At 38.4% G+C, this 62,509-nt stretch overlaps 6 protein-coding genes and 1 long non-coding RNA gene across 9 annotated transcripts; 2 read left to right on the top strand and 5 right to left on the bottom strand.

The window, feature by feature from the left end:
- Positions 1-2,940: 2,940 nt before the first annotated feature.
- On the top strand, positions 2,941-9,014 carry LOC102709125 (probable histidine kinase 3). Its single transcript, XM_006645190.3, has 11 exons — positions 2,941-3,616; positions 3,715-3,984; positions 4,403-4,569; positions 5,029-5,235; positions 5,348-5,534; positions 5,625-5,676; positions 5,923-6,152; positions 6,257-6,355; positions 6,442-7,553; positions 7,654-8,000; positions 8,543-9,014. The coding sequence occupies exons 1-10, from the start codon at positions 3,164-3,166 to the stop codon at positions 7,910-7,912; spliced, it is 3,036 nt and encodes a 1,011-aa protein (XP_006645253.2). The 5' UTR covers positions 2,941-3,163; the 3' UTR covers positions 7,913-8,000; positions 8,543-9,014.
- A 520-nt stretch (positions 9,015-9,534) lies between these two features.
- LOC102708483 (calmodulin-binding transcription activator 4-like) lies at positions 9,535-15,688 on the bottom strand. Of its 2 annotated transcripts, XM_006645187.3 has the most exons (11): positions 15,314-15,688; positions 14,662-14,787; positions 14,438-14,553; positions 14,059-14,147; positions 13,357-13,402; positions 12,529-12,997; positions 12,286-12,413; positions 11,305-12,008; positions 10,644-11,184; positions 10,206-10,499; positions 9,535-10,037 (listed from the first exon to the last, which is right to left on the bottom strand). In XM_006645187.3, exons 1-11 carry the CDS (start codon positions 15,333-15,335, stop codon positions 10,020-10,022), a joined length of 2,553 nt encoding a protein of 850 aa, XP_006645250.2. In that variant the 5' UTR covers positions 15,336-15,688; the 3' UTR covers positions 9,535-10,019. The 2 variants fall into 2 exon arrangements, with proteins under 2 accessions (XP_006645250.2, XP_015697645.1); XM_015842159.2 differs by lacking the exons at positions 14,059-14,147; positions 14,438-14,553; positions 14,662-14,787; positions 15,314-15,688 and adding an exon at positions 13,216-13,258 and having other exon boundaries at positions 9,536-10,037; positions 13,357-13,509.
- A 5,657-nt stretch (positions 15,689-21,345) lies between these two features.
- LOC102708199 (CBS domain-containing protein CBSCBSPB1-like) lies at positions 21,346-25,328 on the bottom strand. The gene is made up of 14 exons (XM_006645186.3): positions 24,917-25,328; positions 24,269-24,437; positions 24,042-24,174; positions 23,792-23,962; positions 23,538-23,616; positions 23,320-23,433; positions 23,180-23,246; positions 22,984-23,089; positions 22,840-22,898; positions 22,529-22,638; positions 22,313-22,446; positions 22,113-22,198; positions 21,897-21,986; positions 21,346-21,821 (listed from the first exon to the last, which is right to left on the bottom strand). Exons 1-14 carry the CDS (start codon positions 25,066-25,068, stop codon positions 21,639-21,641), a joined length of 1,653 nt encoding a protein of 550 aa, XP_006645249.1. The 5' UTR covers positions 25,069-25,328; the 3' UTR covers positions 21,346-21,638.
- A 3,047-nt stretch (positions 25,329-28,375) lies between these two features.
- On the bottom strand, positions 28,376-28,711 carry LOC102707917. Its single transcript, XM_006645185.3, has one exon. It carries the CDS (start codon positions 28,658-28,660, stop codon positions 28,436-28,438), a length of 225 nt encoding a protein of 74 aa, XP_006645248.1. The 5' UTR covers positions 28,661-28,711; the 3' UTR covers positions 28,376-28,435.
- Positions 28,712-33,397: 4,686 nt separating this feature from the next.
- LOC102707633 lies at positions 33,398-34,121 on the bottom strand. Its single transcript, XM_040529947.1, has one exon. The coding sequence runs from the start codon at positions 34,069-34,071 to the stop codon at positions 33,640-33,642; it is 432 nt and encodes a 143-aa protein (XP_040385881.1). The 5' UTR covers positions 34,072-34,121; the 3' UTR covers positions 33,398-33,639.
- A 5,345-nt stretch (positions 34,122-39,466) lies between these two features.
- LOC121054662 lies at positions 39,467-40,934 on the top strand. Of its 2 annotated transcripts, none has more exons than XR_005812002.1 (3): positions 39,467-39,890; positions 39,993-40,165; positions 40,273-40,934. It is a non-coding gene; the product is annotated as an uncharacterized LOC121054662 (long non-coding RNA). The 2 variants fall into 2 exon arrangements; XR_005812001.1 differs by having other exon boundaries at positions 39,990-40,165.
- LOC102712691 (MADS-box transcription factor 51) lies at positions 40,555-56,697 on the bottom strand. The gene is made up of 5 exons (XM_015835312.2): positions 56,400-56,697; positions 42,278-42,356; positions 41,970-42,016; positions 41,789-41,885; positions 40,555-41,025 (listed from the first exon to the last, which is right to left on the bottom strand). The coding sequence occupies exons 1-5, from the start codon at positions 56,582-56,584 to the stop codon at positions 40,942-40,944; spliced, it is 492 nt and encodes a 163-aa protein (XP_015690798.2). The 5' UTR covers positions 56,585-56,697; the 3' UTR covers positions 40,555-40,941.
- Between the last annotated feature and the right edge of the window lie 5,812 nt (positions 56,698-62,509).

Below are 62,509 nucleotides of genomic sequence, written 5' to 3'. Positions count from 1 at the left end.
GGACGGACGCCGGCCGGCGGTGGTCGCTCGCTCGTCGCCGGCGGCCGCGCTTAATGCGTAGTGTCAGCTTTAATCCGGTGCTGCTGCTACCGGTCGTAGAGCTATTCTTGCAGCAGCAGCAGCAGCAGCAGCTAAAGCGTCATCAGAGACATCAAACATGCAGGCGATTCATAAATCATGGCGTAGTACTGTTAATTTCTTCGTTTTTTAATCTTTGTTGCTGCCTTAGACGGCTTTATTTTTTGAGATTTTGGATGAAAATAAAGATTATCTAATTTTTTCCTTGATAGATGGTGAGTTAGCTACTGCAGAGTTAAAAGATCTATTTTTACAAAGGCAATACGATAGAATTTATATATGTAAACGAATATATTGTCTAGTAGTTCGGCGGGCGTACGCATAAAAGACCAGAAAAATCTGAGGAAAAATTTAGGTAGAAAAAAACACATACTTAATTGTTCATGTTATTATTCTTCTTCCAGATGAACCAAAAGTAGAGGCATGAAGAGAATGGTGAACTGAAGGGAGGGAGAGATGCATGGTGTGGTTTGATTGGAAGAGATGGGGGAGGGAGAGATGGTGAAAGAAGCAAAGACTCGCCCATTTGGGGCTTTGGATTTTGGTTCTGGTCTCTGTCAATGGCGCACAGCACAACAAGACGGAGTGGCACTCTCTCTCATATAATTGGGGGCTGAGATGAGATGAGGAGAGAGATGGATGGCAGAAGAGTCCAAGGGCACTGGCCTCAGCTACCATACAAAGGGAAGCAGAGGATGGGTGAGTGAGAAAGAGTGAGAGAGGGCAAAGGTAGCAGGATCCAATATACCACCTTCGTTGAGATTCTTGGGTGGTTGTTTTGGTAATTTTATAAAAAAACTAAACAACATATTTATAAATACGAAATAATTTTAAAAATAAAAATTTTATATACGTATTTAGGTATTCTGAGCGATCTAAAAGTCCAGGCTAAAAAATGAACTTTGATGAAAAAGCTTTAAACTCAACTCTAAACTTAAGGTTAAAAAATATTAAATTTTAGCTTATAAGCATGAGGAAACAGTATATTGAAACATGTATGGTCACATACATCTGCATCTTTTTAATTATGTTTATGTTTATAAGCTCTGTCTACTTAACGGAACACTCATTCGTTAGTTTTAGAAACTTAGCACTACCAGTACCCAACATTCCAGCTCTGAAGCTATTCCATCCGTTTCATATTTGGTATATGTATAAGTGTATAGTTTTAGTATCTACTGGACAAAAGATTTGCGACGCGAAAGGGAGGAAGCACGTGTATTTTTGGACGGATGGAGCATTCTGTAAATAGTAATTCTAAATCCGACAAATACCTAACGAATTCAAGTTTTTTGACACCACTCCGCTACTGGACAAGCGCTTAGTGTGTGTGTGTTTGGAGGCTGTTTACTTAATAACAACAATAACACTGTGCTGCTAAGCAGTGGCGTGTTTAAAGGGGACAGAGCCGGAGAGAGACCGGTGCATGCATGTGTGTCTGATTAACTGAGCGAGAGAGACGCGTGTTCTTCGTTTCATTTTCTTTTTTTTTTCTTTTGATGAGAAAAAAAAACACATTTTGGTGATTGATTAGGCCAGAAGATGACCGGATTAAGCAAGCCGAATGGCACAGCCGCTTTCCCTTCCCAGCCGTAGCCCGGTTTAATTCCTAATCGCTTTGTTTCGCAAATATAAAATAGGTATGATGTAAATTATATTCGTCGTTGGATTTAGTGAAACTGATTTTTGGTTTATAAATATTGGTAATATTATCTACATAGTTGATTAAACTCGAAGATGCCTGACTTGATTAGAAGTTTGGAACAACCGCAATTTGATTTATAATATGAAACTTCGTCGCATCAAGGGGGAAGCCTCTGCCTGCTCTTCCATTTCACTTAACCGCGATAAACACATGATACACTTACAATTAGTACGCACTGCACGTGATGGTTCCGATCGTTTTCTTGTTGGTTTATCAACCGTGGAGGCGTGGACAAAATTTTAAAACTTTTTTTTTACTTTAATTTTAGCTTTTTCTAAACAACGCTGTACTTTTATTAGGTTACGTATAGCAGTTTAGTATTTGATATATACAACAACTAAATAGTATAATAAATAGTTTATTTGGTTGTCTGTATAATATTTAATACATTGGTTTTTATGTCTTATTTTTGTTGCATGTAACCAATACATGAAATTTTTCTCTAACAAAGGTTGCATGTAGCTTAGGGTATCTGTCTAAGCAATAGACGAACGAAGAGACAATGCGTAAATTTTTACTTGAGTCAGTGATGACACACGCAAGATAATTAATCTAACATAGATATATACAGACGACCAACCATTGTCTCAGTGGTGTACATGCCTTTAGTTGGGAAGCACTCATCTTATTCCAGTATCAAAGCAACCAACGGTTTTTGTCTATGACTTATTTAGTACAATATTAGAGCAGCCAACAATAACCCATCGTCCCTTCGTTTCTATTTATATTTATAAATTATTTAGTTAAAAATAAGCATATAAATTTGTATTATAAATTATTTTTCGTTTAAAAATATGACGTGCGACTTTTTCATGGATTTTAAGGCTTAATTTTAGAGTTAATTTAGAGATTTACTTTATCTTAATTTATTAAGCTACTAGTACGATTTTTGGTTCATGTTTATTAAAGGGAAAGGACGATGTTTTTGGTCCGCCGGTTGTTGCCACAGCGGCGAGGTGGGAATGAGAATGAGATTAGCAGGAGAGAAGGTAATAATCTCATGATCAAGGCAAATGCATGGGGCCCACAGGCCAGTGAGACAGAGAGGGCAGAGAGAGAGACAGAGAGGGCAGAGAGAGAGAGAGAGAGAGCCACTTGCGTGCTGGCCTCTCTCGCTGTTGTGATTGGTGCCATTGCTTTCTCCCCTCCCTCCTCTCCCCCAATCCCCTGAGCTGAGGCTGAATCCCACCATCGCTGCTGCTGCCGCTTTTCTACCTCGCCCCGCTTTCCCTCCTGTGGCGGCAGCCCCAAGAACCCCGCCCTCCCCCAATCGCTGGGTCTCTCGTTGAAAATTGGTTCTTGGTGCGAGCTTGTTGGAGGTGGAGGGAGGGAGGGAGGTTGGTGGGATGTAGTGGAAGAAGAGGAGGCGACGAGGAGGGGATGGAGGAGATGAGCGGGGGGCGTTGGAGGGCGGCCGGGAAGGTGAGGGTGGTGGGGATGGAGGAGGGGGGCAAAGGGGCGGCGTTCCTGGGGCTGGACAGGGTGGGGCTGGTGCTGAGGATGCTGCCGGTGCCGGAGAAGGTGACGGCGAGGGCGAGGGGGCTGCGGGGCTCTCGGCTGCTGGCGCACCTCCGCGGGTGGCGGGTGGTGCGGGAGAGGTGGTGGTGGATGCTGCACCTGTGGATCGCCTTCTGGACGCTCGTCTCCTTCTCCCTCTTCCTCGCCATGAACTCCCAGGCCGTCGACAAGCGCCGCGACTCGCTCGCCAGCATGTGCGACGAGCGCGCCCGCATGCTCCAGGACCAGTTCAACGTCAGCATGAACCACCTCCAGGCCCTCGCCATCCTCGTCTCCACCTTCCACCACTCCAAGAACCCCTCCGCCATCGACCAGGTATGTCCCATCCATCCATTGCTCTGCCCCGTCCATGGAGTATACTGTCTGTCTGTCTGTATTGGAATGGAAGCTGATGGTCGCCGGCGGCGGAGCAGATGACGTTCGCGAGGTACGCGGAGCGGACGGCGTTCGAGCGGCCGCTGACGAGCGGGGTGGCGTACGCGGTGCGGGTGACGCACGCGGAGCGGGAGCAGTTCGAGCGCCACCAGGGGTGGAGCATCAAGAAGATGTACTCGTCCAAGTCGCCGGGCCCCGGCGACGCCGCCGTCGCGGAGATCCAGGAGACGGCGGAGGAGTACGCCCCCGTCATCTTCGCCCAGGACGCCTACAAGCACGTCATCTCCTTCGACATGCTCTCCGGGAATGTGAGGATTTCGCTCGCATCTCCAATCTTTTCTTTCTTTCTTTTTTCTTTCTTTTTTTTTTATCTTCTCCCCGTCGCAGAAATCGCAAAAAGAGAACATCTTTTCTTTCTCGGCAGTGCTTGCCTCCTCTTCTTTTTTCCCTGTCAAGATAGCGCTTCATCTTTTTTATCCTAGGCCCCGAAAAAAGCTGCAAACTTTGGTGTGCTCCATGTGGTTTCTTTGCCATGTTTCTCGAGAAATTTTTTTTTATCCTCTTCTCTTCTTTTCTTTTTTTTCACCTCAGAAAAGTAAGGATTTGGAATTACTGTCGTTTCACCGTGTGATGTTCTTGTGTAAACTTGGTGCTGCTTTGCTTTGGTTGGTTGTCATCTAAACTAAGAGCATATCTCTCTATGCATTTTTTTTTGGGGGTTTACAGGAGGATCGTGACAACATACTGCGTGCTAGAAAATCTGGGAAGGGTGTCCTGACTGCTCCTTTCAAGCTACTGAACAATCGCCTCGGAGTGATCTCGACATACACTGTTTATAAGTCGGAGCTCCCTGCAAATGCGAGGCCACAAGAACGCATCCAAGCCGCTATAGGGTAAGTTTTACATGAGATCCGTCTTAGGTGGTGTTTTAGGTGGTGTTTAGATTGAGAAAATTTTTAGGAGAAGTGTCACGTCAAATATTTGATCGGACCTCGGAAGAGGTTTTCGGACACGAATGAAAAAACGAATTTCACGGCTAGCCTAGAAACCGCGAGACGAATCTTTTGAGCCTAATTAATCCATCATTAGCACATGGTGATCACTGTAGCACTTATGTGCTAATCATGGACTAATTAGGCTCAAAAGATTCGTCTCAAGATTTCTTACATAACTGTGTAATTAGTTTTTTTGGTTCATCTATGTTTAATGCTTTATTTAGGTGTCCAAAAATTCGATGTGATGTTTTTGGAAAAAAAATTTGGGAACTAAACAAGGCCTTAGCTGCTGAGTATATTTCAACCTGAATCATAACTGTTATGATCCCTCCGTTTTGTTCTTGCATGTGCAAACAGCTACTTAGGCGGCATTTTTGACGTAGAAGCGCTCGTCCACAAGTTACTTGAACAGCTCGCGAGCAAGGAGTCGATTATGGTGAATGTGTATGATACAACCAATGAGAGCCGAATCAGTATGTATGGTAATGATACAGGGAGTGGTATGTGCATTGTCAGCATGCTAAACTTTGGTGATCCATCCAGAAAGCATGAGATGCATTGCAGGTGATTGATTTGATACCCTCTCATGCCCTTATATTGGAATGTATTCAACGTAATGTTCTTGTGTTATGTACTTCAAACTAACCGTTCATGTGATCTGTTTATCTTTTCTCAGGTTTGGGGAAAAGCCACCATGGCCATGGTTGGCCATAACGTCGTCAGTTGGAACTCTTGTGATTGCTTTACTGACTGGTCACATATTTAAAGTTACTGTCCAACGGATTGCTAAAGTTGAAGATGATTTCCTAAAGATGAGCGATCTCAAGAAGCGTGCAGAAGCTGCGGATGTTGCAAAGTCACAGGTTTCTAGTCTTACTCTATATGAGGGCCACATCCTTCTGAGTTAGGACTTAAGGACAGACATCTCACTTATAATTTTTTTCTGCTTGCAGTTCCTGGCTACTGTTTCACATGAGATCAGAACTCCAATGAATGGTGTTCTAGGTGAGTGCGTTTGTTAGTCTACTGCCTTCATTTCAAAATAATTGTTGTTTTGGGCTTTGCACCAATGAGCATTGATATTTTGGTTGCACCTTGATGACGGATGTAATTGCTTCCATGTATATTAATAGTCAAGGTTTTTTTTTACCAGAAAAATCCTAAAATGACATCTATTCTGAAATGAAGTGAATGTGTATTAATAATTTTTATTTAGATTACATGGATACAAATAACTCCCTTTCTTTTCAGGGATGCTCCAAATGCTCATGGATACTGATTTGGACACAACGCAGCAGGACTATGTTAGAACTGCTCAAGCTAGTGGAAAAACTTTGGTTTCTCTCATCAATGAGGTTCTTGATCAGGCAAAGATTGAGTCTGGTAAACTTGAGCTTGAGACAGTGCCCTTTGATCTCCGAACAGTCTGTGATGACATCTTGTCTCTGTTCTGTGGGAAAGCTCAGGAGAAAGGACTGGAGGTAATTAAGAGTAGAGTCATGCAGTGCAGCTTTGTTGATTTCTTTACAACTTACTAACTTTGTCTTTGCTATTGTTTTGCTGTTGTGGTGCTCTACGAGAGCAGTTGGCGGTGTATGTCTCGGATCAAGTTCCACAGATACTTATTGGCGATCCTGGCAGGATAAGACAAATCATTACAAATCTTGTTGGGAACTCTATAAAGGTAAGAAAATTGGCATGACGTACAGCATAGATGGTTTTCTACGTGTTTGTTTGTTGCCTGGCATCATTTTTTTTTCTTTAAAACAGTTCACAGAGAGAGGGCATATATACCTGACAGTTCATGTGGCTGAAGAGGTCATGAGTTGTTTAGAAGTGGAGACAGGAACTCAGAACACAAACACTTTAAGTGGCTATCCAGTAGCCAATAGAAGGCGTAGCTGGGAGAACATTCGGCTTTTCGACAGAGAATTACACTCATCTGAGATGTCTTTTGCGCCCATCCCATCTGATTCAATAAGTTTGGTTATATCAGTTGAAGATACTGGTGTCGGCATCCCATTTGATGCCCAATCCCGCGTGTTCACTCCTTTCATGCAGGTAGGTCCATCCATTGCTCGCATCCATGGGGGCACTGGAATTGGATTAAGCATCAGCAAGTGCTTAGTTGGTCTCATGAAGGGAGAAATCGGATTTGCAAGTAAACCCAATGTTGGTTCTACTTTCACCTTCACCGCGGTGCTCATGAGGGCACACTGCAAAGGAAATGAGGTCAAATCATCTGAATTTAAAGGGATCAATGCATTGGTTGTTGATCATAGGCCAGTCCGTGCAAAGGTTACCCAGTATCACTTGCAAAGGCTTGGAATTAAAACCGAATTGATAGCTGACCTAAATCAGTTCATTTCTAAATTAAAATGTGGATCACTAACTGTGAAGCTAGTGTTGATTGACAAGGAAACCTGTCTGAATGAACCACATTGCATGCCTCTTTTGGTTAATAAGTTGAGGAGCAAAGAGAAGCCAGACTCTCCGAAGTTATTTCTTTTGGGGAGCCCTGCAAGTTCTCTCAAGGGTGGTTTAGATACATCATCCAGGGAACACAACTTGAATGTAATAATGAAGCCGCTTCGTGCAAGCATGCTTCAGGTCTCACTGCGACGAGCACTAGGTGGGGTCGATAAAGTGCACTGCAGGAATGGAGTAGTTGGCAATTCAACATTGGGCAGTCTTCTTCACAAGAAGCAAATAATCGTGGTTGATGACAATTTTGTTAACCTTAAAGTGGCTGCTGGTGCTCTTAATAAGTATGGTGCAGAAGTTACTTGTGCAGACAGCGGGAAGAAAGCCATCACATTGCTAAAACCCCCGCACAATTTCGATGCTTGTTTCATGGACATACAAATGCCAGAAATGGATGGGTAATTCTTTTCTGACACTGCTTGTGCTTTATTGTTTATACTAATTTGGCATTTCTCTGGTGCATGTATGCATCATATTGATGGTTACCTTTTTTTTCAGGTTTGAAGCCACTAAAAGGATTAGGGTGATGGAGAAAGAGCTAAATGAGCGAATAGAACGCGGAGAGGCTCCACCAGAATGTGCCAGTATTCAGAGGTGGCGAACTCCTATATTGGCGATGACAGCAGATGTTATCCAGGCAACATATGAGGAGTGCCTGAAGAGCGGAATGGATGGTTATGTCTCCAAGCCATTTGAAGGGGAGCAACTGTACAGCGAAGTAGCTCGGTTTTTCCAAAGTCATGACCAAGTTGAATAGGTAGGTTTATATGGAATGTAAATTGGTGGAGGATGTCGCCGCACACGCCATGGCACAGAATTTTGTCCAATATGCTTCGTTCCGAAGGGTAAGCTCTTCTCTGATTACTCTTTGCCACATGTCTTTTTATGGAAATACTAGATTGGTTTATGAAACATATTTTATCTGATTTCAATTGGTTCACTTGGTGGTAGAATAAAAATAAGGTGGCAGCACTGTCGGTCCATATCTTGTATGCTTGCTCTTATCATTCAGTTTCTAGGCACTGCTAGATAGGACAACACGAAATACGAATTTAGGTAAATCTGTCCCAAGTTAGATTTATTTGAGTAATAATAATGCTTTTAGGTGCATCTATAGGGGACAATTCGATGCTATCTACAAGGTAGAAAACAGCTCTCCCCGGCAATTAAAGAAGGGGCATTTAGTGCTTCTAGACCATTGCTAAGGTCTATTAAGCTTAAAATTATCTTAGCACCCTCTTTTTGCTGAAGTTTGTTGGTAGTGGTTCTAAAGAAGTATGATGCTTTCTTAAAGCAAACTCTGATGTTGATATCTTTAAGATCATTATTATAAGTTAATGGAGCCGTCCAGGTCTAATGCCATGATTTTTCCCCCCTTATTCTTCAGGAATGAAGCAGAAAAAGGTATCGAGATGGAACCACCGATGTTCTGATTTTAGCACACCATCTGACCAAGAGGCAAGATTAACTGTGCAATTTACATGACAACAGCATGCATGTGCAGCAAAGGTGACAATTTCTTGAAGTCAAGGCGTGTGAAAATGGCAGCTGCATTCACTAACTGCAGAAGCAGCAGAAGCAGAAGTCGACCTAGCAGATGTCCTCTGCCTTTGTAATATAAACTTAGGGAGAGAAAAAATTTTCCTATCTCTTTTCTTTTTCCTCGGGAATTTTTACGGTGTAAATATTAGGTGTTGGTGATATGTGCAGGCATTCCTTGGTATATTTGGATGTGTTTTTTTGCACGGTTTGTGGAAGCTGTAAATGACACGATTCAAAGGTGAAGCCTTTGTTTTCTTCCATTTGACATTTTGACAAGAATAGTGCTGCTGCCGTCGGCTCTCGGTTGTTCTTTTGCATGTCCTTGTCTCCCTGAAGTTTCTCCTGCTCTCTTATACACGATAAACGCCTAAATTATCTTTAAGAAACACCTAAATATTCCACTGAATGCTGCCTGCTGGCATGTTTTTTTGTAATGTCTTTGTCTGATGAAATGGTTCTGGATGATGCAATGGATTGTTTTTAATTTGTGGTCCGGAGCATTGCGTTGGTACCTAACTGCTGCATTATGTTTATCATCTCAAATGTCCAAAGTGACGCACTTTCTTGGAGCTAAACTAATGCTAGTGGTTGCAATGGTCTAATCTATTTTTCTGGCTCAGCATTTCAGTCGTTTTGTGCTTGTCCAGTGCTTACACAATTGATTGCCTGTGCTGTTTATGATCCTGTGGACAATTACTTAATGACATCCATTTTGTTCTACCCAATGCAACTGGAACCAGATGGATCATCAGAGGCTGAAATAAGCTGCTTGGGTGGTACTGCTTTTAATGAGTTGCAACAGGACTACATCAGCATCACATTCTCTTGTGCTTTGAATGATTTGCATACTGAATCAAACATTAAAGGAGTTTATACTTCCATGTGCAAAAGATAAGGTACTTTCTATTGGTAATAAGCTTCACTTTAAAGATTCACCAAACATTTATTACCATACATAACACGCGCCGGTAACAAATGCTAAGAGAGTACACCTTTCTGAATACTAGCATTAGCCTAGAGTCAGCTTTGCACATGATGTATCTATGTACAAAAAGTTCTTTTTTTTAAAAAAATACACATTTTCAGCAAGAGCAAGAACCAGTGATGGTACTGGATCATCGATAAATTTCTCTGGTTTTACAGGATCCGCTGCACAGTGAATCGCCACGGATTTACTGTTCTGCATAAGGCCAACTGCTCGTCAGATCATTTAACAAGGACGGACATGGCAATAGTGTCCAGCTAGTGCTTTGCTTTTGTCATTGTGGCTAACACATGTGATGACTGACACTGCCATAAACGTGAGCTTCTGAATAAACTTTCTACTTTTCATTGTCATCCTGTGATTGGAAAAACGAGAGAAAATTTCAGTCAACCTATATTGCAAAATTTTTCACATTTTATTTGCACGAAATGTTTTACAAGAGTGAGGTTTGCTATAGAACCAAATATGTTAATTCAAGCTTCAATTGAATCACACTTAATGGTTCCATGGTTTGAAGTCTCACCTTTTTTTGTTGGTACATTTCGAGCATCCTTCGGTATTGCTGTTTCGCGACAGGACTGTCGATGATAGACGATACCCTCGAAACAGCTTCACTGATAGCTGTTTCCACTCTTTGTTTCCGGAAAACGTTGACTATGTCAACTTCCTCCTCTTCATCAATTGGCATTGCCTCAGAATGGAACCCCCGTAAACCAACACCCTTTCGGTACCATCTAAGCATTACCTTCTCAAGGATGCCAACACTTCGAAGAAAATCCTTGTACTTATTATGTTGTTGATGAGCTCTGACTCGTGCCTATCATGAAAGAGGAATTACTACATCAGCAGTTCAAAACCTTCAAGACTTCAGACAATGAGCCAAACAATGACAAGTACAAATTATAGCTATTTTGCAAATGTCGCAACTGTGTAACCATCACTGTGTCTTATCAAAACTCACCTGTATCTTGATGACATTTTTACGTATTTTCAGAAATTCTTTGCGCTTCTTCCAGCACCTGAAGTTCTTCTGGATAGATAATGCAGCTTTTTCGAGCATACCGCGGGAAGCAGCGCCCACCTTACGAATGGATAAAATGTGGCTATCTCTGTTCTGATGAGCTGCTTGTTGCTTCTTCCTGAAGGAGAACATACGGAAGGCAGTTTGTATGCGCCCAGCAGCTTGAACAGCATTACGGACAGCTCCCAAGGAATCCTTAAGCGCAAGCTGATTATCACTACCACCTTGTACATGGTCAAATGTGTCTGATAATCTATCCACAACTCTTGATATTCCACCTCCAGAAGCCCCATTTTCTTTTGATTCAAGAGAATGAAGATGAGTTGTTAGTTCTGCTTCTGAAAGAAATGCAGAAAGGCCCTTGAAACCATGTGCAAAAGCAACTGAAGAAGGTGTTTTGGCAGCAGGATCTTCTGCTGTCGGGTCTGAAAGTGCACCAGCTGAGGCACCTGCAGCAAGAAGGAGCACCACTGTCTCTTCCCTGTTGATTTTTGTCATGAGCAGGACAGAAGGAAAGCATATTAGCAGAAGCTGGCAGCCAAATAATCAACTTCTCCAAAATATGCTAGGGTTTTTATTTAACATACAGAACTTCAAATACCTGCCAAATCGTGCAGCCCAATGCAAGGCGGTCCATCCATTTGCATCACGGTAGTTTACAAGTACACCAGAATTAAGCAGAAGTTTCAAAGCCCAATTGTAGCCCAAGGCAGCAATTGTATGTATAATACCATGGTACTGCCGAGGCAGAAAATGATTCCCTTCACTGTTTCGTTCATATTTGGATGACAGCCACTCTTCAAGCTTGTTGTTAAGCAGTACTTCCATGATGCAATTTACTGTGGTGTCATGGTTCAGCTGCTCAGTTGTTCCCTTCATAATTTCAGAGGGGCTAACTTGGAGTCTGCATTCAACATTTGGGAGTGGCAAACCAAACTTTAGAAATTGCTCAGAAACATGACCGTCAAAAAGCAACTGAACATAGTTGAAAAGCAACAATCGCTCGTTATTGCTTTCAGTAGGCCTTTGATGGAATTCAAAGGCCTCTGCTTCACTGCAGAGTTTCCTGTTCTCACAAACCATGCTTTTGGTCGGCTTATTATGGAATTCAAATTCTCGTGCTTCACTGCAGGCCTTTTCATTTCCATCAATCAAGTACATTGTCACTTTTCCAGCTTCAAGGCATGGAGTATGGCAACGAATGACACCTTGCTGAACAATTTCCACAGGCACCTTAGCATCACCAAATTGTATTGCCCATGAACCGTGAGAGGGATCGCAAAGGAAGTCTCCTGCAATGATAACCTGCAAGACATTTTTTATAGATCTCCAATTAATTGCTGTAGCTTGTAATACCACTTGCAATTGTCTCAACACAAGATGAATCAAATGGACAAGAATTTTGTCATTGTGGCAATATATGAACTCAGATATCATTAACGCTCATAATGTGTATATGGCATTAAATCCCACATGTAAGCATGCACAAACAGTTGAATATCTTTCCAATTAATAAAAATAAGGCAAGAGGAATATTGCATTAGTTTAATCTATAATATTAACATTTAACTCCGTATTGTACCTTTGTACTTTCGGAACAATATGACCATTCTGGAGAAATCTCACGAATATTGAACCATTGGTTTTCACCCATTGTCATAGAAGCCGACTGCAGAATTGCTTCAAGCTGATCCTCCTCCAACCAAGATTCTAAGCAAGAAGACAAACATGCAAAAATTTACATCTTTAGGATTTAGATAGATGACCACTGTATCTCAACTAGTAATTAACGATGGATGAATTGTAACATATGGCATTACCACACCTGAATTTTTCAGCACATCAATAGTGCTGGAAAAAGGAAGTCCTGTTTCTTTAGGACGATTGTCTTCATTAAACTCCAGTTCATTAAAAATATCTACAAGATTTCTACATGTGCCTGGTTCTTCATTCTGAACCCCAACGACAGTGATAGATTCACTATTTGATGGAATATCTTCGGCATCGACATCATGGTCTTCCTTATCTTCCAGACTCAACTGAATTTTAAGCTTTCGCAGTGCTGCTTGATTACAATTTTGAACCCAATCAGGTTGACTTCCATTATTTGTTTCATTATTGATGGCCACAATCTGGGAACTAACTTCTTCAGCAGATCCTGGACTGCATGAATTAAGACATGGGGCAAATATCTCACTAGTCAACCCAGGTGAACTTTGAGCTTCACCTCTGCTTGCGCTACCATTCTGATTGGATGTTGATGAATTGTTCAGTGCTGATACTGAAATGCTGCCCTGATATGCAATTAACAAATAAAGGTGAGGCCTGGGAAATACCAAAATATACTTGGGGTAGCTTCAATCACGATAATAGATTTATATGTGCTCGCTTGGCATGCGACTATTGAGCTAATTGGCAAGAGAGTAGAGTGTCAAATTTAAATGACAGGTGTTCGGTGCTCGTGATTAGATGATCTGATATGTTCAAAGATATATCCAAGTCCAGTATTGACCTGTAAAATTGCTGACAATTGAAGTGTGGATACATAGCTGTGCCTAGTAAAGTGAAGTTAATTATCACTTATTTTAATTGGTGATCCACCAGAACTGCAGATGCACATTAATAAAAGGAATGTACAAACAAGGAGGCTGACCTCTTGAACATCTCTATAGTGGACAAAAACGATGTGATCATAAGCCCTGAAAAGGTGAATAGCAGCTCACTATGGTGTAAGTTGTTCTACATATTATCCAACTGTACTTACTAAAACAAAATTGCCACAGAACATAGCCAACAGCAGATTTTTTTTTTTTTGGGGGGGGGGGGGGGGGGTAGAACTCATGATAATAGGACAGGGAGTCAGGAATAATACCAAAATTGCATGAAATTCATTGGTTTAGGAAATGCAGTGCCACGAATGGAACCCAAAGATGTTTTCTTACAGTATTTTACAACATCAGAAAATGTCTAAAAACCTTGCAGAATACTGAATAATGTAGATTATAAATCATCTACATGGAATTCTTTTAGAGAATCTATAAGAAATGGTGCATCAATGGTTTCTACCTATTGGGAATGTCTCATGTGGTTTCTAGATATATCTACAAGAGTTGCTAAAAGAGATATACATAGCACGATAACAAAATAAGTACATGACATGATGGAGAGCTCATAAGTTCCTAATGAGTAACATGCATATGGCCAGCAAAACCGTTATTGTTTATGCTCTAAGCAAAAACAGGTGCATTTGACAAAGGCCTGGAACACAACAAAAATTTATGCCCAGCTTTTGAGAATTTAAAAGGATGGCATACGATATATACAACTTTCTTTCACGAGTAAAAATAGTTCTTACGGATCAAGCATCCAATATATGCGCCTCTGAACTGTAGAATTTTTGTCTGCATGTGCATAGTAGCAATTCAATGCCTCCACATTATCAACCTGCAATTTCCAGTGTCAAATGAAAGACCATATTATACACCATAATGCTGTGTGATTGTTGATATCCACTTTATCTAGTTTAGTCCCAACATCAAACAATCATAATAGTTATTGACTTATTGGCTTGCAAAGAGATGATACCTTGGAGCATACTATGATTAATAAACAGAGGTTTTTTCTTTACTGCTTGCTGCCGAAAATTATAAATACCAATTTTGTTTACTTTAGAAATATCTTTTACCTACATCATAATATGACTGTTCAACAAAAGGTGAACAGAGCAAACAAACCTTAAGGCGCTCATGGGCTTCAGCAATGGTCTTCCCGTTCTTCTTTTTTCGCCATTCATATCCATCATTTCTGAAGTACCGAAGAACTCTACGGTTGAAAAGAAACCAAGCACCACCTGTAGTTCCGGAATCGAGTCAGTAAAAGGGCATTCAGGGCTACAGCGAAGTAAGCGCAAGCTTGAAACAGTATCTCACGAGCTAAAGCCAAAGACTGTTTTTATTACTCGGTGGCTTATGAGGAGTCTTATTTGTGATTATGAACCGGTCGTGATTCTGCAATATCTGCAGAACCTCTTTAGGCTTTAACCACCGCGATTTCACTTCCTGGTGTATTCTGTGCGTATCAAATCCTGAAAAGGTAAAACAAGTGATACAATCTTTACTAATCGGAGATATTGAAGGCATGAATATAAAGCATTAACTGAATCATGGCCATAAAAACATTTAATATGAACTGATTCCATATGCAGCAGCAACAAATTGATGCACCTACAGCTACTCCATAGCGAGTTAGCGACTACCTAACAAGACTATAAGAGTGGCACAGTCGTCTCCCTCAATTGAAATTAAATTAAGCAACTTGACAGTTCCCATCGACCTTAAACCACATGATTTCCCCTTTCAAGGCTCCTCTCAGATGAAATTGTTTCTTCAGCAGTAATCGCAGTGACTAGTACGAATAGAACTATCAATGCTACTAGTAGTACGTTCCAAACTAAAAATCTCGGAAAATATCAAAGACCAAAAAAAAGGGACCATTTGCGCCTTCTTGATATTTCCCGAACCTTTCACCTGGCCACAACCCCACCCTAGAATCACATATAAGCAGCGAAAGGTTGCAGCTTTGGATCGAGGAAACCAAGAACTAGCACTTACCTTGCTGCTGCTGCTGCATCATCTCGCTCGCCCCGGTACGAATCCAGCAAAGAGACAAAGAACCCGTGCGGGTAAAGGCCGCTGCTTTTGCTCCGGCAGTGAATGGCCGAGCGGCACCAGCGTACCACCGTTCGCTGATTGATCCAAAATCGCCGGGCGGGGAGTCGGCAAAGATTGGAGTGTGACGAACGCGCAAAGGGGAAAGTGAGTTGCAAAATTCGTCAGAAACGCAACGGGTGTGTCAATCAGTTAGCCCTCTCTCTCTCTCTCTCATTAAGGATTAAGCCAAATCACAACTCATAAGTATACAAAATGGCATACGATGTCTATCTCAACGAAAGGAAACGCATCCATGTTCTTTCCAGAAAAGCACATGGTTGCTAGAATAATACTCCAGCGTCCGTGGCTGCACAGTACTCCAGTACAGAAAGGTATATATTATTTTTCTTATGTGATTCTGTTGATGCTGGTTTAGTTCGATCATTCGTTTTATTAGAAAAATGTATAAATATTGATTATTGTGTAGTGATTAATTTATTACTAAAAGCACTTTAAATATAACTTATAATTTTACATATTTGCATAAAAGTTTTAAATGAGACAAATAAACAAAACATATATCCCAAAGTCAAATAGTGTCGAATAAAAATATAAAGGATGTAGGCCGGTTATGTTTACCATATTATACTTTGTCTTTTGGGCGCACGCTTCTTGAACTATTGAACTATATTTTTTAAAAAAAAGTTTCTATAAATATATCCATCATCTCACATTTCTGAATTAGATTTTTATCTTTATAGTATTTAATTCTATTATTACATCATTAGATATTTATTAAAAATCAGATATTTTTTCTTTCTCGGAGAAAACATAGCCTTTATCAGATGCTTCACCAAACTTTTGAGTGTAGTGCTGCTCCATCAGGGTAGGACCATTATCTATCTGAAAAGGGAGGAAGACCACATAGCATGTATGTGTCCTCCTTTATCAGTTTATTTTTGTTGCAGTTGTGATCCCCTTTTTCTCAAGTTAGTGTGCAGTAGCTCTAGTTCTTTTCATTCCATATAAGTCATTTTAGATTGTTCTGACTTAAATTTCTTAAACCTTATCAAGTTTATAGGTAAGCTTAGCAATATTTTTAACAAGGAACAAACATGACAGTACAAAAATATGTTCAATAGTAGATTTAATAAAACTGTTTTGGTGTTATGTTGCTGCATCTTCCTAAAACCTTGATCAAGTTTAAAACAATTGACTTAATAACAAATTCAACATAGCTTATAATATAAAACAGGGAGAAACACGGTGAGTGTTTACTTCACTTAACCTTTAAAGCCATCATGGGCATATCTCTAGTTATAATATGTAAATTTATGTAAAATCTCTTAACTAATTCTTAATTGAGTTCATACAAATATTCTCAATTCATGGTACTGAAAAGATACTCAAATAAAAACAAGTTTACAGATGTCATAATGTTGTGTTTCCATTCATACATGTGTGCCTTCTTTGGATAGAGACATTCTTGGACGAAATTCTAGCCAGTACTTGATTTATTCAATAATTTAGTGCTGGAAAAGGACCAGTCTTTACTTTTGGCTCCATCAATTTGCCATCTAGTATCCTTAATGAAATTAGGTTGGCCCCTCTTTCGGTCAACCCGGCTAAAAAAAATCTAGTATAGGACATGTTTGAGTTCTACTACCTGCTACTACCTACTACATCCTTTGGATTTTATATGAAAAACGGTGCAGTCCATGAACCATAGCCACTCATTAAAAAAATAATTTTCTAATATGTTCTCTTTGTTTCGAGATATAAGAGCATTATCAATATACAAAGAACATGTAGTCTATATGGTGAGACCCATTACAGGTGACATTAGTTATCTCAAGCTTCATAGTGCATATGGATAGAGTAGTAAATAAAATAAGTTCAAAATAAGAAAATAATGTGAGAGCGGACAGTCATATGGTTAAGTATCATTAATGCCATAATGATCATCTTCATAATATATAAATACAGCCTATATGATATTATTTATTGTATGATGACCACTTTTGTGGTATATTGTGGATGCCCTAACAACCTAGTATTAAATGTGACACATTATAATATTATAAATCTAGACATGTATCATGTTATATTTGTAGTGTTATATCCAATAATAAGTTGGTTTATCTTGAAACAGATAGATATCATCTTTTGGCTTTTTAGGAAAAAAACTAAATGACATATTTATAAACAAAATATAATTTGTAAATAAAACTTTTATACATGTGTTCTTAGTAATCTAAAAGCAAAGATGGTAAAATAAACTATGATAAAAGACTCCTAAAATGAAGTTTAAATTTAGGGTTAGAATTTTAAATTTTGGTTTATAAATATAAACAGAAGCAAAACGATAATGCTGGGAGCGGTTTAGACTTTGAACTTTGGTAGTGTTCTTGACACAAGATCTTTTCTACAACTTCCAAAGAAAACATGTTCCACAAGATGTCTTGCCGTTGAACTTTTAGGGCTCATTTGAAACACCGAAAATGAGAAAATATGGGAATATAAAAACTTGTGACGTTGATAGGAATACAAGTTTAAACATAGAATTACAAATGCAGAAAAATACAAAAAATTGAGAAATTTAATACAACTAAAATACATAGAAATTAGAGGAGAGATAAAGACTCGAAGGAAAAGTTCTCTTGCCACTAGACATGCTAGATTTTTTCAAAATTTTTCTTGAGCTATTCCATAGAAATTTCAAGAATTACTGTGTCCCAATTATTAGTTTCAAGTAACAAAATTATATTTTGTTTCCTATAGAATTCCAATATTATAAATTGCCTATATGTTTTCTATACAAATCGAAGAGCCTTCATTGTTATCCCTCTCTCAGATTTTGGTGCATCACGCAATTAATAGTCATGCATCATCATTGTCCTCGTCCTCATCGACGTTCTCAGTGTCTGAATTTCAGAGTTGCAGGGTGCCAACAACAATAAATGAATGGTGACCAATAATCTGGACTATATGCATGAACATATTCATTTTGATAGTACAAGCAACACCCTAACAGGGCCGGAGGCAGGGACCAAAAAAAAACAAAAAGTTACACGGAGTAAGAATCTCTATAGCTTCACTAAATCTAGAATTTAATACATAAACATGTTGATCAACTACAACTATAAAAATATGATATCAAAATTTGGGGGGAAAATGCATGGCTGTTAAAAGAAATTCTGCACGTTAGAAGGAGCCATGGCGCATGCCGGTCTCCCCCTCCCTCTGCCACCGTATCTGAAATTTTGCCAAATTAACCATTCAAGAAACCATATTTTATGGTTTCGAGGATAGGAGTGTACCAAAAATTTATTATAAAAAATAGACCATTTGCTCATTGGCATTGAGCTAAAAATCTCATTGTCACAGACATTGGTGCTAAGATCTTATCATGTGACACAACTTTGTCACGTAAATCGGTTCAGTGCTCCTATCTACTCTAAGAGCAAGGCTAATAATATAGCCCACAAGCTAGCTATCAGACTCCTTGTAGTCTCCTTTTAGCCCACCAATATAGTAGTTAGCTATTTATCATTAATGCAAGACCCACATGTCACTCCCACATAATTTCTTGGTTCTTGTGTCCAAGCTGACTATAAGAGCAGGTATAATAGCAGGCTATAAGCTGGTTGTAAACATATTTTAAGAAGTTAAGGAATGAGAGAGAAGGAGAGTGAGCTACTAATTTGTAGCCAGCTGCACACGGACTCTAAAACACAATATGTGTATGACATGTGGGGCATGGTGGTATATGTTTGGTAGCTAGCTATGGTATGAATTGGCTATTAGTTGGCTATAGATGAATTGGAGCTAATAGTTGGCTATACTATTGAACTTGCTCTAAGATTACAGCCCACTACTTCTCTCTCCTTCCCTCTCTTCTCCACATAAGCATTTAGTCATTCAGCTTGCAGTCTGCTATTATACTTGCTCTAATAGGAGTGTGTCCTTTAGTAGATACCAGTGTATTGATACCTTGGTGGTTGAATTTGAACCCCTTGCTAGCATTTCAACAAGTTTAGTAAGGGGTAAAAAAAACTCAAGACCAAAGACCGAACCGAAAGGATTGGAACCAAGACTAATCTGACAAATATGTCATATATATATATATATATTGAGTGAAGTATTCATTAGTGACACGTGTAGTTATAGTCCACAAGATCCACACATGTATTACGCACAGTTGGCAGGATAATTTTTTTTAGGAAAAAGAACTATAATGCATAGTAGTCATACAATGTAGAGCCATCGCTACGGACACTCTCTGACAGATTGACAGCAGGCAGCACGCATGTCTGAATTGTCTGATCTCTATCGATCTACGATAATTTATAAATAATATCTAAAGTTGACATTAAAAATAAATTACAATAAAAACCTTAAAATTAATTTAAATTTAAAATAAAAAATTTAAATTTTAGCTTATAACTATAAACACAAGGGAATAGCCAGGGTTAACGGTATGCCCATTCTCTGCTTTGCATCCATGAGAGGTCACGCACGAACACGGCCTGGGATTCGTTGATCTCGATCTTGATCAGCTATGATCAGGTGATGAACTGCATTTACTTGTTCTGCGTCAAAAATTAACACCTTCATGTTTAAAAGTTAAAATTTAAATTTTTAACCTTAAATTTAAAATTGATTTTAGGTTTTTTTATTATAGTTTATTTTTCAGCAGTTGCTTGTAGATCACTACAAATATGAATATAAAAGTTATATTACCAAATTATTTTTTATAGATATGTCGTTTGATGATTTTTTTTTCTTCTTTAAAAAACGAAAAGATGGCGCTTTAGGTCTCAATGCCTAGTTTCACCGCACAGTTTCTAAAATAGCTAACTCGAATGAAACGATATATAAAATAGCTACTCACAATGCAATATTTCATTATACTATCTTCAAAACTAAATAAAACATTTAATTACTGTTGAAAGTTGAGAACATATGCACCAACCTAGGCGAGCATGTAGATAGTGTTTAGTTACATAAAACGTCTCAAGCCTCTCAACATGAATTTCACTGCGTTTCCGTAGACCTGTAACGGTGTCCAAACGTTTCATGGCCATGAAACGAATTCCCTCTTTCTAATCACAATTTCATGTAAATATTTTTTTATACTAATGTATCACTTAATTAATATACATAACAACTTTACGAAAACTTCATTGAGACTGACATAAAAGTAGCTAGCTAGCTTATTCATGGCGGCCCGCGATGCATGTGTGGTGTTGGATACTTGGATCTGGGCCGGGATGGACCGACAAGATACGACGACATATATACCCAAGTGATTATTAGTGAGTGTACTAGGATGCATGCGGCAGAGGGAGGGAACATCTTCTGCCGGCGGCCGGCGTCGTCTCCGGTCACCCACGTCACCGCCAATCAATGAATCTGGATGAATGAATGCTGCCCATCGACAGCAATGGCGACACATTTTGAAAGCCCTACTACATGCAATCAGTCAGATGGAGCAATCATCGTTCCAGCGGTAACATCGACACAAGTAAAGCCGGCTGGTCTGTGTGGGCTGACATCAACCATTTGTGTACCCTGCACATTGGAGTAGCCTGCTTTCAGTTAGTTATTACAGGCTCAAAAGGACCTTCCACACATTTTCTCCAATTCGTTTTGTTTCTTTTTACTCCAGGAAGACTTTGAGGGCTCCTTTAAAATGCATTATTGAGTTGCAAAACACAGGAAAAGTACAAGAATAGTCGTAAATTACAAGAATCGAATGAGAGATGGGCTCAAAGAAAAAAAAACAAGAGGTTGGGTCTTATATTAACTTCCCTGTGAGATCTACATGCATTATGTCATTCCTTATTAATTTCATAGTATTTGGGGAACTCCAATCCTTTGTTTGGTGTTTCAAGGGGATATGTAGAAAAAAAATCCTACAGAATTTGAATCATAAAAAATATCTTTGATTCAAACGAACCCATAATTTGAAGACGAACTCATATGATCAGACGAACAAACAGCAAGATTTGTATTGGGCAATCAAACAATACAGGAGCATGCACGCTTCGTTGTACAGTGGTGATACAAGCTGAATAATGTTGGTAATCGTGGAGATACCAGATTTTCTTTTTTCTGTAGCCACCAAAATTTCATCATTATATGTAGGCGGCCATCCGCTGCCGTGAAATTATTACAGATTTTTTCCCACAAGAATTAATTACACACCAATCTGCTCAAATTTGATGCTGTCACATTTCGTATCATCATCACTACATATGAAAGACACCTTTGGAACTTCAAGTTAGGCGCCTGCTCTCTTCAGGTAAGCCATCACGCCGAGGCCTGCAACGAGAGCTGCCCCTGCAGCCACAGCGCTGTAGGCTGAAGCCCATGCATCCTTTCCAGTATAATCGAAATCTGAAGAACCACCACCGCCTCTTTTCCGGCGACCAACACCGGCATAATCCAAGTGCAATCTAAGGCTCTGCAACAGCAGGGTGGATGAGCACCGTTTGACAGGGAGGGGAAAAAGAACCGTCGTTAACTGAAAACACATTACCTTCCAACCAATTTGCCTTGCATGGTCCACAGCAGCTACAAGGTCACTGTCCGATGAAAGTATGACCTTATCATGATCCTCATCTTCATACTGCCACATGGTATCAGGCAAGAAAAGGAAGCCTTAGAGAATTGTCATACTTTTTGTTGGCAAGGAAGAGGATTATCATACTGGTGGTATAGGGTGTGGTACTCATCGGGGAAGTTGAGCCCATACCAGGATTTGTGGTAGATTTTTCCTATCGATGTCATCGCCAAGCCTCTGCAGAATGCTGGTTATCAACTCCGTCAGGCTGCTCGTTTCTGAAGTTTGAAACATGTCATGCAGGAAACCCAGGATACGATATAAATAACTGGAAGTACAATAAAGGGCAAACATAGCATTGATGATAACATAATGTGTTTTAAGATGCATACCACAGTTAAATCTGTGCATCCTGCCTTGTTTGTCTTGAATCTTGAACCCAAATGTGTTTGACAAACCAGAAGCCGGATAAAAAGCTGATCTTCCTATATCTGTTGCCTCAGATGCCACTTTTGTTGATCCTTCACTGATAATATGCCCAGTGAATTAATCATAAAAAACTATACCATCGTATTATCAAAATGATAAGATATAAGTGCAGCACTAACCTTCTGGAGTCATCATCATCATCAAGAGGTCCAATGGACATTGCTGAATCCCAAAACCTCTGCATCATAGCAGATGTTGCCTCAGATCCAGTTCCTGTACTGTTCCCAACCTGCACACGACATGATAATCAGGAGATTCAATACAAATTGATAGAATGAAAGAAAAAGACCTGTAACAATGACAGACTACACATCATGATGCATTCCCTCAGCATTTTATGATGCATGATGAGAAATTGAGTATTGTGTAAGCAAGATTGTACCCACAAGGAGACAATATTTCAAGCAGCTGGAATTTTTTTTTCACTTACAGTTGCAATTGCAGCATGGGTTATGTGAAGGACATCAACTACAGTTACAACATTTCCATCTGGATAAAGACAGCACACGTTAACAACTCAGTGGTCCTCCACTAACTAAATTAGATGTAATCCATTAGCGGTTCATGGACATACCCTTGTCTAAAACAGGCAAATGTAAAAACTTCCCGTCGTGCATTGTATGGAGGGCATCAAGGATTGGAGTGTCAACTGTGGCACATTCAGGACTCTGGGTCATGACCTGTAGAAAGGAGTTACAAGAATGATACCATGATAGTTAAAGAGATTAAGTAAAAACCATAGCATATATTCCATGTTAAGACTTCATTACCTTCTCAACAGTAGTAGATTCAGGAGGGAGGTTCTGGGCTATAACACGCATCAAAATATCTCTAGAGCTGGTGTAAGAAAAATAGAAATTGTTAGTTCAACAGTCAAAAGAGTATAACTACACTGAGAAAAGATACTCACGTCAGAATCCCCCCAGGCTTGTTTTCAATTGCTACAACTGCTGAACTTACTTTCAGTTCCAGCATCTTTTTTGATGCTGTCAACACTGTGTCAGTTGGTGCAACAGTCACCACTCTAGAGAAGTTGGTCAGCAAATAAGTCAGTTTTTCAACAATGGCACTTGAATTCCTGAAATACTGGAAAAGCCTACAACATAAAAAGGATCGGATATTACCTACTTTGAATTCTCAGAGATAATGGTAGACAGTGAAGGCCTAAACATCCGTTCTCGAAGAGTCTCAATAAAATTATTAGGACCTGCAAAGTAAAAGGAGAAAGCATTAGTACACACCTGCTAAGCCAAGCCTTCAGGGGGTAAAGTCCATCATAGAAGTAGCCAATGCAGGAGAAATATAAGAGATACAATGAACATAATTGAATGCCTCTGAAAAAATAGAATTAGGAGAAAATGGACAGTATGATCAGTACAGACCAGGTACAGGAGCTCTCCAGTGCTTCTCTACACCCTCAACAGCAGCAGCAATTGCATTTCCTTTCTCAGCTGCCCTTTCCATTCGCGCAATAGCATCATACAGGCACTTGGCTATGTCGAGCAGTGCAATAACTTCACCGTTCTCCACAACAGGTAAATGTCTGAACTTTCCTGTTGAAGTGATACATTTTCAGGAAAATCAAGATTAGTGCGAACAAGGGACCAGATTTAACTATGGGACTTCACCCACCTTGCACCATCTTCTGCAATGCCTCAACTGCGAGTGTGTCAGATAAGACAAAGAGAGGATTTCTAGTCATGACCTTTGAAACAGGTGTCTCCTCTAGCTTCAATTCGCGAGCAATTACCCTTGTGGTTATGTCCTGAATGGAGAAGGCAAAGGACAGTACACGGTGAGAAATGAAGAATTTGTCATCAAGCATCTATTGGGACACGATCAAACAAAACATTCATCACCTTGTCAGTAAGGATCCCACAAAGCAAAGCATTGGAGTCTGTCAGCAACACAGCGTCCACTCTGCGTGCGGCCATCCTCCGACAAGCCTCATAGACGGTTGTGTGATCCGGAATCGTCAGCGCCTTGGACAATCTCAACCTCTTCACGGTTCTCTCCCCAGTCATTGACCTGAGGCATAACACTTTTCAGTTACAACGCTCTCTACTAGCATCTCAGTTTTATTCACTTCGCATCAACTATTTCAACTGCTACGAACATCGTATTGCAGCCAAACTTGCTAGCAATAGTAATTGAAGTTATCTACGTTACTAAAATTAAAACTCAGCAAGCTGGCATACACGCATCATAATAACAGATCAATGGGATCCGTAACCTTCACAGTTTCCATTGCCACAATGGTATCAATCAAGCTGCTCTACTGAATACTCCAAAATGCAGTAAGCTTTAGCTATTCCATCAGATCGAATCTAGCCTAGGGTGCAAACAAAGCGACACCGGAGAGAGAGAGCGTCCCGTGAAAGCCCTAGCTTCCACCCAAGGCAACGCCTCAATCCCATGCTTCTCCGCACCTGCAGCATCTCCCAATCCAAACCAACAATAATATAGCCACAAAAAAAAAAAGAAAGGGCGAGGCGAGGAATCCGTACGGCGATGCGCGGGAGATGGAGGCGGAGGACCTCCTGCCGGCGGAGGCGCCGTCGTGCCCGTTCTCCGCCGGGCCGCCGACCCTCCTCCTGGATCCGGACGACGAGGATAAGCTCCTCCGCGAGCTGTGCGGCACACCCACGCCGCCGTCCATCTCCACCCGCCGACCGGCCTCCTCCGATCGGCCCTGACGGCGGCGCGCTGATCCGGCAAACGACGCTGGGGCCGGGCCGAGTCGTCCTCGGCGGCTGCGGCGGCGAGCGCTCCCCCGATCCGGGAGCTCCGAGTAGATGGAGACCGGAGGCGGAGGCGGAGGCGACGGCTGCGGCTCGCGGCTGAATTTTCTGGGGGAATTTCTTTCTTTTTTTTCGCTTTAATTTTTTTTATTTTTGGGAAATGAAAAGGCGAGTTGATTTGGAGCTCCCGTTTCGATGCGCGCAAAAAGGGGATTCGGATTGGTGGGGTGGCGGGCGCGGCTACAAGCACCGGAGGGAGTGTACACGGGTGCTCGCCTTGGTGAGTCATTGGTCCACGTGCACGTCGGCTGGCGGGTGGGGCCCGTTCGGGGTGCCAAATGGCGACGGGCTACTCGGCCACGTCGGACAGTACAGTGGTTGTACTGTTCCGTTTGGGTTCCTTGCTTGTGTGGGAATCTTGCAGCGGCAGCCGTTGCTTGTTGTCCTGAGCAAGAATATTCCCTCACGTGCAGTTTGCAAACATTTGGGACTCTTCCAATCGCCCAAAAATAAATCGACTTGTAAGGTCTAAAATTTAAATAAATTATAATTTCATCTTTACTTTTTTTTAAGTGCACAAATTGAGAAGTTTTATATATTCAATATCCTTACCTCGCTATCTTCCCACTAAGGGCAATTAAAAAACATTTAATAATTATTGTCGTCACGCAAATAAGTATAATGATAAAAGTTGTTATAAATTACTGCGACTATATCTTTTCAAGAATTTCTTTAATTCCCATGTTTCTAATGAGACTTGTTTGTTATATTGGAAGCATTGGAACGTGTTTTGGACTTGAATCATGTATGCTAAAGCTGCCTAACTTTAGTACGATGGACTTGAATCATAGGGTGATAATATATGTTAGTACCATGCCATATAATTAGACTTTTGTTAGACATGTATTTACCACGATGAATTTGAACCGGAAAGATGAATTTATTTTAGAACGAAGGAAATAGCTACCTTCTAATTATAAAACTAGCTATAATATATATAGGCCGCGTTCGTTCGTAAGATGATAAGTTAACTTCCCCTAGCATGAAAAACGTAGTAATAAATTAGTATATAATTAATTAATTATTAAAAATATAAATAGATTAATATGATTTTTTAAAACAATTTTTCTATAGAAAATTTTTGCAAAAAATACACAGTTTAGTAGTTCGGGAAATGTGCGCGCGAAAAACGAGAAGGTAAGTTATCTTACCGGGGGCAAACGAACGTGGCCATAATAGAAGGAACACTTTGTTAGACATGATATTTAATCATTTGTCACTTTTAGATATGTCAATTAAACTATTTGTCTAAAAATGTGGAGTCTTAACCCATGTGTTATAGATACAAGGTGGCACATTCTTAAATAAGTTACGTTAGCGGTGACAAATAATTGGTAGCCCCGTATTAGGTCGCGTTCGTTCAAGGGGTGGTAAGTTAACTTACTTTGGCAGAAAACACAGTAATAGACTAGTACATGATGAATTAATTATTAATTCTTAAAAAATATAAAATAGATTAGTATGATTTTTAAAACAACTTTCCCATAGAATTTGTTTTGCAAAATATACACTGTTTAGCAGTTCGGGAAGCGTGTGTGTGGAAAACAAGGGAGATAAGTTAACTTAGACAATTAGGTATTAATTGATACGGAAACATGTTTATTTATTGTGACGGTGGACTTTTACGTCTGACTCAACCTTTTAGTTGATGTGGCACCAATATGACGCTTAAGTAAAAAAATAAAACAATTAGAAATAAATGCAACCGACGTGTTAGTCTCCTAAGAAACAATTGGAAACTAGTTGGTTCCACATTTGTGAAATAAAATAAAAATCAATGAAACACATATGTCATCACCTCGCTCCGTTGTCTCCCTCCCATCTTCCTCTATGCCTGCGCCTCTTCTTCTGACAAGGAAACCTGCAATGCCGATGGGTGACTCATTGGCGTGAGAAATGGTGAGCTAGTGCAAGGGTGATTCTTTCTCTCCTAGCCAATCTGCTCATCAGCGTTGAGAACAGTAGATGGCACTAGGGGTGCTCCTCTCCCTCTAACTCACTGACTACCAACCATTACTACCGCTTTCTCACTGAGCTCTAGCCTTCAACTCCACATCACATGGTGGCCTGGGTTGTGGCCCTCTCTGTCAAAACAATGCCACCATAGCTAGGTATAGACCACCTCATATCATCTCCACCTCTTTGGCCCCTGCTCGGTTGTTCCTCCCTTCACCATACACACTCGTTTACGATAGCGTTGACTGTAATGGCCCTGCCACGCTAGGTGTGTTGAGCATTGTGGTACCGCATGACTGTCATGACCCTTGACTCCTTGAGACCCCTAGACTCGCCCAATGCCATACTCAACCATCACCGCCATCGTGATGGCAACCTAGGGAGAGGATGTCTATGCATCCCATGCTGCTTAACTCTACCAATAGAACCAACCTCCTTGGATCTATGCCGACAACTGGAAGGCTGTAGGAAAGGAGGATAGTAGGAGGGAGAGAGAGAAAGAAAGAAACTGATTTTTAGTTGCTTTTTTTCTATTGAATTGCCACGTAAGCACTATGTAAACGCCACATTGCCTAAAAGGTTGGTTCAACGTACACGACGTATAGTCAAAAGCCATCCAAAATATTGTCGAAGGACTTCATTTGCACTAGTTTCTAAAAGTTGAAGGACGAACTTTATGCCTGATTTGCGGTTGAGTAATATGATTGGAGCTCGACTGATAGTGGAAGGACACAAAGTGGACTTTTTTCCTTTCCATGTAGTTGCTGGATTAACTGGACTGGGCCTGTTGGGTTTCAAAAGTGCGAACAGGCCTATCTGGTCAGACAAATCAGCATGCATGGAACTCCCAAATCCCTATCCTTGAACAACTTTGAGTATACATCTCTCTTCACCAAGAACAATACATTCATCCCGGTCATGTTTACTGTTACAAACTTACAGCTGATCACCAAACAAGCAGGCAACTAATTAATACTCTCTCCGATTCTTTTTGACACCGTTAACTTTTGACCCTTCGTCTTGTTCAAAAAGTTTATATAATTATTGACTATTTTATTATGATTTGATTTATTACTAAGTAACTTTAAATAATTTGGACCAAATTTTTTAATAAGACGAATGATCAAGACGTATATCAAAGAGTCAACGGCGTAAAAAAACAGAATGAGTCAATGACGTATATATATAACATACTAGGACAGAACAGAAATTAATTAAGAAGGAGAGGAATAATTAAGAAGAAAAGGCTAGCGGTAGCAGGTAAATGAATCAAGCAGCGTATACATGGACGCCGATGGCGACGACGAAGATGGTGAGGAGGCAGAAGAAGATGACGGCGTGGACGAGGATGGCGATGGCGCTGGTCGCCATGTTGCCCAGCTCCACCACCCTCGCCCTCGCCGGCAGCTGGAACAGCAGCCCCGGCGACAGCACCACGAACAGGATCACCGCCACGATGATGGGCCCCCAGTCCGTGCTCGCCGCCGGCGCCATTCGCACCTCTCTTCTACCTTCCTATATCTACTGTACTCTCTCTCTCTCTCTCTCTCTCTCTCTCTCTGTATAGATGATGACGATGGCTATGGATATGTAAGAGCTTGGAGCTTTGCTTTGCTTGGCAATGGCGGCAGGCTAGCTGCAAATGGCGGTGGAGAAGGAAGGAATGCATGCCATGCTTGCGTGCTAAGCAACGGAATAATCACTGCCAGATGTACGTACGTGCGTGTGCCTTTTCTCTCTTGCCCCTTTTGCTTTGGTTGCGCTCTTTTGGTTGATCAAATTAACACCGGGTTAGACCGTCACATTATCTAACTTTTTTATAACTATTTAATCATATAAACAATGCTCGCTATAAAATTAAAACTCGATGATATGATGAACTTCTACGTACAAATTTTTACAAAAGATATATCATTTAGCACTTCAAAAGACATACACGCAAATACCGAGAAATAACGTGGTCTAAAACAAAAAATCCTTTATATAATGAGCAAGTTAAAACTATTCACTATTCACTAGTAGTATTTATATAGTCCTACGTCCGTCTCATAATGTATTGTTTAAATTTATTCATCGATGAGTGTATATAATTTGTATATATGTTCAAATTTGTTAACGTAAGATTTATAGTATTATATGTTCATATCTTTTAGCTTTTGCTTATCTTATAAGCTAAAATTTGAATTCACAACTTTAAATATGGACTTGATTTTGAGTTTTCTTCATCATGGTTTATTTTTTAGTCTCAAATTTTACATCGCTATGAAAACATATATAGTTATTTCTCGCTACAAATATATCATTTATTTTTTTTATGAAAACCGAAAAGATGACAAACGCGTTTTGGTGGGCGGCTGCTCTGCACTTGTGCTTTTTTGCCAGAGCAGCTAATAATCTAATGGAATTTACAATGCATACGATTTAAATTATCTGAATTACTTACGATTCAATCATTGAACGGTTACACTGTCATTTACTTGACTCTCTTTGTCTAATTAATAATTTGTGGTATAATTGAGTCATATGTATAGCGGATAGTAATCTAATATCATGCAAATAGCCATGAAGAATATTGGAAAATTTTATTCGAGATCAAATCTCATGATAGCATGAACAAATTTAAAGTCAGATATGGATTAATATATACTATTTAGATACTCAAGATAATTACAGAACCAAGTATTGTCAGCTGATCAATACACTAAAATAATTATTTATTATCATTATTTTCTTTTTATCCACCTCCTTCCAATAAACTTTTCTCCAATAAATACTAAGAATCGATTATGGGTCATTGTCATGCGTAGCAACAAAGTCTCTTCCCTCTCAGTCTTCTTCACGTCATTATATTTGCTCGCACGATGGTAGACATGGTCGGCTAAAATAAACGTCTTTTAACGTCTCGTGTCTCGGATTATAGGGATCTAAGTTGTTTTCTCATGTTTATGGTTCCTTAAATGGGTTGAATATCGTTGTTGTCTTGAGTTGAGTCAATGTTGGAAAATTTGTGCTCAAAAGGTTGTTTTTTCATGCGCAGGCCTTCTTAAGGCGACACACTCAAAAGAGGAAAGCGAAACATGGATTGGATGGCCGTGGATACAGAATGGTTACAATGCCGTGTGCGTAACGTGATGCTAGAGAGGCTAGGGAAAGAAAATTAACATGTTTGATTCCCTTTTCTTCTAGGGTCTGTCTAATTCATCAAGTGACTGATTTTTTGGAAGTTGTTAGTCAATTCATCTCCCGTCGCTAGATATGCATCCAACGATATGCATCCCGCTCACGTAGATGACTGACCAAAACTCTGAACACTAGCCCACACATATCACATTTAGGATATTTGGGCTTTTGCGTTTTGGGCTGGATTTATTCTATTTGTGCTTTGTAATATAGGACAAATATTAAATTATAACATGGACCATTCTATTTGGGCTTTGTAATATGGGCTTTGTACCCATCCACGTCCTATCGTCGATGCGTCAGATTGGATCCACGACGACGGCGGCTGAGGGCGACATGCATGCGTGGCCGGGGTGCATCACGGTGTCCGCAGCGGACGAGGGCCCGTCTGGTTCTGGCTTCGGCGCCAGCGCCGGCGTCGACAGGGAGGAGGCCGGCTCTATGGTGGCCGGAAGAGGTCGAGTGGCGACAGCATCTGGGGAGGTGAGAGCGGAGGGAGTTCTGAAATCTGGAGAAGATAAGGTAGAGAGATAGTCAATGGGTTAACGGGTTGTGAGTAATGCAGCCCGTGACAGACCGTGCGTTGCTCATGCCTATTCACACACTAATCTCCAAGTAGATCCAATGGCTCAAACAAATCGACTGACGGATTGCAAAATTTCAGTCATTTGACAAATAGCAAAGGCGTTTCTTCTACTGCATAGATATTAGATAGAAAGGCAAGTGACTCTTGTTTCTGCTCCTGTTTAGGTTTATAAGTCAAAATTTAATTTTTTAGGCTTAAATTTAGAGTTGATTTTAGTGTTTTTTCACTAAAATTTATTTTTCAGCTTTATATCAGTAAGAATACGTATATAAAAGTTCTATTCACAAAATTTTTTGTTTACAATATATCATTTGGCTTTTTACATGTCATTATTTAATCGTCTGAAAAAAACTAAACAATCACTCAAAGAGCCTTATACCAAAAGTTAATCTTTGATTGTTGCAGTTTGTCACTATTTAAGCGTCAAGACGCCATCCATCTCACCAAGTTTCGTGATTTTGCCCGGTCATGATTTTATTCCCCATTTTGGTGTGATTTTATTTGAGTTGACCCGTACAAAACATTCGAAGTACTTCATAACCATTTAGGCCGCGTTTGGCACATGCAAGATAATTTATCTAGATTTTCTCGTTTTCGGCACGCACACTTCTTAAACTGCTAAACTATGTGTTTCTTTTAAAAAAATTATAGGAAATTTACTTTAAAATACCATATTAATCTATTTTTAATTTTTATAATTAGTAATTATTAATCATGTACTAATATATTACAATGTTTTTCGTGCCGGATAAATTACCCCAAACCAATTCTAAACGAAGACGGCCTTAGAGCAAGGTTAATAATATATCCAACAAGTTAGCTATAAGACTCTTTATAGTCTTCTCTTAGCACATCCATAGTAGTTAGCTCTTTAGCCCAAGCTGGCTATAAGCTTATAGTCCGCTTCTGCTCTCTCTCCTTCCATGTATCCTCCACATCAGCATTAAGCCGGTTTATAGCCTGCTATTATATTTGCTCTTAGGAAGTTTCTTTGACTGTTTTTTATATATTCAAATTCGCTTAAGTTTTATTTGGACTGGATCGTGTTTTACCCATTCACCTCCCTGGATCGGTTGACGTGTTTGGTTCCTAAACAAGCTTAGCTCATCTAGATGCAATTGGATATTGAACAAAGGTTTTTATCATAAAAAAAATAGAGCAGTTGTAAATCTGCACAGATGAATAGAGGATTTAATTTACACAGCACATGAATTCCGCAATAGCTTCGTACTAAGGCATGTTCGTTTCATCAAGATTTTAAGTGTTAAATATATGTTTCATAAAAAAATTGATATAAATGCTTTTCATTTGACCGTCCAAAGCAAAATTTTAACTTCTTAATAACTGATTAATCATTTATAAAAAATAGATAAGTGAACAATCTAACATTTTCCGAAAAATGAAAAAAAAAACATAGGTGAATGATGAAAGATTATCTAATTTTGTAACTATTTAATAATGTAAATAATAAAATTAACTATGACAAAGTAATAATATACTTTAAAGAGATAATATCATAAACTTGCATAAAATATTTTATGGCTTATTTGGTTCATAGGATATCTAAATCATAGGAATAGAAAAATATAAAAATATAATAGGATGTATATGCAAATCTATAGGATTGAAAAATATAGAAATTTTCTCTCGACCACTGTGAAAATGAGGTTAAAATGGATTCATGTTTTCCTATGTCTTGCCCCTATAGTGGAGAGATATGAAATTGTCTTATAGTTTTTCTTAGGTGCATTCCTTTAAAACGAATATTGTATACATTTCACATGATCTCGTATTCTTTTATTTTTTCTTTGCAAATCCTATAAAACGAATATGCCTTACCCATTTTATAAAAGATCGAAAGATGTGCGCCTAAAACTGATAAATAATCATCACATGCTCAAAGGGGGACAACGACCTATAAGAGCGGATACAATAGCAGGCTATAAATGAGCTATAAGCATATTTTAAAGAGATAAGAGGAAAAAGAGAAGATGTGAGCTACTAATTTATAGCCAGCTACACACGAACTGCAAGACAAAATGTGTATATGACATGTGAGACCATGTATTAACGTTCTATATGTAACTATTGTATAAATTGGCTATTAGATTTACTAGATGAATTGGTGAATTGGAACCAGTAGTATAGTATTTGAACTTGCTCTAAACTATCTCCCGATCGCTTTTGACACGCAAGCACCACTCCTTGCGCCACATGTTGGTTGCTTATCAAGTCATCGTTTGCAGCTGATCCAATGAACACGCTGAACGCTGCAGTGCCATCGCTTTCAGGCACGTAGCCTTCCTGCACAGATCGATGTCTCACCGCTAGCAGACATGGTCGACACACCAAAAAACCCCCCTCGTGATCATGCTTATCAAGAAACCTGGAGATTCATGGCCGATTCATTCTTATCGTAAGCAGTAGCAGGGGAGGAAAAAAAGTCGAAACTTTTCTTGGTATAATTTGGGGATCAGCAAGCAAAACGTGGTGTGTGATTGATTAATAAGTACATACATGGAGGTGTTTTTGTCAGGAATTGTTCGTCCTTGAGGAAGAAAGATTCTTTTTCTTTCTTTGCATCCTTTGGACGCGTGATGCAGATCTGAACGAGCAGCGTCTCATGAATTCAGAGGACAGAAAAGAAAGATGCGTTTTTTTTAACATGGGATCACCAATCAATCGATTCAGGCTAAGCTAAATCTGCCTAAGCTACTAGTGGTTTATCCGATGCATAGGTCGCCGGAGGAGAAGAGGCGCGACCACGCGCGGCGGCGGCCGACTTGCCGAAGACCCCGGCGGAGAGGGCGGAGACGGCGGCGGCGAGGCCGAACAGCAGCGCGACGCCAGCGACCCAGGGCATGAGGAGGAACCCGATGGCGAACGTCACGGACCCGCACAGCATCAGCGCCATCGACGCGCCCAGCAGCATCGACGCCGCCGCCGCGGGGGACACCCCCGGAGACCCTGGCCCCGTCGCCCGACGCTGCGACGACGGCGCCGCGGCGGCGGAGGGGGAGGTATCGATGACGGCGACGAGCAGCGCGCACAGCTCCCGTATCAGCCGCGAGTAGTGCTCCCCGTCCCCGCCGCCGCCGGACCCCGCCATCGCCGCCTCCCTGTACACCGTGGAGACCATCTCCCACCTGACTAGCACGCGACGCGACGCGAGGAGGAAGACGATGAAGCTGAGACGCGAACGCGGGGTGGAACGGGTCGTCGTCCGCTTTATAGGCCCCACGCCGCAGTCATCGACGCGTGGGCCCCGCTCTCCCAACTGCTCCGGCGTGTGGGCCACGCGCGGTGGCCGGGCCCACTTGTCAGTGGGATGAGTAGGCGAGTGCTGCTGCTGCCCGCTCGAGGTGTTTCTGTTCCGAATAGGGCAAGACGAGGATTAAAAAAAACAATTTGCTCCAACTTATTTCATTTTACTTTAACCAGTTAAATACATGTGCTTTGCAACGGATTTTACATATGTTATCAAATTTTTTTTATAAAATAGTCACCTTAATTTAAATTTATATGTAGATACCAATCTATATTTAACTGATTTTAATATCAAGAATTTAACAGTAAAATTGTAAAACGGTTGTGAGGATAGGTAATCTTTACCGTTGCTCCTTTTTATACGAGTATTGAATAGAGAAACAAGCCTCATCGGTTGAGCAAATACGGAAAATACATAAAAACGATGTATTTAATGCGATAACGTTTGTGGTTCAAACTATTGTAGTAGGTATGATCTTATAGAAAATTAAACGTCAATTGCTGAAAAGAAAACTGAAATAAAAAAAAACTTCAAAAGAATTACAATTTTAAAATTTAAAATCTAGTAGTAGCAACTTGGACATGACGTGTCTGGTATGGATATCGCTATCCGGCGCCGAGTCACGGACGCATCGCATCGGTTGGTCGCCATTATCCTTTTTCCCGACAGGTGGGGCCCACGCGTCAGGGGTGGTGGGCCCGCGGGGGCGTTCTGTGGCTGGGATTTCTCCGCGGCGGCGATGACGTGGCGGCACCGGAGTGGTGGGGCCGGCCGGAGAAGAAAAAGTGGAATGGTAGTTTGCGCGGAGGAGGTGACGTGGGGCGACGGCGAAGGTACGGGAGGTGGACTGGGACCCACACCTCTGCGCTTTTCTCGCTTTCCATGTATTTTACGGATCAATTTAATTCTGATCTAGTTATATAAATTTTAGAAAGGAATAAGTCCACATAACCCAATGTTTTACGACCTGATCACTTAACCTCTCACCTAACAAACCAGATATTTAACCTCCTAAACTATCTAATATCGTTTAGGTTACCCCCTCACGGTGGTTTTAGTGATTTTGCTCCTTGTTTTACCATGCTGACAGATTTTTCTTTTAACATGATTTCTCTATCCCTTGTGTGTTACACTAATTTGAGTGAACATGATCGTATATGAACTAATTCGGATAATTTGTATATTACACTAGTTTTTTTATGCCATGCGGAACATGATTGCATATTGACTAGAAAACTGAAAGCTAGCAGTTTCATTTGCACTAGGAAACTGAAAGTTTTTTGGTTAGATCGTCAGAAACTGAAAAATAACAATACCATTTAACCATTTTTTTTCCTTTATGAGTTTTACCATTAAAGCTTAAATTGCATACTTGTACAAGAAATAAGTCATATGTCAAATACTTCAGTAGCACTAAGAAACATAAATTTAGAGAAAACCCATTTAAATATGACATAAATAGGATGGTCCACAATCATTCATGAAACAGAGTAGCAAAAAATAAGTACGGTATGCAACATTTAGGTCTAACAAATCATAGAGTAGCTAGCAACTCACACATTCAACTCTCAGTATGATATGTACAAACTATCCGAATTAGTCCATATACAATAATGTTTATCTAAATTAGTGCAAAATACAAGGCATTGAAAAATCATGTTCAAAAATTTTTTTGTTAGCATGGCAAAACAAGAAGTAAAACCACCAAAACCACCGTGAGGGGTAATGTAAATGGTATTAGATAGATTAGGGGGTTAAATAACTGGTTTGTTAGGTGAGGGGATTAAGTGATCAGGTGGTAAAACGTTGGGGGTTATGTAGACTTATTCCTTTTAGAAATATAGTTAAATAGCCGTGCTTTGCTACGGATTTTATAATGTATTATCAATTTTTTATATAGAATAGTCATATTAATTTAAATTTATATGTAGATATCAATATATATTTAACCGGCTCTTAATATCAAGAAATTTAATGTCTAAATTGTAAAACTGTAGTAAAGGTAGGCAATGGTAACTTAGGGCTTGTTTGTTTCCTACATATAATTTTTATTTTTAGTCCTGTCACATCGAGTGTTTGGACACTAATTAGAAGTATTAAATATAGATTATTAATAAAACCCACCTCATACTCTGGATTATTTCACGAGACAGATCTATCGAGCCTAATTAGTCTATGATTAACGAATGTGATGCTACAGTAAATATTTGCTAATCATGGCTTAATTAGGCTTAAAAAATTTGTCTGATGAAATAGACTTTATTTATGCAATTAGTTTTATTACTAGAAAATATGCCGTGTGTTGCACCGGGTCAAGTTAATTTTAATAGCATAAATTAAAATAAATTACACAGCGAGTCAGGAATTGTAAAACTATGGTCACGCAATGGATTTAAAAAGTGTACGTTGCATCGGAAATCTTTTAATTAAAATAGTAAATTATACTCAACATCATACATTAATTAAATAAGATAGATGATATTTCGATAACGAATAAATATAGAGACGCGCTATACCCTATCACGCCATCTTTAACCAATTTTTCTGCATCATACTTCCTTGTTTTTATTTTTGTTATTAATTATATTTCTACGTGCGTTTCTTTTTTAAAGAAAACAGTACCATACTGTTATTGTTATTATTATTGTTGTTATTTCTAATAATTTTTCATTTAATATTGCTCATTAGAAAAGTAAAGATAAATGACAAAAGGCAAAATGGGGAAAAATCATTATTACTAGTTATATTCTTATTTAATTTTATTTTAAAAAATAAAGATAAATGACGAAAGGCAAAAAAGAAAAAGAGATGCTATGCGCTGCAGACAAAGAAAATGAAAGAAGTCCACGCTGCAGCAACAATTGAACCCGAGACCTCTTTCTCTGTAAAGAAAGCCTTAGCCACTGAACTATGCATTGACCTGTTGATTAAATTAAGCGCGCGGTTCTTATATACTGGGTCGACCCATGCCCACGACGGACGAAAATCTAGCAGAATCGTTACCAGTTTTTATAATAATATAAATTAGTCTATATTTAATACTCTTAATTAACATCAAATATCCGATATGACAAGAGCCTATAAAAAAGTCTCTGATTCAGACAACCACTTAGAAACCGTATAGGCAAAGCACATGATCCAGTGCCCCTCTACCCGCGTTCCGTTTGACTATTCCCACTACTCCCACGGATCGGCTGATGCCATCCAACGGCTTCGACCGCATCGACCCCGTGACACCAACGGCCCAGATCGCAGCACCGCACCCATCCTCCCCCTTTCCCGTGACCGCACACAAAGAAAGCACACCGTAATACAAGTATTTTCTTACTGATTTTCATGATTTTAATTATTCTAATAATTATAGAGCCAATCATACATACTTAGAAAGAATATCAGGAAGCAAAAGGGACTGTATCCTAGTGGTTATAAGGGCCTTAGTAGCATCTAAGGTTCTGGTTTTGACTACTGGTTATAGCGATTTTTTTAGGATTTTCTAATGGCTTTGTACTTTCAGGGGTAGACGTTGTCCCCGCTGATCAGGCTTTAGAGATGCTCTAGGGGTAGCGTTTCGCATTTCAAAGTGAGTAGTCGAGTAGTGAGTGTACTCGCATTTCGATAGTAGATTTATGAGAGGAGGCACGACCGTCCTGACGTCCCGAGGAGAAGAAGGAATGGTTGTATGCATGCGCCGGACGCCAATAAAAAAGTAAAAGAATTTTTTAGGATTTTTTAATGGCTTTATACTTTCAGTTTCAGGGATAGACATCGTCCTCGCTGATCAGGCTTTAGAGATACTCTAGGGGTAGGGTTTGCATGTACTGTGTTTAAAAAAAAGAATATCAGGGATTAAAAGATAATTTTTTGACATTTATACTAAACAGAGCGTTAGTATTTTCTCTAAGATAGTTGTATCTTTTCATTAACGGACAGAATCTCCGGTTACGCAAGGGGAAGTGGGCTGCGTCGAGGCCTGTCTTGGGTAAGGCCTGGTAGCACGCTAGACTTGTTTAGAATGGGCCGAAAGTAGTGGCCCATTTACGTTTGTCGGCTTGGATGTCAGTTCCTAGAATCTTAGAATGTGTGACCCACAGTTGTTGGTTGGGCCGGTTTTGTTCATGACCGAGCATAACAACGTTAGTACTTTATGGGCTCGTTCGCAGGTTACAGGTGAGAGAAATCTTTCCTTTTCATGCAAGTATTTTTCAAATAGCTAAACGGTGTATATTTTTATAAAAAATTATATATGAAAGTTGTTTTAAAAACCAAAAATCCATTTTTTAAGTTTATAAAAGCTAATAATCAATTAATCATATATATATTTGCGTGTGTGACTGGATTATAATTTTTTGGTGGGATCACCTCTTGGTATGCCCGTGATCTTGAAAAGTACTAAACTTAATATATGAAAATAATATGACAATAGTTTACCTTATACTGGGCTCATCCTATTGCTTTTGCTTATAAGCCAAAGTTTGAATCTTTAATCTTAAATTTGAGTTGATTTCAGAGTTTTGTTTATTTCACGGTCTTTTTTCTTTTTGATCGCTAAAAACACGTATATAAAACTTTTATTCACAAATTATTTTTTATTTGTAATATGTTTTTTTGTTTTTAAAGAAAAAGCCAAATAATGAGGTGTATTTGATAGCCGTTTGAGGAGGTTGGCAAAATATGAAAAATAAATTGATGCAAGCTGGTTGCTCATCTGAATTATTGCCTGATGGATCTTTCTTAAGCTAACTGCCACATGGACGGTCCTGCGGACGATTAAGGATTGAGAAAAGAATAGCCTTAGGATACCTGAAGCAAAAAAAGGGAGGCTTTGAAAAGATGATAGGATAGTAATAGTCGAATGATTTTGTTGATTCAGTTCATCTTGACCCTCTGTATTTAAATGATCAGTGGTCTGCATCTACAAAACTTTAAATGAAATAGCTGGAAACCATGCTGATTTCTAATGCACTACAAACGATGCTCAATGCCTACAATCAGGAGGGCTCTACTTGAAGAACATGAACATGAAATGCAGAATTAACTCCGACTACGTAGGCTTAAAAATAAATTAGTAAAGTACTCTTGTCTGGGACGGATGGAGTATTTGTTAATATTTTTTTCCGGGTTGATCAGCGGCTGCCGCTTGGGTTGCGACAGGTGCGGCGGTGGGGCCATCCGACGTGTCGACGCGCGCCCTCGCCCTCGCCCTCGCCACCCGTCACCCTCGCGCGACGACATGCACTCGCTTCTCTCCCTCCCTCCCTCTCGGCTCGCCCCCCTTCTTCTTCTTCCTCCTCATCAATAGATCTGCTGCTGATGTTCTTTCTCCTACTATCCTACTCTCCTACTACTACTATGTAGTGTGCACTGTGTAGTAAGTAGTACTACGTGTTTCTGGAGAAGGCGAAGGCGAAGGCGAAGGCGAAGGCGGAGGCTGCCGCCGCTTTAAAGACGAGAGGAAATGCGGCGTCGTGATGGCGCCGGCGAAGACGAGCAGCCTCGGAAACGCTGACCGGCCGGTCACCGTCCGTCCCGGATCTCCACGCGCCGCCGCCCGCCTGAGGTATTGCCGCTTCCAATATAAACCCTTCTCTCTCTCTCAATCTAGGTGTGCCGCCGCCGCCGTCGCCGTCGACCAACATTTTGGCCGCCGTTGATCCTGCCTGCTTCCTCTCTTCCCGTCTCCCGTTTCCAAGGTCAGGAACAAAGTATTGCATTCTCTCGCCATTCTTCTTTCTTCGTTCGATTTTATCATCGCTGCTGATGATCGATCGAATTCCCCGAACGCAATGCAGCAGCATCCCATCCGCTTTACCTTCGCTTTTGTTCGTCCCTCGTCGCGTCCATCCAGAGAAACAAGATCGATGGGTACCACACTCACGGGCCCATGGCCTCGACCACCAGGCCCAGCCCAATCATCATCACTTCTGCGTGATCCAACAATCTGCAGCAACGCCCCTGGAATTCACAGGTCAGAATGCAGATGACATCTGCCAGTCCTTTTGGATTCCTCGTCAGACTCTTCACTAAAATCTGATCCATTCCTTCATGGGGCCATGATTTTGCTATTTTATGCAGATGGTGTGACCACCAGGCCCAGCACAACCATCAGTTTTGCCTCATCCAACCAAGCAGAAACTGAAGAAAACCTCTGCACAGGTATCACCTGTAATCATCCTCATTCACAGTTACGGATAGAGCAACATTTAGTAGCATCTGCCACTGAAGTACTGAACTCAGTCCTTTTCGATTACTTGTTAAGACTGTTTACTGGCAGATTCCAATAAAATCACAAGCACACACACAGCAAGTATACTATCAGATTCAAACATAACAATCAGAGAGTAAACCACAGTCCATCGACAAGCAAACAGATTCATACCAATTTGTTGAAACAGACAGTTCGCGAGTCAGTGCAGTATCAGACTCTCAGTAACATGGTCAGATCAAGCAGCACAACCAGTCAAAACGCATAGATGCGCAATAAACATAGTTAAAAACAGCATAAGCGAGGTCTTCGTTACAAGAACCTGAATACTTCCCAACCTTTTATTGGATCTCCTCCCTTTTGATCTAACAAGCAGAGGACATTGGCAACTCTTTCCTCTTACCCAGGATCAGTCAGTGGGAGAAGCTGGTACTCTGGCAGCAAAAAGCATGCACCATTTTCCCTTTTTTTTTTATCCTATTTAATTTGAGAGGTGCAACCACTGCCAGACTTATACACAGGATAACTGTGCTTCCTGCTCATGCACTTCCTTCCTCCTGCCCCCTAGAACCGCTGGAGTTTGTGCCGCTTCTGCTCCCTTCACCATTTTGTTTTGCCAACATCTGCAATCCAAAACAAGGCAAGATAAATGAAAAAAACAGGGGGGCAAACTACATTAGGGAATTGTTAAGATTAAATGATTGCTTATGAGAAAACATATTGTATTGAAATACGATCAGGACCAACTCCATGGGTGTCAGTTACTATGTCCCTGTTCAGCTACAGGGTTTACTTAGATGGCAGAATGAAAGTAAAATCCATCTGTCACATTAGCGTCACACGAAGAGGTGGACCGGTTTCACGGCCTTCCTTTGAGTCTTTAAGAAACATCACAAAAAGCTTGATTAGAATACTGCCAGGAAATATCTGCTATTTGTTCAATTGCCATCAACGATTTATGCAATACTTATGCCAGCATACATAGCTTTCTCACAAGGTTTTTGATGGAAGGCATACCAATTCCAGCATTGATGTTAGATTTCCCTGTTCCTGTTCATTGCTTATATGATATCCATTAATGTAGTTATAAATGTTTAAGGGCAGCCACATATTTATTATTATATAGTTATATGATATCACGTGAGTTGCCCTGAAAAATCTGAAATTATGAAAACATCCACATGCAGAGAGAGAGAGAGAGAGAGAAAGAGATGGGCCCTGAGCGTCAGTGAAAATTGCAATGTCACACGAACAGCAGAGGAAAAAGAATTGTTGCGCAACCATCAGAACTAAACAGCCTACCAAAATAATCACATGTTTTACTCCTAAGTTTTTTTTTCTAAACCAGGTTGGATTATTGCTGGAAACAGAGCCATTACAATGTACCTTCTTGGATTTCGTATCCCTTAAAGCATTTGTCAGGAGTTTCTCCAGTTTCTCTAGCTGATTAGCATCCGACTCGTCAGCATTGTTTTGAACAGACCTGCAGATTTGCTAGAATGATCAGATTCTATTGAACAGAGCCAATAAAGAATTGATATGCGTTTTCATAATTCATGAGTGTTACCAGGAAGTTATCTCCCTAAGCCTGGACTGAATACCTGCATTTTCATCCTGGTTCAGAATCAAAATACTTGTCAGATGTGTACGAGAACAGACAAAGTCATACAAGTACACCAAAGTCTTAATTTAGATGGTTTGCCAGATAAGTAGGTGCATTTATCCTAAATGCCTGTTGCTTTAATTACCAATCTTGTGGTTCTGGTACCGCCCATAATTTTTAGAATAATGGGATGCCGAGGCTGGTTAAAAAAAAACAGTACGCAACTACAGCCTATAATTTATGAGATGAAATAAAAGTCACTGAGTTTTTACATTATTGGTGCTTGCACCTTCATTCAGATCCCTCCTGGACCCAGCGAATTGCTGATAGCGGTCGTATGTACCTTCAATGCTGAAAATAAACAATGTCAGACAAAAATTTAGTTAAAATTTCCTCCCAATAGTTATATGATTTTCAACATCAAGGCTTTGGCAACAATACCAAAAGCAACTGTAAACAATGGGGACGACAAACAAAGCTAAGTTCGTACCATCTTCTCCTATAATTTACCATGAGTTGCATTTAGGATCAAAATGCAATCTTTACCAGGATCAATCTTTTGCATCTCTGATTTTAACTGCATGTTTGTCCCGAAGAAAGGCTTGAATAATAATAGCATGCCTTAAATTCTTTAGTTGTCCCCACTTATTTGGCGCCAAAGACCAGAAATCATGAAACCACATGTTTTTATGAGCTAGTTTAACCTATGGTAGTCGCTGGAATAATATAATATTGTCAACTAACTTGCTTTTGCTAACAACAAACTAAAATAATAGTTTTTCATGTCAGTAAGCTAGACTAAGTGTTTTTAATTTCTATAAATCACCATCTTAGTTTGGTTTGAGGACCATTTCTTATGTAAAAAGAGAGATTGCATCTCCCATACAAAATGCTTCGAGGACCATTTCTTATGTAAAAAGAGAGTTTGGATCAACTCCTGCACAACGCTTTCTTGAAAAAAAAATTAGGATAGGTCCTCAACATGCAACAATATGATTGGTAATACTTAAAACAAAATAGGTAATAAGAGTAAGACCCATAGGCAATAGGACTAGAAAATTCATTGAATGTATTCAACATGGATGTCTTGTGGTGACATGGAGATAAAATGCAATTGTTGACATGAAGATAAATACATGATTAACTAAGATATAGTGGTATGCCCTTCTAGCATTAGTGGATTAGGGGTATATATATATATATATATATATATATATATATATATATATATATATTCTTTTGTTATTCTCGTGTAATAATAAAATTTCTTGATGATCATGTTTAGACATATATACCTAATTTGCCATTATTCATTAGTGTACACATAGTATCATAAAACATAAAAGATTACCATGATTTTGTATGATTATGTTTTCTAGGGAAAGTTCATATCTCGCCTTTCAACTTCAATTCAAGTCTTTTTGTAACCTTAGCTATACCACTAGTTATTTTTATCCTAACCTTTCAAAATTGGGTACATAGCACCCTAAACCACATTTCATGGTGGTTGTGATAAGTGTTTTCTTGTTTTGCTAAATGACCTTCAATTCGATGTGCATAAGCATAAGGTATGAACTAGGACAACCAATGTTTTCAAGTTGTCTAGTCGACTCTAGTCGCCATGGAACCGGCCAGGCGATTAGTCGTCGACCAGATCGACTAGTCGAGTCTGGTCGATCCTGGTCGTCCATATAGTTTTCCAGTATATTTCAGGACATACATAATCTATAGTATATATTCCTATATGTAGTTATATTTATACACACTATCATGATCTATAGTTATATATATACACACTATATCATGATCAAGCGCAACTGCCATGAGAAAATAAGAAGAGAACAGGTGACAAGCATGTGATGGGTTAAGTCCTAGGCAATGGGCAATATTTTGCTAACCCTAATAGGCTATGGCCAAAGTAGGCCTATCCAGGAAGCAACCCGGACCTGGTCGTCCACCCCCTAGTCAGACGACTAATCACAATCAATCGACGACTAGTCGGACGACTAGGGTTCTAGTCGAGCTAATCGAGCCGGATTCCCTGATCAAGGTCAGATCACCGATAAGGACGACTAATCGTGATTAATCGCGACTAATCGGACGACTTGAAAACATTGAGGACAACCACATCTATTCAAATAAAACAACTAAACATTTATCCCAAAGTACCTTTTCTTTAGTTTAAAAGGTTAAAGGTGAAAGTTAACCAGTTTTGTGGTTGACGGTGAAAAAATGGATTTTACCCGATTTTCCTTTGTTCCACCAGGGTATGGACAAAAATAACTCACAATTATGGGAATTTGGTAATTATAAACTCTAGTGAAGTTTTTAAACCAAAGTGCACTAATTACCTTACCTCAATGATGAACTTGTTAGGACACCTACTGACCAAGTAAGATAATCCTAAAAGGCTACTAACCATGATCATAATGCGACAATATCCCTATAATAACTAAACTAAACACAATTATTGTGGGAACTAAAACAATAGCCAAGATAACCTCTACCTATATGTTAATAAAGTCTAGAGCAATTATACACCAAAGGAAATGGCAAACACCTCGAACATTAAATTTAGCCACTTCATAGAACATTTGCAGCAATGTTACACCAACCAAAGGAAACGACAAATAACTCAAACAATGAGTTTATACATTCTTCACACAAAGTCTATAGCAATGATGCACAAAGAAGATGACAAAAAACTCAAACAATAGCTTAAGCCATTCTTCATACAAAGTGTAAAGCAATGATAGACTAAAGAAAACAACAAACAACTCAAGCTAGAACTTTACCATTCTTCACAAAGTGGATAGCCATGACATGACCAACGAAATGGCAAACAACCGAAAGAAATAACTTTAACACACTTAAAGTGTACACTTTGTAACTAGGGCGGATCTAGCATGGGTGACAGGGGCTCAAGCCTCTGCAACTTCCGTTAAAGCCATTGAAGCCCTGCAAAGATCTCCTAAAATTTTATGGCAAAGATCTGCTCTAACCAAGTTGGTTAGATCCACCACTGTTCGTAACCACTAGATTATAGATCATCTTGATAGTTATTGTCCTCGATGAGTATATGTCATTGCTTAGGAAAGGCAATTACCAATGAGAACACTTCTAAGAAGCATTATATTGCTAGAATTGTAACTCAATGTTTTTATTTAACTTTAGCTAAATTTTATTAGCACTTACTTTCACTACCTTAGCCAAATTTTTTGCCAATAACCAATTAAAAACACAGCAATCTTAATTTAATGCCCTACAACTTTGCTCTATCACAATGCATGTGATAATTTTTTTATAACAGATACTAGAACTCTAGAACTAAATAGTCTCACATATTCATAATTTGATGGAAAATGCATGTTCAACTTCTAAATGGCATGTATCAATTCTTTCGATTTTGAATTTATAGATTGAATTTGCACTTAATTCTATTTTATTTTCAATGTTCCTTATGCTTTTGATAAATTTGAGTAAGATTAAAATTGGGGAAAATACTAAACATATTCCTTTCATGCATTTTCAATTCCTATATTAGGATATTATGTTCTAACTACATATTGTACGTCTTGATTATTAGTGTAACTTTTGTTAGTTTCCAATGAGACTGACTAAATATATCTTAACTAGGTTCAAAATGGAGAATGTACTAATTTAGCCATGTTTGTTGTGTAGGACCATATAGCCTCTATTGACATTGCAAATATGAAACTTATAGTTTGAGGGTCATGAGTTTAATCAAGTCAAATTTACTTATCGGTTGTTAACATGGAAAATGAAAAGATGGAACCTTTTCTATAAGTAAAAAAGACAGTATCTTTTCAATTTCAACATGTTGAGGTAATATTGCTTGTGTGATTAAAACTCTTCAAGAGTAGTAACAAACAATGCTCCTTTATTTAGTCAAGAGGTTTTGAAAGAGTTGTTTCAAATTTTTTTCTAAGGCATAAGTTGAGAGAAGTTCACCGCAAGATTTTGAGGTGATTCAAACCCAACAAACTTACATTTGTTTGTAAAGTTTATGGATTAGGTGATCTAGCAAAGTACTAACATGAATATAAACGCAAAAATTTAAGTAGAAAAATGTAAAAAAAGATTTGTTAGAATTAAATTAATATATGAAACAACAACTATATACAATTGAAAGCTATTTTGATCATATAGACCTATCCATTTTAAAGCAAAAGCATTATTTTTAAACAATTAAGTGAAGCATTTCAAAAGGTACATAGATGATACTTCCTTGGTAATGAAGCGTTTCAAAAGTTGTTCTGGAACATGATCCACATCCCATATTAGGTTTTATTAAATTATTAAATCATAATGAGCATGTATAAAATCAATTAATTCCACTTCAATTCTAGGATAAGTATTTCCTAGAAATAATTAAAATATGCAAAATAGTTCAAACTATTATTACCCATTATATAATTTAGCAAGAATAATACAAGGGACACATTCAAAATATAACTTGAAAGCCTAATCAAGTTCATCTAGAATATAGGAGATAATATTGTTGTAAAAGACAAATTTACATAAGAAAATAGGGTTTGATCAAATGTTATGTATCAGACAATCACATGAAGTATAATAATGATGGAACATAAGTTTTTTCCTATAAATTATTTCAGCATGATGGTGACCACATGTAGCAAAATTCTTGCAAATCTTGTCGATGCACAAAGTCTCACTTGTTCAAAACTTAATTAAGTCAACATATCCTTCTCTATTTCCATATTTCCATGAAGGTCAAATCATGAAGTCAACATGATGAAATATGTACCGAAGTTGAATTTTCCGATGAACATCTTTTGACCCAATTTAGCTTGAAACTGTCAAATTGTATCAAACCATATTACACAAAATAATTATCATAGAACGCAAAGACCAAATACAACATAATTGGGAATAAAATATACAAAAGTGAAAATATGTATTGTAAAAATAAGAAAGGTATTTTAACCATGGCATTGCATTTCAAAATATCTAAAGAACTCATTTGCATCTACAAAATAGAACATTGGAAAATTTTAGTATTATGCTGAGCGTCCTAAGAAATTATAAGGAAGCAATGTTAAAAATAACATGTTTTGTTTCCAAACATCATAAATGATATAAGCACAAAGATGATATTGCTATAAAAATACAAAAGAAGTTAAATATTATAAAGTAGCACACCAACGAATTATGCCTAGTTACAAAAAATGTATGTTAGAGGTAGGTTCAATTCAACCATTTTTTCTTTATACCAATTTGGAATAACTTTTGTTTCTTCATGTAGATCTATTTGACTCAACAAAACATGTGGCTGTTTGATAATTTTTAACAAATTCATTATGATGTGAATGATACATATGAAATAATGTCAATTCAAATTTATGTATTCGATGCATACACACAACAATGCAATTATTTGTGGTACATGCAAGCATAAATAATTTACAATCACAGTAACATTCCATTCAATGATAACATACTTAAATAGAAAATATTTAGACTTCAGAAAACATGTATAATTCAACAAATTTTTAGAATAAAAACATATTGCTCTTGGGTAATCTGTAATTTATCTCTTTATGTATGTATATATAGATACGTATGTGTGTGTGTGTAGACCTAGTGAAGTGCCACTTTTGTAGCATCAAGATTGTTTGGACCCCATGCAGATGGTTTAATATATCTTTTTGCTCAAGTAGCTTGGCTATTCTTAATTGATGAAAATAACCAAGGTTTAAAACATATGATATTTCTTTTGGAACTCATTGTAACACTTATTCTACCATTCGTCTCATTAAACACTTATTTTCAACAATCCTATAATTGACGTACGAACTATTTCAATTGCAACGTCTGAAACAATGCTTTTATATATTTTTTATTACAATTTATACTTTGGACATGTCTTAGAAGGAAATATTTGTGGTACAAAATCTCCGAGTGTGTCATTAATGCGTAGGCCAAAACTAAATGATCTAATAGAATTTTGCAATTCAATGTATTTAGGATGGTCATTCCCTAATTAATACTATACATGTCCTAAAATATAACTACTTTTAGTCTAGTGTTGAGTCAAAAATTTAAACTTTAACTATTGAGAACAAAATAGTTAAAAAGATCGATGTAGATTCATCAACAAAGAAATTATCAGAATATACTCTTTATTTAAAATAACTTCTTTATTTAAATATTATTGATCAAAATAGCATCCCAAAGATCATGTCAATATCCAAAGGTAGGCATATGGAGTATATAATTATCATGGAACAACCTAAGGAAATGTTTGCACCATGGTATTCACGATGAACCTCACGTGTACAATTCAAAAGCCATTTATGCATTGTTTTATAAAGATTTGCATTTTTAACTATTTTATTTTTGTAAAATTAAGCACTCTAAAATTAACAATGCAAGGGAAAAGCATCCCATGAAACTATGCAAGGATTACTCAAACCATATTAGAAAGTATACATGCTAAAGTTCACAATAGTCCATAAAAAACAGGTTTTTTTGGGGAGGGGGGTGTTGAGGACTTGAGGGTCATGGTGGTGGTAGAGAGGGTAAAGAAACACCTAAAAGATCTCTACCTTCATAATACTAATAGCTGCGTAGCTCGTAATAGAAAGATACAAATGTATACAAAGGTCTTAATCATTTTATTTAATTAATTCGAAGGTATAGAGAATCAAGATTCAATCGTTATGTGTCAGGTCAGCGTAAAACATTTTTAAGATTCTTTTTGTAAGTTTACCATGTAGTTAATGTCAATACAATTATGTGAAATTATTTAATGATATATATGTTTGTGTTACTTAAATGATTAGACCATGTAGATAGTTTTTGCCGATGGGTAATTAAAAGTTGAGTCTATTATTACAATAATTTGGTATTAGATTCAGCTAGAGTGCATCAACTTGAAAATCAAGCATGTCGATTCGAATTAGCTTTGTGGGTACATGTGGCTTTTCACCAAATCAAGGGGCCATGTTAGGTTTTTTCTTAGATGTTTTGGAATATATAAAAATCATTTATTTCAATATTATTACTTTTTGTGACACATATACAATGTTAGATTAAATAATAATAATTTATGAAAAATATAAATTATGTGCTCAAGTGCGCATGTGATGCATACAATACAAATCAACTCAAAAGCCCTTGTGTTTCTTTCTTTTTGCAAAATCAACTATTCGATGGCTCCAATGTCGAAACAATAAAATTTTGCATGCATGTACCTACCTATACCTTTTAGATGTGTTGGAACATATTTTCATAGTAGTGAGAATTAAACGTTGGTTTTTGAAAAATGCCAACGGAGTATAAAACAAAGCTTTGATAAGCATAGCTTGCTATTCATTGTCATTAAGCTCATTAAGATAGGGAACATATGAGGCAAGAGAACATGGCGGATGGGATTAATAGAGAGGTCCTAACACTAGCATGTTTTTCTCATTTTGTAGCCCAAGTGTTTGCCATTAATTTTGAGCCCACGCCACCTCTCTATATTCCAATTGGCATGTTTAATTGACTAGTCATCAAGAAATATCGACCGATTGGAACTAACTAGACCAACCTTGGTTGACTAATCAATCAGGCCAACAATTCACCCTTTACCACTCGATGATGGGACTAATAGAGAGGTCCTAACACTAGCATGTTTTTCTCATTTTGTAGCCCAAGTGTTTGCCATTAATTTTGAGCCCACGCCACCTCTCTATATTCCAATTGGCATGTTTAATTGACTAGTCATCAAGAAATATCGACCGATTGGAACTGACTAGACCAACCTTGGTTGACTAATCAATCAGGCCAACAATTCACCCTTTACCACTCGATAAAGATGGCTTGCTAATTAGTCAGCCTAGTTGACCCACTAGGCGAAACATTACAAGTTTCAAGTGATAAATGTGTCTACCTTGCCAATGTGACTCGTTAATATGGCAAAACAAGATAATTTGGCACCTCCTGCAATGAAACACAGGCTCCGACACACTTAATTTTCAAGTGAACCCATTGAAACACTCAACTGTTAATTTGATGTCTTTTGGAGTATATAAAGTGAATTGCACGTCTTTCCCTATCAACTTAGTTTTTCGGTGCAATTGGTTGATGCATGCAACTTAACATTATATCAGAGCTAGAGGTATCGAGTTTAAATCCTGGCTGGTATGCAATTAAATAAAATATAATTGCAGCGCACTCTAATATTCCACACTTAAGACATGAGGGAGTCTCACGTGAAGGGGTGTTGGAGTGTATAAAGTGAACGGTATTATATGGACAATGTCATCAGACACTCACAAATAAGTATTGTACCAAAATAGTACTATGACAAAGGACTTGTGGATCTTCCATCAATGAAGATAGAATAAATCTAGCTCCATTGGTAAAAAAGAACTAATAGTCAAAGCATCGTATCTCTTTAATGATCCTGCAAATGGTAGTTAACACACAACATTTCATGAATGATGTTGCACGACGGTTGTTATAAAGGAACATTCCTCATCGCCTAATCGGTAAACATATATGAAAATGCATTCTAGACCCAACTATAAAGGCGTCACATGGTTTAGTACAAGCAAATACGCCCCATGGTTTGATGATGATGAGATTAGTCGCACATGGAGACTTTTGATGATCGGTTCCAACTTATGAATGTACGTGGATTTGCTTCTCCAGAAAGTTAGAACAAAGTGGATTTGGAAGCTACAGTTTAACAATTGGTATTAGCGTATTAACCTTAGTTCCACGGACACATGTTTTTGGGGCTAACATCTAGCATCAAGTCTATTAGTGTACCAACATGTTCTGGTTTTGGACATCTGTTGCATTTGGGATGTTCTATCAAGGGTATCAACGCTAAAAGGGGGTTAATGTAATACCCCAACTTAATAATAGAGATCCATATGGCCTATGGTGTGATGTTGGTATAATTAATCACACGTTAGAGCATAGATAGATACTGATAAGCGCAAATCAACATGTTCCCACCCTAGTACTTCCAGTTTAATCTGTTTTACACGAATAAATGACAAAAGTGTAGATGAGATGCTATGAATATGTGAGCCACCAAAAGAATTTGGCTATCTACATATTTTGGAAGATGGATGCTACAATCGATAGTTGTAAACCATCTAGTAAGCGATGACACCCTTGGTTAACAAGTGCATGATGCCGAGGGATGCTAGTGATAGTTAATAAGGACAACCATACAATTAATGGTTACCATTTTGACATTTACTATGTTAGTGTAAATCCCTTATCAGGCATTCAAAAAGTTCTTCGTGTGTGGCGTATCAATTAAGCATATTAAATATAAAGTTTGACCGAACAAAACAAATGCATGCATTCCCACAAATGATTGGTCAATTGTTGTCTTCAACAATCCTCTTAAGTTCATCTTAGTGAGTTCATCGATTGTTTGTGCCCTAGCATTTTTTAGAAGATTAACCATGCTCTCGTTAATTAGCAAATCACTAATGATATTGGCATTCCAATTGTATTCATGGAAAGAAAAGCTCAACTATAGGTTTGCACCTATGCCTAAATCATACTTCTCCCCAAGGTAATCTGATGATCAAAGTCATCATTAGTATTTTTGTTGCCTTCATGTGCTCTATGAATTATATGGCATGATTGTTTTTCTTCAATATACAAATATTAGGTAGATCTCTCATCATATGTATGCTCCTATAGCATGGGTAACATTTGTTTTTGTGGCTGCAAAGAAGTAGTTAGTCATATAAGACAATGAAAATTACATGTGGATGTTTATGTTTGATTATCGAGGCCATCAAGACTAGTAGAGATTTTTTCTATTCCAAAGAGGTTAAATTTTAAAACATTTGCAAATATATGGTAATTTTAAATGAGGATAAACTTTGTTAGTTATCTCTATATTATTTACTTTTTAGGTGAACTACAAAGTTATACAAAAGTACTAAAGAGTGAACCACAATATTTTCTATGTTCATAAACACATGTTTTCATGATATCTATGGTCAGGGGCAAAACTAGAACAAAATATAAAAGGGTGTCACTCACTTGTTTTTAGTGTTTTGAATCGGATTTAGACTACTACGGGTGCCTGAATTTGGATTGAGAGAATGCATATATGGTGAAAATAGATAACTTCTAGTTTAAAAAATTTTCTGAATCGGGTGCTTAGGAACCCCCCAGCCCCCAAGCTCCATATAGCTCCGCCCCTGTCTACACTTATTATGGTAAACTAAAAATATCCTTACTAATTGATTACAAATTGAACATACCTTAAGAGCAATGTAGGCTCCAAGAAAACATGATATGATTGTTTAGTCTTGGGTGATTATTTTTCCTGCATAAATCTATCAACCACATCATTTTAAGATTTTGTTCCGTATGCACAGGAGATAATAAAACTTAAGATCAATTACGCATGGTACTGTGCAAATGGGTATGCAAAGTGTTTTTAGAATAAAAGAAAATCCACAGCATTGCCAGCCAATTGAGTTGCAATGAATCTCCATCATAGCCCTCATAAAACTAATATCAATTACTAACTAGATAAACATAACTTTAGTAATTAGTCCATATCACAATGTAAGATTTCTAGTCATGTCTACATTTATATAGATGCTAATAAATCTAGACATATATATAAATTATATACATTCATCGATGTATGAATCTGGCAAAGTTAAAAAGTTTTACAATATAAAACAAAGGTAGTGGTTGTTTATATGGACTTATTTTCTCCCTAGAAGCACCAAGCCTTGTTGAGAAAAACTAAATGAATAAATAGAACTCCAAACCTTGTTGTAGAATTTTGTAGGAAAAGATAAAGGTGGAAGGTTATGAATCAATATTTTGTTATAATTAGAATTGATATGTAAAAATACCTAAGAAGGAATTAGAGACAAGTAAAATGGTTGTTGGTATGGTTGTGTAATACTTATAATACATAAGTGGGAGAAGGAAAATGTCATTACCTTGTGTTGGTTGAAGAAGCATTGCAAGAGGGACACACTTTATGGACAGTTTTAGGAATACTAAGATATGCTTTGGCTTCGACATTCGATGATTAGAAGATGCAAAGAAGTAGGCCTCACATTAACCATTAAGATAGGTGTCAAACATATCCAATGGTCCAAAGTTCTATTTGAATGGTCAAATATTTGCCCTTAATGTATTTACAAGTAAACCCTTCAATGCAAGGATATTAAAGGTTCATTGTAGATCTATGCCTAATTTTCAATAGCCAAATCTAATAGAGACAATTGTCCTACATATTCTTTGGTGATTTAACGCATGAGGAGATGAACCCAAGAAATACCTCAATAGTCCGTGGGACCTCACAGTTATTATTATATCTTGTACTTGTTAGCATTTTCAAGATATGTAATGCCTTTTTTTGCAAGACAAAGGACATATACACAACATACATGAATGGGTTAATTTCTTATTTAATGTTTAACCCACAGCCATTGATCAAAGATTGATCATTGGAGAAAGATTGGTTTCCTAATTTTATATTAATTTGGTATCTACAATCTGATCCTCATCGAAAGCTTAAGAGAATAGATTCATCATTGGAGAAAGATTGACCCCATATTTACACAAGAAAATGATACGCTAGTAAAGCTTTGAGTTCGATTTTGTTAGGTTAAGATGCATACGATGTGATTTTTTATGTTTGTTGCGTGCAATGAACTGTTCTTAGCACAATTGGGCTTAGCATGTGGTCAATGTGTTTATTTTCGTATTGGCAAAGAGATGTAAATATATTATCGAATCACTTTGATAAAAACTAAATCAAGGTTAACTAGGTAAAATTCACCTCTTTTTATCAAGTCTTTACTTCTAGGATCCTTGGTCAATGCGGTTGAAGCCAAACCAAACATTAATATATTCTAGATCTTTTTTGACAACAAAACATGTGGATCTACTATAGAAAATACATACTTATAATCGAACCTAAAAAAATGATTTAAATTAGATATTACGATGTTATATGCTTAGTTATTATATTTGTTGGTCTAGCAAGATTGGTAATAATAAATTAATAGGACTAGGCCATATGATTTCATGATTTAATGCACGAAGAGGATGGACCCAACAAATATTCAATAGTCTGTCACTTTTGTTGTTATTTTGTATTTGCAAGCAATTTGAGAACATCAAATGTGTTCTTTGTTTAGTAAAACTAGGGTTTTACACTCCACACATTTAATATATATGTTTTTGTCCATGGAGGGTACATGGATGAGTGATTTATCAGTATAAGTTTAAATGGTTTGACAATCATCATTTCTCAAATATTTACGAGTTGGTATCCTAGTTCTATGTTTTTTTGTGCATACAATTCAATCCTTGTCAAAACTTAGTGGAGTTAATTTATCATAGATGAAAGATAGACCCCATATTTAAACATGAAAAATCTAACACTAGTACTAGATAGGTAGAGTTGGAAGTCGACGGCATAAAATATGTGATTCTTAGCATCCATTTGTGTGAAATGCATTATGTCACGATTCGTGGGTATTATGCTTACTTTTAGAGAAAAAAAACTTAATATAAATATGGTCGAGGGGCATAAAAAGATGGATTCAACTAACAGCTAAGCGATTCATATTAATTACGATACTGAGAAATATGTCCTCAAGATGTCTAGAGACCAGTATTCAAGTGCAAGTAACATCTCACGAAGTGGTCCAATATGTCATCCAAGTTACCGTTAGGCCCAAGTGGTCCATTAGTCTTTCGAGTAGTAGTTATAAACTTCGTTATGCAACACTCGGGCTATAAAAGAAAATCACTTCTGTTATACTTGGGGGATGGGCAAAAAAGAGGATAGTATAGTGATACTTAACATTTAATACTCTTCAACATTTAGAATAGGTAGATGTCTAGAGACCAGTATTCAAGTGCAAGTGACATCTCACGAAGTGGTCCAAGATGTCATCCAAGCTACCATTAGGCCCATGTGGTCCATCAGTCTTTCGAGGAGTAGTTATGAACTTCCTTGTGCTACACTCGAGCTATAAAAGCCAATCACTTTCTCATTCTTGTTCGTGACCTAAGGTCACAACAACTAGTTAGGTCGAGTTGGAAGCAAGGTCGAGGGACATAAATTATGTGATTCTTAGTATCCATTTGTGTTAAATGAGTGGTTGTAGCACTACGGTATGATTTGTGGGTATTATGCTTACTTTTTAAAATTAAATCAAGGTTCATTAGATAAAATATGTGTTCTTTTTTTTGGCAAGGCTCCAACCTATATATCATTGTCCAGTGGAGCTAGAGCTAAACCATATGCTACTAGATTTTCATTCTATTTAAGAACATAGTAGGTGGATCCAGGGGCGGATTTAACATGGGAGCGACAGCGCAGGGGCTAAATCTCTAACTTATTCAAACCCCCTAATCTCGCTAGCTAGATCCGTCACTGGGTGGATCTGCTTGAGAAAATACATAGGAACGGTGAAGCTACCTTTTCCGAGCTCCAAGGTTCTAGATTCATTTCAGATCTGGAGCTCTACCTCTAATTGAAGTCGCAATAACAGTTCTTGTCAGCATGTACGCTAAAATAAAACTTGCCATGCATAACATAAGGTCTCTAACCACATATATGAAAAAAAAAGATTATCTAATAATACCCTCAATACCTTCGGAAACCAATAACAAAATAACTGTTTATGGGGACATGTAGGTCGGTCGCTACAGGGACAACCGACTTCGTCGCTCTCTGCCTCTTTCCATCAATAAAAAACTGCCACTAACTTCATCACTCCCTCCCACAGAACAAGATGCCGCGAAGAGGAGGAAAAAAAAAAAGACAGAAAGTAAAATGAAAACAGCTCTTGACTCGTCGCCGTAGGCCGTACCCCTGCGGACTGCGGTCGCTCAGGGCGAGGCGTATATCGGCGCGCGGCTCCGTCTGCTCTGTCTCCTCACTCGAAACACGTGTAAAGGCAGCAGCGGGGGAAACTAACGGCCCACGCCGTCGTGGAGACGAAGCAGCAGAGCAGTACAAGGATGTCGAACACGCCATGCTCGAGCTCGATACACACAGCAGCAAGGTGGTGGTGGTGGTGGTGGTGGTGCTGTTGCTGCTACTACTGTGCGGGCTAAGGAACAAGATCCTAAAACCTAGCAAGGAAGTGGCGCCGTGGGCCTCTGCGAGATAGTCTCGAGCACATGGCGTGCACGCGCCGCTGGCACGACGCCTAAACCATTCACGGAATCGTCGATCGATCCGGGTTTGCGAGGCCAAATGGGATCGGAGCCAATCGAGCGCGCGGCGCAGGTCCTGGCTCGGGTTTGATTGGAAACGGAAAAGAAAAAAAACAGGGGAAGGAAACCGGAAACGAGGTATCCAGGCATGGGGGGAGGGGGAGGGGAGGGAGAACGAACCTGGAGGAGGAGTACTCGTAGAGCTTCCCGGCGGGGGAGAAGACGAGCAGCGCGACCTCCGCGTCGCAGAGCAGCGCGAGCTCGAACGCCTTCTTGAACAGCCCCGCCCTCCGCTTCGAGAACCGCACCTGCCGGCTCGCCTTGTCCTCGATCCGCCGCAGCTGCACCCTCCCCCTCCGCGCCATCCTCCGCCCGCCCAACCCTAGCCTCCCCCCCTTCGCTCTCTCCCTCTCGTCGGTGAGAGGGGTGCGTGTGTGGTGTGGTGGGGTGGGGAGTGGGGGGAAGAGGAGGGGGAGGGGGAGGAGGAGGAGGAGGGCGTGTGGGCCCCACCGGCGCTTGACGAGGCCGCCTTGTGCCTGTACACCTCAGATGCGCCGTTTCGTGGGGTACTTACCCGGGGGCTCCATAGCAGCTCCGCCTTTTTTGTTTCCTCTCCCCCACCACACCACGGAGAGGTCGGTTTCCGCTTCCCCCATAAAAACTTTATTTACTCTGCGCACACTCCATCTCTCCCTCTCTTGTCAGTGTTTTGTCCTTTTCTAGAACTAGAAACGCTTACTCTTTCCCTTATGAGGCATCAGCGGAGAGGGGGTTTACTGGTAAGCAGGATCAACGTCAGTCCAATGAAAAGGGATCGAATCAACTAAGGGGTTTATTAACGATTTGAATAAGAATAATCATATATGATTTATAGGTAAACCACAATCTAAAAGCAAAGTCTGAACTGTGGTGGAAAACTTTAAAATTAACTTTAAATTCAAATTTAAAATTTAATTTTTCTACTTTAGTTATAATTATTACTATGATCGAAGAGATTGGGGCAAAACCTCGGTTCTGGATCCAATCATTTCATATTCATTTCAAAGGCTAAAAATATATGTAGGTGAGCTAGTATTGTACCCACATAATCGTTTTTTAAGTATTTTGATTCATTCGTTACTTACAAATAGATATTATGAGAATTATTTTGTAATAAATTACAAACACACATGCACAGGAAACTCCTCTTGCAGCCACATATGTATTGGTCTGTATGCCTGGACAAATCAGACAATTTTCGTTCTTTCTTAATTTTTTTTTACCATTGTGATGTGAGTAAAAAAATTTATACAGTTTTTAAAACAATGTTACGGGTGACGAAACTTATTTCCGTGGCCCCTTTGCGCTTTACTTAGTACTCCCTCCGTTTCATAATATAAAATGTTTGACTTTTTTGCTTGTAATTTTTATCATTTATTTTATTCAAAAAATGAAAATATCATTTAATTTGCTTGTGACGGGAGTATTTAATTATCAAAAGAACTTTAGCCATGACTTGTCATTTTTTATATTTGCACTAATTTTTTAATAAGACGAACGGTCAAACGTTACAACCAAGAAAATCAAACATCTTATATTATGAAACGGAGGTAGTACTAATTAACTAGCTAAATTTTCATGATTTGCTATGAAAAACCAATAATATATTATAATATCGCCTAAACTAAATATCAGATTTGTTACAAATGCTTTTTTTATATAGAAAACATCCTTCCTACCTCATTATCTGAGTCAAAGGTATGTCCGTGAATAACTAAACATAGATTTAATTAAAGACCAGTTATTGCAACTAGCATATTTAATAAACATTGTCACCCTAAATGTAATCATTTCAGAGACATCCAAAACATTAGAGAGACTACTAACAGTAGTTATAACGAAACGTTCGTGGCTATGCTCGGCAGTAAATTAAGTAATCCATGTAAAAAAAAGTAGCAATAGATTATTATATAATTAATTAGTTATTAACTATAGAAAGATTGATATGAATTTTTAGGTCAACTTTTATATAAAAGTTCTTTTTAAAAAACATATTGTTTAATAAGTTAATAAGTGTGCACGCAGGAAACGAGAAGAATATACGGTGGGGAAGGAGAGCTGCCGAACACGGCCAATATACTGTTTTAAGCGCACACTGGAATCTGGCATTTTCCACTTACTTTTTACCATGGTATGTAAGGGTATAATGGTCAACTAATTATTGTCCTTGCATGTGAGGATGACGTGGCACACCCACGTAGTATTTTCGGTGGTCCAAATGGAAGCTAGTAAATTTGAAAGATTTGTTTGGCCAATTTGCAACACAAGTGACTAAATTGATCCGAAACTTTCGGAATTGTATTGGCTATTCACCTATATTTACATTGATGTATAGATTTGAATTACTAAAAATGCTTATATTATGGAATATAGGAGTATGATTTATGGTGACAACGGTCCCGACTGTTTTAAACGGCTAGATGTTTTTTTACTCTCACTGTGTCAAAATAGGTTCATTTTATTTAATTTCAATGTTAATATAATAATCGGTCAAAGTTGAGAGATAAAAATAATCTTATTTTGAGAGAGAGAAAATGTCTACAACACAAAGCGGCAGCTGTCTAGCTTGATCATTCCCAACATACCTGCCCCGATCAGACTTAAATTTAGGATGGATTATGAGGCTTTTCACCTATGGTTATGAGATCAGCGAGCATTATTCATATATTATTTTCGTTTAAAAATATGCCATTTTATTTATGAAAAGCCAAACAGCCACCGCAGTATCTATATCTCGTGTGGTTTCTAAACGTAGTAGGCATCGGTTCTTACATGTAGGAGCACAAATCCAGTGAGGCAGATGAGCATCGCTTTACAGACGCGAACAGAGTGGGCATCTGCTGCTCCTGTGTACACATACCAAAAGTGGGAGATCAACAAGGCTGGCTGACCAAAGCTTTGGGGCAGGGGGCAAAGGTAATCGTAATAATTTTCCCGATTTGGAAACCCGAGAGGCCCCCCCCCCCCTTGCTGCGGGCGCTGAGGTGGACCCTGACGTGGGCACCCGCCGCGGACGCGTGGCGCCGCCTCGGCTCCCCCCCTCCTCTCCTGTGTGTTGTTTCGAAAGCGCCTTGTCAGTCCAGGCGGCGCCGTGCAAATGTCGTCCACGAGTACCTTTTTTAATTACTATTTTTATTTGGAAAAGCGACCCGGAGAGACAGACTGGTCATGTGGTGCGGCGGCAACGGGGCGCGGCACGGACCAGGTAGGAATTGCATGGCACCGATTCGTCCTCTAGTAGATATAAAACAAAGCTACTACTAACACAAAATCATAAAAATATAACTGTTTACTAATTTTGATTATTTAGGTGCACTTATGCATCATATAATATGGTTCGATGTTTTGATGGTGAAGAATTTAAAATAAACCAAATTAAGAGAAAAGATATGTGTTACTTAATGTCTACTTGCATGTACGCCTTATATTATAAGACCGAGACAGAAATTATTTATTTATTATATTATGGAATGGTGGGAGTAACTACTATGAGTTTTTTATCATATACTTAAACTGCCTAATAATATTATTTTAGCTAATATGTCTAATTTATGGTCAATAAAATTAAAACACGCTTTAATTAGAATAATATGGACCTACCATACTTTTATATGTTACTGATATATAAAATGATAGTGTTCCTTAATAAATGATTAAGTGATTGGTCAAAGGACTAGGGTAAAATGGAAATAATTTAAAATGAAAAGCGTGGTAGGGTAAAATGATTAATTATTTTCTTTTTAATTAGAATAGCATATACCTATATACTTTTATGTGTCAATGACATGTAAAATGACAGTGTTCCTTAATAAATGATTAATGTTTGGGTCAAAGGATAGCTAGGGTAAAATAAAAATATTTTATAATGAAAAGTGAAGACATTAGAACTATAAACAACATAAGTAATACTTATATTTTGATATGGAATTCAAATCATATAAATGATCTCAGTCTCATCTTTTCGCCTATAGTTATGTATATAGCCAAACTTGAATTTTAAAATTTAAATTTAAAGTTGATTTTGATGTTTTTTATAGAAGTATATTTTTTAACTTTTTCTTTTATATCGCTAAGAAAACACGCACACATGTTTTATTCATGTTTTACTATATAGTAACAATATACATATTAATCATAAAAATATTTTAAATATATCTTAAAAACTAAAAAATAAATTTAATATGGTACGAAGGCTGGATATAGAGTTATGTGAATCTTTTTGGCTCATACACTGAATATCCTATCGCGCGTGGGCCCCGTGGTGACGGTGGTCTCCTCCGGATCCGGCTAGGACGATATTTGCGCAAAATATCTCCGCATGCCGACTCTGCTCGGGTGAGCCGAAAGTGGCAACTCCTACTCCTCCCGTCTCCGGTAATAAAAGGAACTAGTACTCCGTACTACTCACTACACTGGAGAGATAAGCACGCTTCTTTTCCCCTCCTTGCTGAGATGGAGAGATAAGCATTGCTGCTGTTGCTGCCGCTGGTACTCTACTACCAGTAGCTTGGATAAGTACTCTCCGTTTGATCGCTGCTCGTTTTTTTATATCGGATATTTAGATATTTATTATAAATGATAAATATAAATTATTAATAAAATCTATTCATAATCTTAGACTAATTCGTGAGGCGAGTTTAATGAGCTTAATTAATCCATGATTAGCCTATGTGATGTTACATTAAACATTTGTTAATTATAGATTAATTAGGCTAAAAAAATTTGTCAGACTGATTAGCTCTTATTTATAAAATTATTTTTTATTAGTTTATATTTAATACTTCAAATTAGTGTCCAAATATCCGATGGGATATGGGGCTAAAAAGTTTAGCCCCATCTAAACAGCCCCAAATTCTCTCTTTGGAAATGACATTTTCTCTTGTACTACTCGCTTACATTCCATGATGCTCCATCCGTGTCGTTAAATGACTTATTTTTGGTATTTACTAAATTCGTATGGATACTAGAAAATCTTTCAATATGAAAACATAGGTAGTATGATAATACGATAATACTATCATAGTAAATATGATATAATGTTTTCATCATAAAAAGAGTATATTTTGCACTGTTTATGTTTTCATCGTTCATCTTATTTTAAAAAATATGTTTAATATTTTTATTGGTATTAGATGATAAAATATGAATTGTACTTGACTATTTTTTATTTTTTTTATTAATGTTTTTAAATAAGACTAACGATCAAACATTGGACGATAAATCCACAAATATATTTAAGTTGGTACAGATATGGTACTATTGAATAGGATACATTTGTATGAACCTATGGTGTTTAGATTGAGAAAATTTTTAGAAGAAGTGTCACGTTAAATGTTTGACCGGATGTCGGAAGGGGTTTTCAGACACGAATGAAAAAACGAATTTCACGGCTAGCCTAGAAACCGCGAGACAAATCTTTTGATCCTAATTAATCCGTCATTAGCACATATTGGTTACTGTAGCACTTATGACTAATTATGGACTAATTAGGCTCAAAAGATTCGTCTCAAGATTTCTTCTATAACTGTGCAATTAGTTTTTTGGTTTATCTATGTTTAATGCTTTATTTAGGTGTCTAAAAATTCGATATGATATTTTTGGAAAAAATATTTGGGAACTAAACAAGGCCTAAACATATGTTTATTTTTATGTTCAAATTCATATAGCTAGAAAAATATGCTATTTTAATGTTAATTTGGAACAGAGCGAGCAGTACAAGGACCGCAGGTCCGGCAAGGATGTGATGGTGCGTACTTTAGGCGGTACGAAACGATTCCAGGACGCAGGTGGGGAGAGTCCACGTATCTGCCACACCACGAACCTTTTTCTCACTAATCTCAAAGCTGCACTGTAGCAGCAGCTGCAGCTCGTAGCACCGTCATTCATCTAGGAGCAGCAATGCCAGTACGGAGTAACATGGAAACATGAAAAAGTGTACTCATCCGTTCAAAAAAACCAATTTTTTAGTCCTTTTATCGAACATTTCATCATCCATCTTATTTGAATTAAAAAAATTAGTCACACATAAAGTACTATTTATGTTTTATCATCTAATAAAAATAAAATTATTAATAGTAATTTTTTTAAATAAGACGAAGAGTTAAACATTGTATCTAAGAACCAAAAAGTTGATTTGTTTTCGATGGAGGGAGTACGGTCTCTGTCCCAAAATAAACGAATTTCTGAGTTTTTGATACCACATATGTCCCATATTAAGCTCGTTTTTCAGTTTTTGATACTGCGTAAAATGT

This window comes from Oryza brachyantha, chromosome 1 (genome assembly GCF_000231095.2).
Source record: "Oryza brachyantha chromosome 1, ObraRS2, whole genome shotgun sequence".
In the NCBI taxonomy this organism is placed as follows: domain Eukaryota; kingdom Viridiplantae; phylum Streptophyta; class Magnoliopsida; order Poales; family Poaceae; genus Oryza; species Oryza brachyantha.
The sequence above is the reverse complement of the archived record's forward strand: the minus strand, read 5'-3'. Positions and strand labels throughout refer to the sequence as shown.

Excerpts from the sequence above, each read along its gene's own strand:
- LOC102709125 (XM_006645190.3), top strand. The coding sequence starts at position 3,164 with ATGGAGGAGATGAGCGGGGGGCGTTGGAGGGCGGCCGGGAAGGTGAGG. Across the intron at positions 3,617-3,714 it reads ACCCCTCCGCCATCGACCAG|ATGACGTTCGCGAGGTACGC; the intron begins GTATGTCCCATC and ends GCGGCGGAGCAG. Across the intron at positions 6,153-6,256 it reads CTCAGGAGAAAGGACTGGAG|TTGGCGGTGTATGTCTCGGA; the intron begins GTAATTAAGAGT and ends CTACGAGAGCAG.
- LOC102708483 (XM_006645187.3), bottom strand. The coding sequence starts at position 15,335 with ATGATGCAGCAGCAGCAGCAAG. Across the intron at positions 14,554-14,661 it reads GACTCCTCATAAGCCACCGA|GTGGTGCTTGGTTTCTTTTC; the intron begins GTAATAAAAACA and ends CCGGAACTACAG. Across the intron at positions 11,185-11,304 it reads TGGGCTGCACGATTTGGCAG|GGAAGAGACAGTGGTGCTCC; the intron begins GTATTTGAAGTT and ends AAAAATCAACAG.
- LOC102708199 (XM_006645186.3), bottom strand. The coding sequence starts at position 25,068 with ATGGACGGCGGCGTGGGTGTGCCGCACAGCTCGCGGAGGAGCTTATCC. Across the intron at positions 23,963-24,041 it reads ATTGCAGAAGATGGTGCAAG|GAAAGTTCAGACATTTACCT; the intron begins GTGGGTGAAGTC and ends TCACTTCAACAG. Across the intron at positions 22,899-22,983 it reads TTTGCCTGTTTTAGACAAGG|ATGGAAATGTTGTAACTGTA; the intron begins GTATGTCCATGA and ends GTCTTTATCCAG.
- LOC102707917 (XM_006645185.3), bottom strand. The coding sequence starts at position 28,660 with ATGGCGCCGGCGGCGAGCACGGACTGGGGGCCCATCATCGTGGCGGTG.
- LOC102707633 (XM_040529947.1), bottom strand. The coding sequence starts at position 34,071 with ATGGTCTCCACGGTGTACAGGGAGGCGGCGATGGCGGGGTCCGGCGGC.
- LOC102712691 (XM_015835312.2), bottom strand. The coding sequence starts at position 56,584 with ATGGCGCGGAGGGGGAGGGTGCAGCTGCGGCGGATCGAGGACAAGGCG. Across the intron at positions 42,357-56,399 it reads TACGAGTACTCCTCCTCCAG|CATTGAAGGTACATACGACC; the intron begins GTTCGTTCTCCC and ends GTTTATTTTCAG. Across the intron at positions 42,017-42,277 it reads AAGGTGCAAGCACCAATAAT|GATGAAAATGCAGGTATTCA; the intron begins GTAAAAACTCAG and ends ATTCTGAACCAG.